At 42.8% G+C, this 72089-nt stretch overlaps 1 protein-coding gene across 20 annotated transcripts; it reads right to left on the bottom strand.

Moving 5' to 3' along the window:
* Window positions 1–13706: 13706 nt before the first annotated feature.
* LOC123393634 (conserved oligomeric Golgi complex subunit 2-like) lies at window positions 13707–63655 on the bottom strand. Of its 20 annotated transcripts, XM_045086253.1 has the most exons (9): window positions 38819–38884; window positions 37595–37657; window positions 35292–35372; window positions 33573–33676; window positions 32420–32573; window positions 31182–31290; window positions 30177–30356; window positions 28380–28507; window positions 13707–14268 (listed from the first exon to the last, which is right to left on the bottom strand). In XM_045086253.1, exons 6-9 carry the CDS (start codon window positions 31206–31208, stop codon window positions 14115–14117), a joined length of 489 nt encoding a protein of 162 aa, XP_044942188.1. In that variant the 5' UTR covers window positions 31209–31290; window positions 32420–32573; window positions 33573–33676; window positions 35292–35372; window positions 37595–37657; window positions 38819–38884; the 3' UTR covers window positions 13707–14114. The 20 variants fall into 20 exon arrangements, with proteins under 20 accessions (XP_044942188.1, XP_044942175.1, XP_044942174.1 ...); XM_045086240.1 differs by lacking the exon at window positions 31182–31290 and having other exon boundaries at window positions 32420–32618; XM_045086239.1 differs by lacking the exon at window positions 31182–31290.
* Window positions 63656–72089: the final 8434 nt, after the last annotated feature.

Below are 72089 nucleotides of genomic sequence, written 5' to 3'. Positions count from 1 at the left end.
CTCCGCGCGCTCCCGCCGACCTGGGCCATGGCCCCGGCTGGCGCCCGCCGCGCGCCCGCCCCCCAGAGCGCCTCCCAGCCGCACGCGCCGGGCACCGGGCCCGCGCCGCGGCCCGCCGCCCCCCACCAGCGCAGCCCGCAGCACAGCGCCCGCCGCCCCGCGCCCGGCCGGCCCGCCGTCTGGGCCGCCTCGGACCCAGCGCCCGAGGAAGCGCCCTCGGAGCTCGGGCGCCGCAGGCTGCAGGCCGCCGAGGGACGCAGGGCGCGAGGACGGGAGGCAGGGGCTGCGGCCGGGCCCAGGCGCCGCCGCTGCGTCTCCTCGGCGCCCGCTGCGTCCCCGCGCGCCCTCCCGCGGCACCCCGCGCTCCCTGGCCGACCTTCCCGGGCGCGAGCCGACAGAGATGGACCCCGCCTCCTCGCACCTCCGGCCCGCCGGCCAATGGGGAGCAGGCCGGGGCGGGGCCCGCGCGGGGCACGCCCCACACCCCTCCGCCGAGCCGGGCTGGGAGAGCAGCTGCGGCGGCGGCGGCGGCGGCGGCAGGGGGTAGGGCGGCCGGTGGCTTCCTCGCCTGCGGGACGTGTGGCCCGGGACGGCCACCGGCACGCCCCGCGCGGCCCCGCAGGGGGAGCGGAGGAACCGAGTGGGTGTCGGGGGTTGGGGGGGACGCAGCCGGTCTCCCCGCCGCCCGAGCCGGCTCACGGAGCGTGAAGCCCGCGCTCTCGGTCCCCTTCCGCAGTCGGCGCAGGCGGCGGCGGGGAGCTGTCCGCCCCGGTGGTTCTGAACCAGGCGCTGCGGAAATTCCAGGTAGGCGCAGGGCCCGAGGGTCACGATTCCCGTGGCTGCTGTGGCTGCTGCTGCTTCGGTCCTCCACAGCCGACTGTGCCTTGAGCTCTTGCAAGCACAAGGGCTATCTGGCTTCCGGGAGCCTTGCTCTAATAAGGAGCCCGCCTCGCTGGTTCATTCCTGGGGTCAGGTGGTGACTCAGTCTCGCTTCAATACCCCTGTAATTTGAGGGGGTCAACATCCGATCTTAGTCATTCCTCCCGTCTTTGACCTTTGACATCTTTAAACTCAAAATATTCATTACCTTCCAAATATTAATTACTCTAACACCACCACTGCAACATCTTCACCCATACATTTGACACACTTGTCTGTTAAAATACGGCACAATCACCCAGGCTTCAGTGTTCTGATAAACAATAGATCAGAAAGGTTTCATCCATCCCTCTGCCTTGGCCAGGAGTGCGTGGCACTCATTCCATTGATGACGATACACATGATCAGGCGTTTCTTGCTCTTCTCTCCCTCCCACAATAATGCAATAAGTCACAATGATGGTAATTGGGCCATAAAGTCACTTGCACTCTGAAATAAAATAAATCCACAGAGATGTGAAGGGCTTGCAAATCCTACTGGGTATTAACTAAATAAGGATTACACGAAAGGGAAAGGCATATTGCTATTTCATGCATAAAGGATGCAGATGCATAAAGGGTGAAGATGTTGGTACCACCAGCTAAGGTCAGTTCTAACAGCAGGTGAGCAGCTTCTGCTCTCGCCCTCCCCTTGCAAGCCCCTGTTTCCTCCTCCCAAACCAGAGTCTCTGTACCAGCATGAATTCCTGATCATCACTGAAAGATGATATATAAAAAGGAAAGGATTCACATGACATTGCTTTGTATATGAATTGGCTGATATACGTGAAATTGTTTTCAAAGCATTTCAACTCCGTTGGAAGAACTGTGTCACAGAAAAGAACTGGTTTCCAGCACTTCTCTATACTGTGTTAACCAGGGAAAGATTCTGAAGAGAGTTCATACAGGTAATCAGACTTAAAAGGGTCAATGACACATAGATTGAAGACGAAAAGTAAGATTGCGTAGCTCAAGTTCAAATTCTGCAATTAGGAATTCTGTAATACTCCTGTAAAATTTAATGATATATATTTTAAAAAATAATTGAAAGGGAACAAAACACTGAAATACATAGGCAAGAACTCCTTCTCTTCTCCAGGCAGCCAATGTAAAAGTCAGCAGCTAAAGTGAGTGTGTATTTTAAAAACAGTGGCTAGCTTTGCTACCCAGAGGAAGCAGGAAGTAGAGCAGTAACAGTTACAAGGATGGAATCAGTCTTCCATTGTGCCAAATCTGCATTTGTATGGTGCTAATCCCAAAGAAACCTTAGAGTCTTTGTGCTTATGAGCTCTCAAGTGCTTGTAGCTCACAGAGCAAGCAAAACTGGGAGAGGATTATATGGTCACAAAAGAAACAGACTGGGAAATCAAATTGTTATCCAAACCCTGGCCCAACAAAAATGAGATGGCTATGTCCATTTAGAATCAAGTGTTTAGCAACCAAGTGCTACTTTGTTTAAACAAATGTTTCCGACCAAGAACAGTAAAAATACTTCAGCCTTTAAAAACAGGTGGCTGATTCTCCTTGTGAAAGGAGGGGAGGAAAGGGAAGAAAACAACTGGAAAACAACAACCAAAAAACTTTCCCATCTGCTTGGCAACCTCCTACTCGATGCTATGATTATGGTTCTACATCATTAAGTTTTACAAGTAATGTTTTCTGGGAGGATAATTATAGAACCAGCATTATACTGAGATCTTTTAACTTTGAGTCATTTAAACACATCTTCCAAATAATACAACTTTGTAATATAATTAATTTTAAGATTAATATTGAGCTTTTGGTTCATAGTCTGCACAAAAGGCTCCAGGGTAGTAAGAACAACCCATTTCTGTAGTAGATTCCTTAGGCTTTGTTAAGCCAGAGAGGTTCATGCTCTTGTGAAACTGGGGATAATAGCCATATTTCATTGAGTCTTGGCCTCCTTTCCTGGTATAGTTTAATAAGAAACAAAAAATGCTACCATTCAAACTATGATACAATGTTTTCATTAATATTTTATTTAAAATGTATTCAAAAAGCAAGTATTTAGACAGATTTTTATTACATATGGCCTTAATGCATACATAAAATAAAAGTTAAAATTTTTGGTTAACGTTTTTCCAAAACATTAAGAATCTCACTTTGGTAAGTATTTAGACAGATTTTTATTTCATATGGCCTTAATGCATAATAAAAAAATAAAAGTTAACTACTTTTGGGTGGCTCAGTGGTTAACGTTTTTCCAAATCCCGGAGTCCTCACATTAAGAATTCACTACTTTTATTTACTTTCTAACTGAGAGATTTCAGTGCCCAGATTTTTCTCACAATATGTTCCTCTGAGCCACCCAGAGCTTCTGTCATGCTGCACTTAAAAAATTATTATTAGACATATAGCTGACATTCAATGTTAAATTAGTTTCAGGTGTACAACATAGTAATTTGACAATTCTATACATTACTCAGTGATCACCACAGTAAGTATATCATCACGTCACCATATAAACTTATTATAATATCATTGGCTGTATTCCCAATGCTGTACTTTTCATCTCCAGATGAGAACAGGAAATTATTTTATTTATTTTATAACAGGAAATTTGTACCTCTTAATCCCCTTCACCTATTTCACCCATCCCCCATCCACCTTCCCTCCCATAACCACCAGTTTGTTCTTTGTATTTAAGAGTCTATTTCTGTTTTTTTTTTTTTTTTTGTCTGTTCACTTGTTTCTTTTTTTATATTCCATATAGAAGTGAAATTACAGGGGCCCCTGGGTGGCTTAGTGGGTTAAAGCCTCTGCCTTTGGCTCAGGTCATGATACCAGGTTCCTGGAATCGAGCCCCGAGTCGGGCTCTCTGCTCGGTGGGGACCCTGCTTCACCTGCCTCTCTGCCTGTCTCTCTGCCTACTTGTGATCTCTCTCTCTTTCAAATAAATAAATAAAATCTTAAAAAGAAAAAAAAAGGAAGTGAAATCATATGGTATTTGCCTTTCTCGGTCTGACTTATTTCTCTTAACCTAATACCTTCTAGATCCAGCCATGTTGTCACAAATGGCAAGATCTCATTCTTTTTTATAGCTGGATAATAATCCATTATATATCTATATACACCATATCTTTACCCATTCATCTACTGATAAACACCTGAACTGCTTCCATATACTGGCTATTATAAATAGTGCTGCAGAAAACCTAGGAGGGCATATATCTTTTTGAATCAAGTGATTTTATTTCCTTTGGGTAAATATCAAGTACTAGAATTACTAAAGCATATGGTAAATCTATTTTTAATTTTTTGAGGAACCTCCATACTGTTTTCCACAGTTGTTGCAGCAATTTACATTCCCACTAAAAATGTACAGAGGTTCCTTTTTTCCACATCCTGGCCAACACTTGTTCTTTCTTGTCTTTTTAATACTAGCCATTCTGACAAGTATAAGGTGATAGATCTCCCTGTGGTTTTGATTTTATTTTCCTGATGATGAGTGATATTGAGCATCTTTTCACATGTCTATTGGATGTCTGTATGTATTTTTTGGAAAAATGTCTATTAATTCCTCTGCCCATTTTTCAATTGGATTATATGTTGGGGTTTGGGGTTTTTTGGGGTTGTGTGTGTGTGTGTGTGTGTGTGTTCTTTACATATTTTGGTTATTAATCCTTTATTATATTTATCATTCACCACTACCTTCCCCCATTCTGTAGGTTCCCTTTTGGTTTTGTTGCGGGTTTCCCTTACTGTGCAAAAGCTTTTTATTTTGTTGTAGTCTTAATAATTTATTTTTGTTCTTGTTTCCCTTGCCTAAGCAGACATACCCACAAATAATGTTGCTAAAACCAATCTCCAAGTGATTACTGCTTATTGTCTTTTAGGAGTTTTATGGTTTCAGGTCTCTCATTTATTCATTTAATTTTTTTTTAAAGTAAGCTTTACACTGAATGTGGGACCTAAACTCACAGCCTCAAGTATAAGAATCACATCCTGTACAGGCTGAGCAAGACAGGCACAGCTCACACTTCACATTTAGATCTTTGATCCATTTTGAGTTTCTTTACGTGTATGGTAAAAGAATGTGGTCTAGTTTCATTCTTTTGCATTTGGCTCTCCAGTTTTCCCAACACTGTTTTTGAGGAGACTTTCTTCTGTTACATATACTTGCCTCCTTTGTCAAAGATTAATTGACCATATAATTGTGGATTTATTTCTGGGCTCTCTATCCTGTTTCCATTGATTTATGCATATATTTTCTCCCAGTACCCTACTGTTTTGATTACTATAACTTTGTAGTATATCTTGAAATCCAAGAAACTGATACCTCCAGCTTTGTTCTCCTTTCTCAAGATTGTTTTGCATGCTGCACTTCTTATAAAAGTATTCTGAGGTCATCCAAATTGCCACCCCTCCATTCTGCTTGGTTTGATGCTGGTGGGGTTTCTCTTTTTTTTTTTTTCTTTTTTTCCCATATCTGAGATTTTCATATAATAACCAGTTTATTTTCTTTCTTTAAATGGTCCTCAAAAGGCCTGTGGCTTGGCATGCCAAGGGATGTAGATGATCAGTTGTGCCCTAGGAGCAGTAACCACATGGCACAGGGTCAAGCTGTGGTAACTTTATAGGGACTTCCACCTGCTCAGCCCCAACTATAAGACAATTCCTGACATTGGAGATGTGAAAGAAAATGGGAGGGGAGGGGCATCTTAAAATCCATAAAATATGGCATATTGTCTCCTGTTTGTACTTTTACTATTTCTGATTTTGCAAATGGCCAAGCTACCGCAGGGAACAAAAATGAGGTCCTAAGGTGGCAGAGACTGACCTGGCCAGCCCTGTACTGCACAGGCTATGCGTTACTGGATCAGTATAAATGGAGAAAGCAGGGATGAGTCAGGGAAGCTGCTGCCTCTCCCTACATTGCCTTCATCACCCACAAGGAGGGCGCCCAAAGCCAAGGAGGACCTCCTGGAACTGAGACAGGGGAGGGGAAAAGAAAGCTGAACGATGCCACAGCTGCTGAACCATGACCAAAATATGGGGGAGAAGGCTGGAGGCAAATGTGCATGGTACACCGTGACATTTGGAGTCCTAGGTGACATAGAAGCTTAAGGATCCAACCTTGCTCAAACTGATTTTACATGATGATTTTATCTACTAATCAACCCAGAGATGCAGAGAATGAAATAGGGCAATACTATAGAAAATGCTTGAGAGAAATCTCTCTTATGATTGAGATAACCTGATATTTCCATTGACTCATTCATTCATTCAACAATTATGTACTGAGTATTATGTATCAAATCCTCTTCTGAACACAGAATAAATCAGGAAAAAAACCCACAAATACCATTTTTATAGCACATGCATTCAAATAGAAGAGATAGAACAGACAGTAAATAAATAAATATATAATATGTCAGCTGTTGATAAGAAGTCAAAAGTAGAGAGGGACAGAAATTATGTTGATTGTGATGGTGCTGGTGCTGGCTGTGTGTGCAGTTAGGGGAGATTACTCTGATAAGAAGACATTGGCAGATCCTTGAGTGGATTCAGAGAACAAGACGGGTACATTTAAGAAGGGGAAACAAGTGCAACTCCCCAAGGGAGGCACGCACTTGCTGTACTCTGTTAGACACTAAGGAGGCTGGTGAGCGGAGGCAGAGACAGCTGAGTGAAGAGGTAGGAGATGAATTGAAAAGGAAGTTGAGTGTTAAATTTTGTAAGACTGAATTTTGTATTGAGTGAAGTGGGGAGCCTTTGGAGATCTTAGAGCAGAGAAATAACAAGGTCTGACTTTTGTCTTAAACGGATTTCTTTAACTGCTGAGTGGAAAATAAACTAGAACAGAGCAAGAATGGAATCCAGAAGACCAGATAGGAGACTATTACAATAACTCAGGCTATGGAAGACGGTGTTTTGGACCACAGTGGGAGTAACTGAAGTGTGGAGAATTGGTCAGATTTAGAATATATTTTGAAGATAGAATCCACAGCTTCTACCAAAGAATTAAACGTGGGCAGTGAAAGAAAGAGATGAATCAAGAATGACTCTACAGTTTCCTGTTTGAGCTATTGCAAGACCAGCAGAGCTCGAGAAGAATAAGAGCTTGGTTTTGAACATGTTGGGTTTAACTCATCTAGGTAGATCTGGAAAGCAGGCAGTGGAAAGAAAGCTCAAAATCCAGGTCTGGACTGGAGGTGGAGATGTGGAGTCATCAGGAGACAGATGGTAGAAGAGGGACAGTCACCAAGGACTCAGTGTAGACAGAGGAGAAGTCTGAGGTTGGGTCCTGGAGCACATTCATACTCAGAGATCAGGGAAATGAGAAGAAGCCCCAAGTGGATGGGCTTGTCCTCACTCAGAAGGGATTGGAGTAAGGATTCCACCCAGGTAAACTTAGTGGGATTCTGTGGGTCTTCTTTCCTTACCGATTTTTCTATTCAAGATTTATTTGAAAGAGAGAGAGAAAGAGAGAGAGAGAGAGAGAGAGCAGGAGCACACACATGCAGGGGGAAGAGACAGAAGGAGAGGGAGAGAATGTCAATCAGATTCCCCGCTGAGCATGGAGCCTGACGTGGGGCTCGATTTCATAACCCTGAGCTCATGACCTGAGCCAAGATTCACACGCGTAACCACTTAGCCACCTACACACCCACCCAGTTTTTCTTTCTTTTTTTAAAATATTTTATTCATTTTTTTATTTGACACAGAGAGAAAGAGAGAGAGAGATCACAAGTAGGCAGAGAGAGGCAGGCAGAGGGAGAGGGAGAAGCAGAAGCAGGTTTCCTGCTGAGCAGAGAGCCTGATGCGAGAGCCCGAGACCCTGAGACCATGATCTGAGCTGAAGCCACCCAGGTGCCCTCAATTTACTTTTCTCAGTGAAGTCATCAGAATGGTCGGTCATCAGCTGTATCTGATGGAAGGTGTTCAGTTCTCACTCTGAACAAAATGGCTGTACATTAGAATCACTGGGAGAATTTTAAAAGCACACTTATATCCAGACCCTAATTGGATATTAATCTAATTGGTTCTACACCAATTAGATCAGATCCTCTGGAGGTGGGCACTCCTGTGTTTTAAAGTCTTCCAGGTGATTCAAAAGTGTGGCCCAGTGTTGAGAAGCCCTGGCTTAAGGTTGGAGGAAAGAAAGATGTGAAAATAGTCAAAATATTTCACGAGAAGAGTGGAGATTCTGTCGGTCAGAGAAACATACTTGGATTTGTGGCTGAGAATTTAATGTGAAAGGGGCGCCTGGGTGGCTCAGTGGGTTAAGCCGCTGCCTTCGGCTCAGGTCATGATCTCAGGGTCCTGGGATCGAGTCCCACATCGGGCTCTCTGCTCAGCAGGGGGCCTGCTTCCCTTCCTCTCTCTGTGATCTCTTCCCTTCCTCTCTCCTACTGTGATCTCTCTCTGTCAAATAAATAAATAAAATCTTAAAAAAAAAAACTTAATGTGAAAGCTTCCAGCATCGTTGCTTTTCTCACCAACCACCTTCAGCTGCCAGGGGCAGATGTAGGGTGGACAGAGGGTTGGGTTTTACCAAGGTGGGGTTGTATCAGGTATGTATGATGTATGATGGAGGTGAGAGTATGGGACAGGGATTATAGTTATGGGAGCGGACTCTGTGCCAGCTGCGGAGGCCTGTGAGACTTTGGGGGAAGGATCAAGAACCACAGAAAATGAAATAGGGGGACGCCTGGGTGGCTCAGTTGGTTAAGCAGCTGCCTTCCCAGCATCCTGGGATCAAGTCCCACATCGGGCTCCTTGCTCGGCAGGGAGCCTGCTTCTCCCTCTGTCTCTGCCTGCCTCTCTGTCTGCCTGTGCTCGCTCTCGCTCCCTCTCTCTCTCTGACAAATAAATAAAATCTTAAAAAAAAAAAATTCTTCTCTTCAAAAAAAGAAAATCAAATAGGTAAATGGCTTCTTCTGAGTGACTTAGATAATTAATACTTCTTGAAATAATTTAGTGCAGCCAGACCCCTGCAAAGCAGCACAAACAACTCTGATGAGTGCTTCAATCTTCCACTTCTTCCCAGGGCTGCAATCAATTGCTTTCAACAAGTGAACATTGAGATATTTAGAGCAAAGGAAAAAAAATAAATATTGGAAGTTCGCATTTTTTTAAAGATTTTATTTATTTATTTGACAGAGACACAATGAGATAGGGAATACAAGCAGGGGGAGTGGGAGAGGGAGAAGCAGGTTTTTCCTCTGAGAAGGGAGCCCGACACGGGGCTGGATTCTCAGGCCCCTGGGATCATGACCTGAGCCGAAGGGCAGATGCTTAGCAATTGAGCTACACAGGCTCCCCTGGAAGTTAGCTTTTTACATTCTTGGAAAATGGGATTTTGTACATTTATGTCCTTTTTCTGTCCCCTTGTGGATATTTTCCCTCTTGAAACACACCCCAACCCCTGCTCCACAGTTGTCCAGTAAAAAAATAAAGGGATCTGAGTGCCATCCCCAAAGTTCACTTGCGTTTAAAGGAGAAACAATCCTGGGAAGCTGTTTTACACAAAAGAGTAGATTGCTCAGTTGTAGAAACTCAGGTATTATAAGAAAAAGGGAGAGATATTCCTTACTAGAAGGGGACCTGCTCAGCGTTTCTAAATTCACATTGGTAGATTGTTGAACTGTTGTAGGCTGAGTGTTAAAATCACATCTTTCCCTCCGTTTTCTTACAGAGACAATGATGGTTCTTCCAAGATTGTCTGTGAAAGGCTAGGCACCTGCAAAACCACACATTTGACCTGAGCCATCACCCAAGTAGAATGTAATCCGCTCTCATAGGATAGGAGAAAAAGAGAGAGAGAGAGAATCCCAAGAAGAAACACTCACGTCAGGATTTTCATCAAATTTAGTGCACGTCTCACCATTTATCTTCATTTGCGGTAATTTTTTAAATAAACACTAATGTCGAATTGCCCTGCGTTACAACGAGCAACTCAATTATCAGAAAACCACGAGTCTCCAACGTTTGTTCTAATTACTAAAGCAGAAGAGCGGACAGAGTTTAGAAAATTTTCAACAAGGCTTAAACAAGAGAGATTTTCCACTTTTTCTAATCAGGTCAACATAGATACCACCACTTTCCCTACAACCTTGTAGGCAGTTGGTATTTTTCAGAGATATCATTTGGTTCTTTATAGAAGGCTTAAAGTTGGAGGTCCATAAAAACGATAATCAACTTTTATGTGTGTGCCTTCTATAGGCCAGAAACTGTGCTAAATGAACAGTATCTAATTTAATCCTCCTAATAAGCCCTGTGAAGTCAATACTACTGACTATTCTCACTCCAAGGGGGGGCAAAGCAGATGCTTCGAGAGTTGAACTCAGTTTTCCAAGTTCATACAGCTCGTATATGATGGAATCAGGACTTGAGCTCAGTCTAATGCCAGGTTGGACCCTCAGTGGCAGCTACTGTAGTTTTTTTGACCGTCACCTGCTTCCCTCCCCCACCCCCACCCCCATCTCATTCCCATTTAGGGATAATCAGCCATACCTAAATGACAGTGGCCAGGCAGGAAGGGTGGCTACTGGGTTTAATTATTTATATCCAGGGGGAAGAGTCGCCTCGCCCCATACATTCTGCTTCAGCTCTTGCCCTGCCAGGGGAGTAGCCATCCTTCAAACCATCAGTGTTAATTGCTGGTGAGGGATGAATTAGGCGGCAGGGGTCACACACAGTTTACTAGTCATGCATATTTCTTTCAGAATACCTAAGTACCATTCCCTTGGAGATGAGAAGAAATGATGGGAGGGATGTTAAAAGGGACTCCCAGAAATATTTCTGGACCAGTCATGATCACTAGCCCTTAGGATACTCTTGGAGTCATTTTACTGGTTCTTGAAATGAGTGCACTTGCCCTAGGATGGCTTGGCCCCTCCCAGTAATCAGAAGCTCCCAGGATGGGTCAAAGATTACTTTATTTGCTATAATTCTGCAAGTTGAATGTATCTCTCAGCCATTTCCTGTGAATGCTATTATGGGGCAGGCACAGGGGGATGACTAGGGGACAGAAACATATCAGGTGAGAGGGATCCTATGCTTTTGTATGAAGGAGAAGCCCATTCTCCTTGGTGATGGGAGTTTTCCCTTCTGCTCTGACTCCTGCCCAGCCGGGATCAGTGGGGAGCCTCCTCCTTTGGGCGACAGGTCTCTTTCTTTCTAAATCCTCTTTTTTTGGGCCAAAAAGCAAGACTACCCTTCTTTTCATCTTTCAGCTTTTTCATCCTGGCCAACGACACTCAAACACCCTCGCCCCCAATTTGGGCTGCTAGACTATGCCAAGAGGCCACATACTGGGTATATTACCTCAGGCCCAGTGTTTGGACTTCACTGAACCTTAATTGTAACATCTGAGAAGGGTTGGGGAGGCGGATGTTGTGAGGATTCATTAAGACAATGTTAAATTTTTATCACGGAGTCAAGGAAGATCTCTTGTTAGGAATGTGTTCAATCTTACCAGGATAGAGGGCAAAATAGCATTTTACATATATTTTTTTAATAAAGTATTTCTTTTTTAAAAATTATTTATTTGACAGAGAGACAGAGCAGGAATACAAGCAGGGGGAGTGGGGGGAGGGAGAAGAAGGCTTCCTGCTGAGCAGGGAGCCCAATGTGGGCCTCCATCCCAAGACCCTAAGATCATGATCTGAGTGGAAAAAAAGACGCTTTAAGGACTGAGCCACCCAGGTTCCCTGCAAAACAGCATTTTTTTTTAAAGATTTTATTTATTAATTTGACAGACAGAGATCACAAGTAGGCAGAGAAGCAGGCAGAGAGAGAGGGAGAAGCAGGCTCCCCGCTGAGCAGAGAGAGCCCGATGCGGGGCTCCATCCCAGGACCCTGGGATCATGACCTGAGCCGAAGGCAGAGGCTTTAACCCACCGAGCCACCCAGGCACCCCGGAAAAAAACAGCCTTTTAAACAATATTTTTATTTTTATTTTTTACATATATATGTAAACATAGAATTGAATGTATACATATAAATATAATTTGTAAACACATTTGATATACATTTATGTTTATCCTAGGATGCAACACTGCCCTCCTGAGCAGCGCAAGAGGGTGGGTTTTTTTACAGAGAATCACCAAACAGCTTGACCCAACTGAAGGGCCAGCCTTGCGCTGCTGCTTAAGAGAAAGCCTTGAGTTGGGAAAGGTTTGACAAATACTGAGAAAAACCAGTCAATTAATATGTTAAAAACACTACCCAACCACAGTATGAACCATTTAGACATATGGCTTTAATTTTGACTTTAGTCTCCAAAGCCTAGGGGTCCCTGGGGAAAGGGGGCAGAGGGAGAGAAAGGACCAGCTTCTCTGTGGGCCAGGTTTCTGGGGTTGCTCCCAGCCCTGCCCCCAGAGGGAATGCCCCCACCCAGGGCTTTGCTCCCAGAAGGGCCCCTCCCCCAGAAAGCCCCTTCCCAAAGGGCCCTGCCCTTTGGCCACACCCTCAGAGATCCCATTATCCACCCCCAACCCCCTCAAACCCCCCTACCCCGCCAAGCACCGCCCTCAGAAGGGTTCTAAGGTGAAGTCAGTGTGCTTCTCTCTCACTGTCTAGGAATTACTCAGTTTTATTTTTTACTTTGTGTTTTTTGAGCGAAGTGGGTGGTGTAAGGACCTATTTTATATTTTTATATTTTAGCCAGAGGCTTCCATTGAGGTTACACAATAACCTTGTTGTTTAACCCTTAAGATGTCCCTGCTCCCCTTCTCCCAGGGGACTTACTTAAAAACATGTCCCGGAAATCAACCTCAGGTAACAAAGCCCAAATACAAGGGTGGGTCAGGCCAGGTAAGACATCTGATCAGTGGAGGGTTGCATACTGTCTCCCTAGCTACCAAGGAGTATGGGTCCCGCCCTTTGTGAGTCTTTTGGGCGCCAATCCTAACCAAGGTGATAGGCTAGGTCAAATATCTACTAAAAGGTAAGTTGTAATTCAATTGGTCACCTAGCATCACTGTGCAGCTTTCTCTGTGTGTTACAATTTCATTGGCCACCTGTGCATGACCAGGCCCAACCGCATGGCCTATGTCCTTAAAAGCTAGTCCGTAAAGGAGAGAGGGGTTGACTTCTCTGTAAGAAAAGCGGCCCTGGCTGGTCAGTTTGATTCTTGATGCTTGGTGCGAAATAAAGCTTTGTTTGACCTTCGCTTTGTATCAGTCTCGCTCTTTTAATCATGGACCCATTATTGGGGCATAACAGGTGGGACAGTGGAGCACGTACATAGCGGAGGGGGGGACAGCCCACTGTGGGTATCCACCATTCCTTGCCTCCTCATTTGCATGTACTGCTCGCCCTGCCCGGTGAGCACAGCATGGAAATGGACACCTCGTGAGTGGTGGTCAACGAGACTCGCTGACCACGTGACGTCTATGACCGAGTCAACCGGAGCTCGCCTTCCCTACAGACCAGAGCTTGCTCTGAGCACCGGCAGGAGGCGGTGGCCTCTTGTGAGCAGCCCAGAACCCTGTCTTGTCCTTTCTCACTCATGTCACCTCCCTGTGTTAGCCAAGCCTTGGAAGTGGTGACTTAGGAGGGAAGGGAAAGAAAGGCAGCCCCCGGCTCCTGATCCTGTCAAGTTCCTTACTCATCAGGAAGCCGAGGGCGGCAGGGTCGGTGGAACAGGTGTGAGTCCCCAGGTGAGGTAAAGATGGCAGAGCTGGTCTTGTGCAGGATTTCCACGGTTCTGATAAGAAGAGGGCACGTGGGTGTGCCCCAGCTGTGGAATCCCTGCGTGAATTATTTAACACTGACATTGCACCCTGCGAAGATGAATGGCAAGAATCATGCCCATAATCACATTTTAAAATTTTTATTTGCTTGGAATGACATTAAATGCAAATAGAAAACAGCAGCCATGCCCCTTCAGAAGACAGACCATGGAGGAAATGAGCTTTCTATTTTAGTACCTTTAACAAACACTTCCTCCCTGTTTTTGCCCAAAGGGCCCTATATCTTCATTTTGCATGGGGCTTGTAAATTATGTAGCCAGCCCTGGGGACAGCTGTGCAGTGTCTCAATGACCCAGTGCGGGGAATGGCAGGAGCCTCCCTCCTTGATACAGTAGTATTACACAAGCCCCTGAAGCTGAAACAGAACTTCAGGATAAAGTCTGGGGGGGAGGTCCTCAAATTTCTGAGTCATGGGCTGTCGTAAACAAAATATCAACAGCCGGGTGGCTTAGGCAACATACAATTTATTTTCTCATGGTTCTGGGCGCTGGAAGTCCAAGATCAAGGTGGCAGTAGGGTTCGATTCTTCAAACGTCTCTCCTTGGCTTGCAGATAGCTGTGTTCTCCACTCTGTCTTCAAACGATTGTCCTTCAGTCTGTACTGTCTGTGTCCTAATCTCTTCTTCCTGTAAGCACAACAGTCCTGTTGGCTTGATGCCCACCCCCAGTGAGCTCGTTTTCCCTTTATCACCTCTTTAAAAATCCTGTCTCTGAATACTGCCACATTCTGAGATGCTGGGTGTTAGGACGTCAATGTAGGAATCTGGGGGCATCCAACTAAGCCCATAACAATAGTCAAAACTGGATCCGAAACTGAAATTTAGACACATTTTAAAATGCTAAAAGTGTATATATATATATATATATATATATATATATATATATAATTTTTGTGGTAGGCCTGAGATGGTTGGTAGGCTGAGATGTATTTGTAACCTTTGAGGGAAACATCCTTTGGAATGATCAAAGAGAGCTTCTATGTAATTCCATACATCCACAATTAAACCCCAGAGCTTTCTAATTTGGAATTTGGCTGTTTTGTGCTTGGTGGCAACCAAAACCAGCCTAGGGCTTTTCTTTTGTTTTGACAGAAAAGTAGGAGGCAGAGGACTTGAGCATTTAGACATCTTGCTGCTCTTTGGTTTAATCATACTCTACTGAGTTGCCCGAAAACTAATTAAGCTCTTGGCTCTGTAGAGGAGAGATGATGTTCATTACATGTCATTGGCCACATTGTTCCTTTTTTTAATTGTTGTTAACATTTGTGTTATTTTTCAGTATAAGAGACAAGCTTTATCTTAGTTTGGGCTGATGTAACAAGAGCACCATAAACTAGGTGCTTTAAAGACATACTTATTTCTCTCAGTTCTGGAAGCTGGGAAGTCTACGATCAAGACCCTGGAAGATTCCGTGTCTGTTCAAGTGCCCACTTCCTGGGTCACAGATGACCATCTTCTCCCTATAACCTCCAAGGTGGAGGAGGCGAGGGATCTCTGTGGGGTCTCTCTTATGGAGACACTAATCTCGCCCATGAGGACTCCACCCTCATGACCTAAACATCTCCCAAGGACCCCATCTCCTAGTTATGTCCCTTTGGACATTGAGTTTTCAACTTATGAATCCTGGAGGGATACACTGTCTACAGTGAGCTTCGTCAAACATCTTTTATGTTCAAGGCACTGTTTTTTTTGGGCAAAATTAATCATTTCCTACACATCCTTTGAAGCAAGAGTATTTCTGCACTTTGCCTTCCTTTAGAACCTTTCTCTAGAGAGGATCCTAAAAAGTTCAGAAAAGACGCAGAAGAAACCTGCTGGTTAGCTCGTTTTTCACAGTAGAGCAGAATTCATTTTGAAGTAGGTTAATCTTAGAAATCCAGGCGAAGACACTTCGCTTGAAAATCATCTCAAATGATCAGTTTTGTTAGTATGAGTAATAGTAACTATAAGATCAATAGAACAACTTTTTGTTCTACTGTGGGCCTACTGTGTGCTGGGTACCTCGGAGCATCTGAGTCGAACCATCTCGTGATCCTTTCAACAGCCCACTGAGGGTCACACTGTCTTCTCCTCCACGTTATGGATGAGCCTTAAGTCTGGGCCAGAAATGACACAACTTTCCCAAAGCCATATTGCTACTGAGGGGCCAGCTGGGCTCTACGCCCACTCTGGTGCCAGAGCCTGTGATTGCAAACGTGGGCTGCACTAGCTGTTCAGAACAAAGGACTGTTCATGGAGGTGACACAGCTAACCCGTGAGACCCACCACCCTTTTCCCTAAGGTCATCCCGGTACAGCCTGCAGTGATGGCCCGAGTTAAGCATTCGAACTTGGTGCTGCAGAGGGCGTGTTTTAGGGACAAGATTGGTGTTAAGGGGGGTCTAATGAAGCCCAGAGGGAATGGAAGGAAACAGGACTTGGGGAAATATCTGGGTCCCTGGAGCAGTGATCTCCTTTTATTACTGTGCACCTCTCTTTCACAAAAATAAATAAATACATAAATACATACATACAAAAATATTTGCATACATACCACCAATTTAAGCAAATTTTTGATAAATTATAGACTCTACTACTCTACTAAATTATTATGCACATTATAAATGACATGCAAAAGCTAAACAGTTAAATGGATGACATGAAATATGAATAAAACTTATAATATTTTCTTCCAGCCCCTTACTGGACTATTTCTCAAACTCCCTTTGGAGAAGACTTTTTAAAGATTTGTTTATTTATTTATTGAGAGAGAGAGAGACAGCACGTGTGTGCACATGTGAGTAGGGGGGTGGGGCAAAGGGAAAAGGAGAGAAGCAGACTCCCCATTGAGCACAGAGGCCTCACTAGGGCTCAATCCCATGACCCTGAGATCATGACTTGAGCCAAAATCTTGAGTCAGACATTTAATCAACTGAGACACCCAGGTGCCCTGGAGAAGACTTTTTAAGAAAGAGATAGGACACTTGGATTTATAGCAATAATTCCCAGAATTAATCTTTAAAAGTGGGAAGATAGAAATGTTTTTTTTTTTAATTTTCTTTATTTATTCATAAGAGATGGGAGGCAGAGGCAGAAGCAGGCTTCCCGCAGAGCAGGAAGTCCAGAGTGGGACTTGATCCCAGGACCTGGGATCATGACCCGAGCTGGAGATAGACGCTGGAGATACTGATAAACCAAACTTTAGGGAAAAATACTGAACTTTACTGGGAAGATGAAGCAGAACAACAGCATATGGCAGCAACATGAGTTTTAGATAGCTGTTGGTCACCCAGAAGGCTTAAGGTGGAGAGAAAAAACAAAAGGCTGTAGTGACCCAAAATTGTCCCGAGTTGTGTAATTTGACCCAGGAACTTCCGGGTGACATAAAGATTTGTTTATTTATTACACGGACAGCGCCATGTGGGGACAGAGCGAGGGGGAATGAGAATTCCATACAAACGTGTGAGTGGCTCTTCTCCCATCTCCAGGGGGGAAGGAAGAGATTGGGTTTACTCCAGTAAGCATGGTGATGAGTTGGTGAGGTAGGTTGACTAGATGTCTGGACACCTGAAAAAGCCAGCTAAGGCTGGCTTCCTGGCCATCTTGTCAGTGTCTTATTGAAAGCTTGTCATGTGCAAGACTTTCTTTTAACAGGTTGCCAGGTGAATCAGACTACCGGCCGCCATGTGTCATTGCTCAGGTGGTCCATGACACAATGTCCTGCAACTAAGGGGATGCACTTAGCATTACAGACATCGTTCTGTCTTTGTTATTTTGAAATTTAGAAAATATCTTATTAATTTGTTCACTCCAAAGAGGCAATTTATTGCTTACTATGACAGTCTTTTGGTAGAGGACACAAAACTGCTTTCTTTGTTATGAAAATCAATGTGTTACACCAATTTTTCTGAAAGATGGAAATGAAGTGCCTCCTTCCAGCTGGGTCAGGACATAAGTGTACCCTATGTATTGGTTTTTCAATAGAGTCCATTTACAGAATGTACATGTCTCTCAATACAGAAGACATTTGCTCACATTTATGTGTAGAACATTCCCGAACCTGGTCCAGGTTGCGGATGAAACCGTCACTCTGACTGGCAAGGCATAACGAAGAAGAGTTTTCCTGTAAACAATATGTGGTCATGGAAGGAATCAGCACTGCAATTCGTGGCTGATTCCAAAAGCTCTAAGAGGTGGTAGATGCACAGGCAAAGTGGTGACTTTTGCAGAGGAAGCAGGCTGGGGAGAGATAGCAAAACAGAAGTTTGAGAGGGCCCTAAAATCTCCTCCTGTGGGATTATTGGCCATTGAGCTTGAGAAAGGCTATGGTGAAAACTTGAAAGAGCATCAGATCAAACCCTTGGCCACTGGAGGTTGAAACTGACATGAGCAGCACTATCTCTATTCTTGACCCAAGGCCACAGGATGACAAGCTTTGCTTTTTCAATGTGGTCTCATGTCTCTATACTGCCCTATAAAGAAATTAATACAAATAAATGCTGAGAGTGTAAAGTGTAAGCAGAGCTCCCCTTGGCCATTTCCTAAGTTTTGTCCACTCCGAAGTGAGTATCACTTTGGTGAGTGCATTGCAGGAAATGGCCTTAATGATCAATGGCAGACCTCCACTCCAGAGTGACATAAAAAGCAATCTGCACCTCCTTCCTGATTTGTCTGTAATGAAACTTGCTTTCCTCAGGTCCCAGCATTCGAGGCAGATAAATATGTTCCCTTTCGTTGGCTCTTACTCATACTTCAGCAAGATTTCCCATGTGCTTTCCTTGGCTGGCTGGGAAACTGGACCACAATTTATGGCATCTTAGGGGACAGGCGCGTAGAATTCCAGTGGGATCCCGGAACAGAACCTAATTGGAGATTAGAGACCATTGCGGTGCGAAGCTTTTCTTTGAGATCGAAAGAGGTGCATGTTATGCAAATATTAGCAAGTGTAAGTTCACACTGTCTATTGAAAATTTATAGACTCATTATGGTCAAGAAGGCTGGAAGATAAGTAGATTTTGGGAAAGATGCAGGTAAATTCAGGGAGGTGGCAAATTACCCCCCCCAGGAAAGTAGAATGGCTAAAGAGTATGGCCCAAACTTTTTAAAAAGATTTTATTCACTTATTTGACACACAGAGAGCCAGAAAGCACAAGTGGGGGGAATGGCAGAGGGAGAAGGAGAAGCAGGCTCCCCGCTGAGCAGGGAGGCAAATGTGTGGGACTCGATCCCAGGACCCTGGGATCATGACCTGAGCTGAAGGCAGACACTTAACCGACTGAGCCACCCAGGCGCCCCCTGGCTCCAACTTCCAAAGATGGTGTATGAGATACCTTTGGTGGGAAGGAATGAAGATCAGCAACTGTCCTTGATTCTGCTTCTCAGGAAGGCATTGTGATGTGGTGCCCAGGACTTTGGAGACAGACACACGCTTGGTGCCCTCTCCGGCTCTGCCGCAAAAGCAACACCTTCCAGAGGGCAGCTGCAGGCACCGGGTGGCGTCACACAGGGTCAGACCCGGGAGGCACTCAGCCACGTACCCATTCCACCATCCTGCTGGGTTTGGAAGAGCGCTATCAAAGTCCCTGCTGCCAAAGGACCATCCAGAGTGACATGTCCCATGGGGCACGCCGGCATTCCTTTACCCCTTCAGGTTATTGGCAGCAAGGCTGGAAGTTTTTTAAATTGCCTGGGAAAATGATAGCAAACGGCTCCAAAAAGGAGTTTCAAAACACAGACTTCATACTATGTTTTGATTACATTTCATTCATTTGGCAGGTACTGACAGGGTGCTTAAGTGCCAGGTGCTGCTGCATTAGAAACGGACTTGAGAAGTTAACAGGAGGGGGCTCCAGCCCTCAACCAGCACAAAGTGGATCAATGGACGCATGTGACAGACAGAGCACTGTGACGGGGAGTACTAGGTGCTCTCATAAGAAGGGTGTGCTAGGAGCTAAGGGAACACTCGGGGGGAGCCAGCACCAACACTCGGGGAGAGCTGTGGGAAATATGATGGATGCAGATGGCTCCAGGGGAACTGGAGAACTGCTCAGATCTCTGCTTCTTAATAGCTCCAAGTGCCCGCTGCTTCAGAGTGGGGGCTGGGCGAGCAGGGAGCTGGGGTGGGCGCAGCGATGCCTGATTTCCGACCTCCAGCCCCTGCTCTGTTTCATCTGTCCCTTGAGGAGTACAATGACATAGGATGTCACCAACGGAGGATCTACCCCTGCATCCTGGTACTGGGAAAGCACGCGAGGGCTGCGGAGCTGAAAGCAAGAGTTGGTAGTTCCAGTAATGTGTGCAGGGTTTTAAAAAACTATATACGGGAAAATATCCGGTCTTATTTGCATGTGTTTGTATCATGCACCATTTTTAACTGCAATCCTCCTTTTACCTTCTTCCCTGTTGTTAAGACTCTCCTCTCCTCACCGCTGCCTTTGTCCCTATAATACCTGTTGACAGCCTGGTGCTCATCCATGAGCTCATTCGCCTCTATCAACGCACGCATGGGGCTCTGTCACTGTTTGACAAATATGGGCTCATTTTATCTACCTCTTGATCTAGTGCTTCCCGTTTAATAATCCCTCCTGCATAACGTCCTTCTGTTTTTATCTTCATTTTTATAAAGAATGGCTGCTCACCTTTTATCAGGTGCCTTTATTTTTTATCAAATGCATTTATTGCTATGGTCTTAAGAGTTTTTTCACAGTTAATTTAGTGATGAGGTAAATCTTATTGATTTTCTGGTCTTGAGCTCCCTTTATTTTCCTGGAATGAATCCAAGTTGGTCTCAGGATATAGTCCTTTGATAGATGCCTGACTTCTGTTATTTGCTAACATTAGTTCAGTTTCTGTTAACTAATCTGTCCTAAGCCAGATTTGTTAATAGCTTCCCCGTTCCTCCCTCTCAGGTTTGGGTATTAAAATTGTGCTCAGCTTCATCAAGTGAATTGACTTATTATTGTTTAATTGCCTGTTGCCATTTAACAGTAGAATGACAGTTATCCAGCTGCAAACCTGTCTGATCTTGAAACTCATCTTCTGAATTTTCCATTCTTGAATCATTTGGATGATTTTGTTTTCCTAGGAAATCATCGTTTCTTCTAGGTTATCAAATTGATTAGTATAAAGTGCCTTGCAGTTTAGTGATTCTTTTATATTATGCATTTGCTTTTATATCTCTGTTCCCAATCCTTATCTGTTTTGCAACTCTCTCTCTCCCTCTCTCTGTCCCCTCCTCCCTGAAACCCCCCCTTCCCCATCCCCCTTCCCTCTCTCCCCACCTCCCATCTTCCCCCTCTCTTATCCTTAATAGGACATGTGAAGTTTTTTTTTTTATTATTTCATTAGTCTTTCATAGAAACAACTTTGAGTTTATTTGCCCCTCATATTTTTTATTAGTTTAAAAATTTATCTTTATTATAATTACTTCCTTTCTTTTGATTGAGCTGCCCTTTTCTGATGGGTTTAAATGAGTAGTTTCTTTTATTCAAAAAAATGTTTGAAATTGAAGACATTTGACACTAAAGTCTCCTTAGAGTATAACTTCTGGTGTCTTCTGTAAGTTTTGGTATGAAATAGTCTCCTTTCCATTGCTTTCAAGATTTTCTTCAGTCATCTTATGATTTTTTTCTTTGACTGAAGACTATTTCTTAACTTGTATGTAGTTTCAATTTTTTGTTACCAGGTTATCTAATTCTGATTCTACTGGATTGTGATCAAAGAACTGTTCTTTAAATCTTTAATTTGGAAGGCTTGTAAAGGTTTCCTTTGTTGCCTAGTATGCAATTAATCTTTACAAATATGGCTTTCCTTAGGTGTAAGAAAGAAATGTTTTCCGAGGGAAATAAGGATGTCTATCTTCTTTTTTTTTTTTTTAAAGATTTTATTTATTTATTTGACAGACAGAGATCACAAGTAGGCAGAGAGGCAGGCAGAGAGTGAGAGAGAGGAGGAAGCAGGCTCCCTGCGGAGCAGAGAGCCTGATGTGGGGCTCGATCTTAGGACCCTGGGATCATGACCTGAGCAGAGGCTTTAACCCACGGAGCCACCCAGGCGCCCCAGGATGTCTATTTTCTGTGTGTCCTTGTTTTTCCCTCCTTCTAGTAGATACTCCCATTTGAAAAGCTAAAATTTTACCTTGTTATTGCATTTTTAGAGTCTTTAGGTATTATGTTGTTAGATGGATACCTGCTTATACCTTTTACATCTTCTTTCCAAACTCTGCCTTTAAAAATGTCCCTCTTCATCTTAGTACCTATAACTTTAGACCCAACTTGTCTGCGATGAATTTTGCCATTCCGGCTTTCTCTTTTGCATGGTATCTCCTCACCTGATACATTCTCAATCCCTTTTGCATTTTAAGTATGTTTCTTGAACAGCGTGGATCTGTAACCCCCTGATAGGTGCTTTAATAGAAAAAAAGTCAGTCTGTACACATTTAAATTAATGATAAACAGTCATGATTTTATTCCTCCCATCTTATTTTGTTTGTTTTTATTTTCCCCATTTTTGATGTTTTTAATCAAGTTCATTCTTTTTCTACTTGATAAATATAGAAGTTCTTTGCATTTTTCGATGACAGCTTAATTGAGATATAATTCACAGGCCATACCACTCACCATCTAATGTGGACAATTTAATGGCTTTCACTATATTTAACTATACTATACTGAACTACCTACACATTTTCATCATCCTCAAAAGAAAACTTTAGCCATCACCACCAGTCTTAGGCAACCGCTAATCTACTTTCGGTCTCTGTAGATTTAGCTATTCTGGAAATTCCATATAAATCAAATTATGCAATATGTGGTCTTCTGTGACTGACTTCTCTCAATCAGCAGAATGTTTTCAAGGCTCCTCTGTGTCGTGGCACATATCAAAATTCTATTCCTTTTCAAGGCTGAATAATATTCCACTGGCTGGATGGATCACATTTTATTTATCTCTTCATCAGTTGATGAACATCTGGGTTGTTCTCACCTTTTCGCTATTACGAATAAACCCTAAACCTTCATGCACAAGTTTTTGTGTGGGCATAGTTTTTTTTTCTTGGCTCTATACACAGGAGTGATATTGGTGTGTCATATGGCAACTCTGTGTTCTGCATTTTGAGGAGCTACTAAACCATTTCTAATGTGGCTGCGCCATTTTCCAAGCCCACCAGCAATTTACAGGTTCCAGCTCTTCACATCCTTCCAACACCTGCTTTTGGGGTTTTTTGATAGTAGCCATCCACGTGGGTGGGAGGTGGTATCTCACCATGGTTTTGATTTGCATTTCCCGAATGATTAGTGATGTTGAGCATATTTACACGTGCTTATTGTCCCATATATTTTATATATACCTTATATGTATCTTTAAATATATATTTCATATTATTTTATATTTTATTTACATATTTAAGAATATACATATTTTAAGAAATATGTTTATATAATATATGATTTAAAATAATTTATATACATTTATATAAATATACATTTGATAATGTAAAATGTATATTCTTCTTGCTTTATATATAAAGATTTTATTATTTATTGAAGAGAGTAATACATTAGATGGAGAGGCATTGGAGAGAGATGTATATTCAAGTTCTTGCTGAGCTCATTTTTTTCCCAGAACCCCGAGACCATGACCTGAGCTGAAGGCAGCGGCTTAACCCACTGAGCCACCCAGGCGCCCCTTTACTCATTTTTTTAAAAGATTTTATTTATTTATTTGAGAGAGATTTATTGAGAGAGATTACAAGCAGGCAGAGAGGCAGGCAGAGAGAGAGGAAGAAGCAGGCTCCCTGCTGAGCAGAGAGCCTGATACGGGGATCGATCCCAGGACTCCGAGTTCATTACCTGAGCCGAAGGCAGCAGCTTAACCCTCTGAGCCACCCAGGCGCCCCTCTTTGCTCATTTCTTAACTTGGTTGTCTTTTTATTTGAGTTGTAAGAATCTTCACACAGTCTGAATGCATGTTCCTTATATATGACCTGCAAATATTTTCTCCCATTTAGTGGCTTGTCTTTTGACTTTGTCAATGGGGTCCTTGGAAGCACAAAACTGGGATATTTGGTTGAGTCCCATTTATTTGTTTATTATTTTTTTTAAGTTGCTTGACTTTGGTGTTTGGCTGAGGAGCCGTTGTTAGATTCAAGACCACTAACATTTACCTTTGTGTTTTCTTCTGAAAACTTTATCATTTTACTTTATTTTTATTTTTTAAAAGATTTTATTTATTTGAGAAAGAGACAATGAGAGAGAGCATGAGCGAGGAGAAGGTCAGAGGGAGAAGCAGACTCCCTGTGGAGCTTGGAGCCTGATGCAGGACTCGATCCGGGAACTCCGGGATCATGACCTGAGCAGAAGGCAGCCGTCCAACCAACTGAGCTACCCAGGCATCCCGAACTTTATCATTTTAATGCTTACATTTATGTCTTTGATGCATTTTGGGTTATTTTCTCTGTATGGTGTGAGGCAGGACTCCTGTTTCATTATTTGCATGTGGCTGCTTGGGAGTAAAATACTGTTCTTACCCCCATTGAATTGTTTGGCACCCTTGTCAAACATTAGTTGACTGTAATTTATTTTCCTTTTTTTTTTTTCCCATTGAGGCATTTCACGTGCCATGTATATTATATTTCTAGGAAAAAGGAATCCCAGGATTTTCCCTCCTGCCTGGATTCTTCCTTCTTCATGGTGCATGATGCCAGAAGAATTTTTCCATGCAGTGAAACCAAACTGAGGGGATGGAAATATTCTGCCACTTTTCTAGATCTTTCAGTTATACAAGTCTAGGGCTGGTCATGCCACACTTGTTTAACTTGCCCGTGAGGTTCACAGCAGTTTTCCCAGCTCTGTGGTCATCAATAATTTCAAATTTGCCAATGTACTCATGCTTCGTCATCACAGTGAGGAAACGGGATGATGACTTTGGTCCATGGCCTCCTAAGAACCTGGCCTTCGCCCCCCCTTTCAGCAGTGTTAATGTTCTTAAGGGCATCTGTGGGACATTTGTTCACACTGTTACTGCGGCACGGAAAGATGGCAGAAAAAGCTTTTTTTCCATTTTATTAATATTTGGTCTTGTTCTCCTTCCCTTTCTCATAACCAAATGCGTATTTCCCCTCCGTCATTTGAAAACTGCATACTGTTCTCCAGCTGTTTTCCCCAGACGAGACCTTGTGTATCAAGAATCCTTATTTCACGGTTATTATACACAATCTTAAAGATTTATGACTGTCCTCTTATTTTACACAAGCATACACACGAAGCACTAAATACGGACTTTATCTGAATGGCTAAATGTTGGCCAAGACAGAAGCCAGTTGTAGTGGGAACTTCTAGGATAAAGATATAGTCTGAAGTTCTTGTTCTTTAAAAAAAGCCTTCATGGGGGCGCCTGGGTGGCTCAGTGTGTTAAGCCGCTGCCTTCGGCTCAGGTCATGATCTCAGGGTCCTGGGATCGAGTCCCACGTCGGGCTCTCTGCTCAGCGGGGAGCCTGTTTCCTCCTCTCTCTCTCTCTGCCTGCCTCTCTGCCTACTTGTGATCTCTCTGTCAAATTAATAGGTAAAATCTTTAAAAAAAAAAAAAAAAAGCCTTCATGGGGCGCCTGGGGCTGTGTGGCTCAGTGGGCTAAAGCCTCTTCTCTGTCAAATTAATAGGTAAAATCTTCAGCCCAGGTCATGATCCCAGGGTCCTGGGATCAAGCCCCGCATTCAGCGGATTCTCTGTTCAGTGGGGAGCATGCTTCCCCCTCTCTCTGCCTGCCTCTCTGCCTACTTGTGGTCTCTGTCTTTCAAATAAATAAAATCTTAAAAAAAAAAGGCCTTCATATTTTATTAAAAATTTTAGGTGTTCAAATTCAAAAGGTTAACAATATAGTACAATAATAATAATAATAATAATAATATCATCTAATAATAATATAATAATAATTTCTCCTGCATAGTCACTGCTGCACACTAGTAAAATGAGATGTTTCTTTTCTTTTCTTTTTTAAAGATTTTATTTATTTGACAGACAGAGATCACAAGTAGGCAGAGAGGCAGGCAGAGAGAGAAGGAGGGAAGTGGGCTCCCTGCTGAGCAAAGAGCCTGATGTGGGGCTCGCTCAAGATCCCAGAGCCAAAGGCAGAAGCTTAACCCACCCAGGCGCCCCGAGATGTTTATTTTCATTTGGGATTATGGAGGGGCAAGGTGTTTTTGGCTCTCCTGCTGAAGGAGGGACTCAGTCAGTATTGTCTCCACCTTTTTCCCTAACAGTAGCTCTGGAAGATGAAGACGTCCCTCCTTCTCCCAGACATGAGGGTTTGACCAGGACATGGGATGGTATAAGCTCATTGACATAGTCTCATGAACTAAGCCCTGGTTTATTGGTCACAGTCGTTCTCCAAGTATTTTCAGGAGTAAACTTCAGGTGTTGCCCTTACTCTAATTTTTCTTTCTGAGACTTCTGACTGCAATCCCTACTTCCTGCAGTCACTCGAGGAGAAACGAGGCATGTGGCAGCACAACAGTGTGTTTTTCTTTCAAGATGACAGAATCACTCTTGATTTCTGTACGCATCTCAGATTTTCATATACGAACATGGATTTTGGTGTCTACCCTGAGGAGATGATATGTACGGTGTGAGGCACACTTGTATTCTCATGACACGTCACCTGGGTTACCCAGAACTTTCTGGGCCCGGCAGAAAGGCAGAAAGCCAGGTGAATTCCTCATTGTTCCAGCAGGCTGTCAGCCCTCAAAGGCCTTCTGGATGTGTTTGTGCATCGCAGTGTCTGCTGTGTAAGATACAGAAAGAGCACAGTAGTTCAGGGGGAAAATATTTAGGAACACATTTTCCAGGAGGAATCAGGATTCAGTTTGGGTGACTCTTGACCATTTTTCATCTTCTGATGACTGAAAGTGGTAGTTAGTCTACAGTCATGGTTTTTACATGCATTTCAAATGTAATGTTAGTTTCCATTAACATAAAACTATAAGAACTGTCTTCCTAAAGGGCATTCGTGTAAGGCCCGTTATTTTCCAGCTTGATTAATGAAAACAAAATTTTTTTGTAATGCTTTCTTTCTACTCTGTATTAGTTTTCAGGACTGGATTGAAAGTGATTTATTGTGGATAGGGTTATACCTGGTCGTGGAATATTTTTTTGTTCCTGAGTTTTTAAAGGTGGCAGAGTTGACTTTCTGATTTTAATTCATCTTCACTAGATGAAGAACTCACAAATAGGACTTTTTCTTGAAATAACCATAGCCTGGGGGCGCTTGGGTGGCTCAGTTCATGATCTCAGGGTCCTGGGATCGAGTCCCACATCGGGCTCCCAGCTCAGTGGGGAGCCTGCTTCACTCTTTGCCTCCCCCTCTGCTTATGCTTTCTCTAATAAGTAAATAAATAAATAACCTAAAAAAAAAAAAGAAGTTGTATTTGACTGGAGCTTCATGTGGAGTGACAGATCAACAGAAAGACAAAGGGATGTGAGACAGGAAGCAATGAAGGAAAACACAGAGGCGCACAGTATAGACAGATGTTCCTCGGCTTATGACGGCCTCGGCTTCTAATAAACCCATTGTTCAGCTGGAAATCTCTTTAGTTGAAAATGCATGGAAAACACCTAAGCGACTGAACATCAGAGCTTAGCCCCGCCAAACTTAAATGTGTTGAGAACACTTACAGTATTGCACAATTGGGCAAAATCCTCTAACACAAAGCCTATTTCACAATAAAATGTCTGGTATCTCATGTAACTTACTGAACACTGCACTGAAAGCCAGAACAGGACGGTTCAAGTGTGTTGGTTGCTGACCCTCGTGATCACGTGGTTTGCCTGGGGGCTGTGCTCGCTGCCCCTGCCCAGCATTACAAAAGAGGACCCTACTGTAGATCGCCAGCCTGGGAAAAGATCCAAACTAAATGCATATCACTTCTGCACTATTATAAAAAGTCAAAAAACCATAAACTGAACCAAGGTGAAGTCAGGGATCTTCTGTACCAGGTGTGTTAGGGAAGGTCAAGCGCTCCTGTCTGGCCAGGAACCATAGTGGTATGGGGGAAAGTTCCACAGTAGAAAGTTCTACAGCGGAGAACCACTAGGACTCAAGCACCAAGGGTCACAGGTTGCGCCAGGAAGACTGGATGCTCCTCTGTGGGCGATGAGAAGCCACGAGCGACTCAGGAAGGCTGCAGAGCTCTGGGCAGGTGGGACAGCTGAGGGCTGCAATGAAGAGGGACAGGTGGAGCTGGGAGACCAGGTGGGGAGAGCCCGCTACCCTCGAACAAAAGGCGACAAAGGTCTGGACTGGGATGACGGAGATGGTGGAAGGTAATGGGATATTCATGAAACAGAACTGGAAAGCCATGGAAATGAAATAAGAGAGGGAGGGAAAACCGAACATGACTTTAATTGCCATCAGTATAAAACGTGTTGAATTAAAATGAATTGGTATTTCTAGACCGATGATGACATCACAATAATGGAAGGAAACCAATTTTGATTTTGAACCTGGTTAAGGAGAAAGTATAGACAAGAGAAAAGCAGAGGCTCTGGAGTCACACAAATGTCACCGTTGAGATTCGTCCCCACTCTTCATTCCCTTCCCTGTAAACCCAGGCAAGCGACACCTGCCTCACAGCACTGGTAACAAATAGGGAAGAGCACACGTTCCCACGTTCCCAGGTCAGACAGGACAGCCAGGGATCAGCGGCACATGAGGAGGTGACAGGTGGTCACTAAACTGAGCTCAGGTGCATACACAGCATTTTACGTCACCTTGAGATGGCTCCTCCTGTGACCTCTTGAAGAAGGCGGCAGTGGTGAGGAAAGAACTCCAGGAGCTTATTAGCATACATGATCTTCAGGCCGTCCGGATGAGACTCAACGATCTGCTCTACAATCGCCTAGCAGAAGGAAGAGCGTTTTATTTTTATTTATTTATTTGTTTGTTTGTTTGTTTGTTTGTTTTTTGTTTGTTTTTAAAGCACCTAAAAGAGAAGTATGAACTATACACTACAGAGAAAAGAATCGAGTAAACCTTACAAATGCACTTCGTCCTTCCTCCTCCCCACTCAGTATGCTTTCTAAACAGGAGGTAAGTAACAACGGCATGAAAATCTAGGTCCCGGGATTTGGGAATACTGCTCCAACCCTGGGGGACACAGAGGCTGAGGGACAGAGACTGGCCTGAAGCTAAAACATCACACACACTCATCTGCTTCCCTTCTGAGCTTAAAAGCGAAATACTGTATCTGCAGACAACAGCTCTGTACCATCTTCACCCTGGCCTTATCCTCTACCGTCTCCAGAACAGGGAAAGGGCTGAGATGGAAAGTGATGGAAGAAAAAACACATCTTATTTTGCTTTAGTATTTTATTTTTTTTTTTTTTGAGGCTGAGTTGCAGGAGGTGAATGACAAGCATACAAACTTAAAATACAAACGTGGCCACAGTTCATTTAACGACACGGAAACGTAAAGTACTTCCCTAATTTAGCATATTAGATTCAGTTCAATGAAAAGGGCATAAATTAAATAACTAAAATATTTTCATTTAGTGACAAAGAATAATGTGATCTTTTTCACCCCCACAGAGAGAGCTATGAACTATAATAGGATACATACAAAGAACTGACAGATCATTTACTTTTAGTAGTCTTAATGAAGCTGAGAAGATTACTGAAATTAATCCTTCAATTTCACTTCTATCACTGGGATACTGTCTCGTTTTAAAACTGGAAGCCTTTCATCCTGAAGTCATGGTGGGTAGCTTTATACTTACCGGACAGAAAGAACACTCGCACTGGCAGGTGACTGGAAGAAAGCCCTCAAACGCTGAGACTGGCTTCATGACTTCTGTCAGCCTGAACTAGATGAAACCGACGCTCTCTAAGTTGGGAAGCTGCTGATTGCTGGCGGCCTCACATGGTGCAGCCCATACTCCGGCCGCTCAGAGGCAGGATACACTGACTCCCTGTATTTAACTGTATCCTTATAGGTCAAGAACACTGGGTAACCAAGTTCCGGACTTAAGGTACTACCCCACTAACTCGCCCTTCAAAGCCCTTTATCTTTGAATATTCCCTCCCTCCCACCTTCCTAGCCTGGCAAACTCCCCCATGGTCTTCAAGACTTAAGCCACATCAATTCTGCGAAGACGCCTCCCCTCACAGACTTTCCCTGCGCACAGAGCTGTCTTCCAGCTCCTCCAGTGGGCACGGGCGCCTTGGTGGGGTCACGCTTTTCGGCAACTTCATTAACGTATAACTTATGGAAATGGAAATTGACCTGAAAATGTTCTGATCCGTACCTTCTTCCTAGGCAAGTCCCTCACCCCTACTAAATTAAGATGATCCCTGAGTTATGGCATCACTGGAAGAGACCAGAGCGCATGCCTGATTCCTGCCATGCTGATGGGCACCAAGCGGGACCAACCTTTTCTTACAACCAGAAGAGAGCAGGAACTAAGAGCATCTTCAAGGAAGAGCCCTGAGCTCTCTCGCACCCAGTCAAGAAACGAAGCCAGATTAGATGCTCTGTGTTTGTGGAATGAGGTGCATGGGGGCACAAAAACCTCATCCATGTACGGTTTCACCAGTACTTGACCAACTAACGCCTCTGCATCCCGTGTCTTGTCAATTGTAGCGTAAGTCTGGAGGCAGTGCCGTATGATGTCCACATTGGAAGTCTGAAGCCCTTCTAGCAGCAGGCCTCCCAGGGACTGCTGCAGCATGGCCGTAATGTGGGCTATACGCTGCAAGAACAGAGAGACCAGGAAAGAAGGTCCAGGCACAACAGTTTCTAAAAGCTCAAATATATGTGTATAATTTATATACATATGTGTTATATATATAAAGCGAGCCTCTAATTCTACCAGAATATATGTAAGATTAAAATCCCAACATTTCCTAGAGAATAACAATGAATCTCTTCTCCCCATGATTGCTTTCTTTCTTTTTTTTTTTTAAAGGTTTTTTATTTATTTATTTATTTATTTGTCGAGAGAGAGCACAAGCACATAAGGAGGCATAGGCAGAAAGAGAAGCAGGCTTCCTGCCAAGCAAGGAGCCCAAGGTGGGACTCGATCCCAGGACCCTGGGATCATGACCTAAGCCAGAGGCAGTGGCTTAACTGACCGAGCCACTGAGGCGTCCCCTCAGTATGATTTCGTTGAAAGTAAGTTGGCTTCATCAAAGTGAAGTTTAGACAATTACGGAACAACAAAAAGTTATTTGCCTCTTAAGCTACGGAGTAAATCTGACAAACGTGCATTTAAACCCAGTCAAGGGCTTTGGATAAATGAACTCTGACTACATCATATGATGTGTCAAGTTACATGAAATTCAGAATTAATTTTACTTGCATAGTTTGGAGACTACGCTTGTGTCTTTACACAAAATCTATCTAGTGTGACATAATGGAAGCAGGGTCCCAACCAGGAGATACTGAAAAAAAAAAAAATTCAAAGCTAGCTTCAAAATCATGTAGAGTAGCAATTATCAGGGGGCAATGCTAGGTCAAACCAAAATCATCCAGGAAATTCGCAAACAGCAAATTGAAAATCGAAACCAACACTTACTGGTCTTACTTTGTCCAGAAGAGGCATGCCTTTGCTCTGAACAGCATGAAACTGTAACTGGTTAAATTCTGTGGCAATTCTCTCCAAAATCTCTCTAGTCCAGAGAGGGCTAGTAGAGACAATTAGAGAAGTGTAATTCCCAAAGTTAAAACCTGCCACCCCCACCGCCCCCCCCATGCCTTACAGCGCTCAGGCACCTGCACCTGCACGCCATCAATTTTCAGGACAAACTGTCTGTGCAGCAGGCCCCAGGTGCGAGGGGTGAGGAGCGGGGAGGTCATAGAAGCCACCGACGCAGCCTGGCCCGGGCCACAGGGCCCAGGCAAGGGGATGGAGCTATTTTAGGTCAGTGTGGGTACAACTGCATGTTTCCACCACACGTCCTCGGGCTCTCCCATTCGTGCCCTTCTTCTCCTTCTCTTCTTCTCCCATTCTCTAACCCCCTCCTCTCTCTTGCCCTGTCCTACCGTTCATACGCGAATCCCCCTCTTCTCCGCCTGCCTCATTCTCCCTCCCAAGTACCTCCCCAGTACCAACTACTGCTGTCTCCTCAATCAGCTAAAACTGACCGCCTAGCAGCAACCTGGGAAATCGCTCAGAGCAGCGGACTCCAAGTTTACATTTACCCAATCGGCAGAAAGAGCAAGCTCGGTGCTCCGGGAGCTGGTGAGAAATCACTCACAGTGCATCTGCCCTCAAGTGGACTGGATACACTTCCCTCTTGCCCCCCACATTAGAAAGCATCAACCCCATTCAAAAGGAAGCCGAACAGTGAAAGAAAGAAAAACAAAACCCACAATAAAGGCCCCAAAGCCCCTGCTGGGCTCTATGAGGCATCCCACATCTGAGGATGGGCAGTCAGGTAGTGAGGAAACACACTGTAAGGAAACCCAAAAATGTCTGGAGACCTGCCACGGTGTGCCCCGTCCCAGAGCATCAGAACTGGTGTGGAGGGAAGGCAGGCGCTCAGCACGACCAATGCAGAAGCCTAATCCCAACCTCTACTGACTGATCCCATGCACATTTCCTATTTATCCTTATCTCGGCATTTCTGGGCCTGGCAGAGCATGATGGATTTACCGTGCACTGACGCTGCTCTGGCTTTCCTGACTCCAGAGCTCAGAGCTGCTCTTCTGGAGAAAAAAGTCCTCCAAGGTAATTCTGAGCAAGAAAGCGCACAATGTCTGTTTATCAAGGACAGTGCTGCAAAGGGACAGGATTGTAGACACAGAGCTCACTGAGGTGTTTCTATCCGAGGAGCACAGCAGCAACAGCAAAGACGGGAAGAACACTGGAGGGCCAGCTCCCCAGGGGCCGAACGTGGACATGGCTGGAGGGGCTGCAGGTGCTGCCAAGGGCCGCAGCAAAGCAGAGCCGCTGGAGACACACGGGCTGCAGAAGGGCCGCGTACAGACTGTCTGCTAAGTGTGGACGAACCTGGGCAGAAGCACGAGTACAACGGGCTAGAGACACAAGCACAGTGGAGGCTGACCACTTAGTTGAATGCCTTGATGTGAAAGGGGGCAGAGACCTAGGACCAAAGAATCGCTTCCTTTGGGATGTGTCCGTTCTTAATCTCCATCATGAGACATGTGGAGCATATGGTCTCTCAAGTTCCTTCCAAATCTAAAACCTTAATTCCTAAAATTTAGAAACCTAACTCCGCCTGCAGGGGGAGGGACTGTTAGCCTCACACAACAGAGCACGCAGGGCACGCAGGGCACCAGGCGACCTTGACGCAGGCAGCCCAGCTGGTATGTGCAGAACCAGCCCGGGCTACTCCCACTGCACCACTGTGTGTCTCACGGTGCTGACAGGACCTAACTACTCATTTTCTGAGTCACTCATCTACCCTGGCTGATTGAAAATTCACACCAGGAAGGGAACAAGACAATCACAGTATAACAAAGAGAGCCATCATCTTTTTCCTATTTCATAAGCTTTTTCTTTCCTGTTTGTAAATTTCAACTGGATGTGTCCTATACTGTTTCATAATAATATAATGCTGGTGCAAAATACATCAATGGTAATACTCTGGGCATGTCTAGGAAAAAAAAATGAGATGGAGAAAAACCAAGATGAATGGTAGGTATGCCTTAAAGATCAACAGGACTTTGCTAGTCCTCAGGGAAGGTGATTCCAAATATACTTTTCCACTGCAAGCATAATGACGTGTTGGAACTGTGGTCTATAACCAAAGGGTTTATAGGAACGTGTTATAGATTTCATTTCACCATTTCATGCTCTCCACTCTCCTGGAGCTACATTCTAGCCACAAACCTGGATTTTCTTCTTGTTTAGAAATGAATTCTAACTAAGCCGTCCCCGCCTAATTAGACTGGATGTGAAGTATTAATTTATGTGCTACTTAGTTAAAAAAAAAATGCTTACCTGCTTGCTTCTAGTGCAGAGGTTTCTTTAGAACTTTGTGAATTTAAGATTTTTTCAATCTTTTCAACTGATCAAATAACTTGTATAAGCCTCAACACACACATCTATAAAAATAAAAATTAAGCAAACAAAAAACGTCACCATCTTTACTCTTAATCATCTTTATTTCCCATGCTAAATGCAGGAAAATATAAGACCAAAAGTTAACTTCAAATATATAGGGCATGCTATATTTTGAATATTTCTATGAAACACAGAATTCTCAAGAATGCAAATCTTAGTTCTAGAATAAGCATACTTCCATATTCTATTGCAAGTTTATAGAGAAAAAAAAAAAAACCCTAGACTTTGCTTTCTCATATTCTATACTCTTATTTCTTCTTTTCCCCATCCTGAATCTTTCTATGGGCATTTCTTTCCTTTTTTTTTTTAAAAAGATTTGTTTATTTGAGAGAGAGAGAGACTGCATGTGCGCATGCAGGGGAGGGGCAGAGGGAGAGAGAGAATCTCGAGCAGACATCCTGCTGAGCATAGAGCTCAATGCGGGGCTCAATCTCATGACCCTGAGATCATGACCTGAGCCAAAATCAAGAGTCGGACGTTTAACCAACTGAGCCACCAGGCGCCCCTCCATTTGTTTTCTTATGGCCCTTTATTCATGTTTTAACTTTGGCTTCCGATCGTACTGACCCTCTCAGTTTACATGTGCATATACCTATATGGCCAAGCACCAAATCATTAAAGACCTTTTACACTACAAATATTATCAAAGAAGTTGAGGGACATTATGAAAACTCTCATCCTTAAAGAACAAAAAAATACAAAGTCATCCATTCAATAAATAGTTACTGAACACCCCTGGGAGCTCGACATTCATTCCTACGGGGGGTGGGGGAGGAGGGGGACACGAGAAAATAAAGCAAGAAATACACCCTGCTCTCATAAAGCTTACTGTTTTGTCTGGAAGCGCATGACAAGCATTCTTTGGACAAAAGCTGTGAGGAGAACCAGAGGTGAATTAAACAGAAGGTCCCTCAAACAGGCTTTCTCCCCACTGAGATTTTAACTAATATGCTAATAATACACATAGAAAACATAGTACAGAGCAGCAGGCGAGAGTCAGAAGCCCAGACTCCCAATGCCCACTGTGCCCCTACATCGTTATGATCATGAATGACATCGGGGACACTTGAAACTGGAGATAGCACTAAGGGGCACACTCCCGGGGTGAGCCCTCAGATGTAAAGAGCCGTTGCCTGTCCCACACACCTGAAACTAAGCCAACATCACATGCTAACTACTGGGAATCGAAAAAATTAAAGTGAACACCAGAACATAAAGAACAAAGGATCAGAAAATAACAACAAACATACGGCAGAACCCTGAGTTTGCTTTGGAAAGCCCACTTCTCCCCTAGTCTCTAATATAGGCCTATTTTCTTTACAGGGCCGCTGACAATTTATACAGTCGTTAACTGTCAAGCGCTGCACCGACAACAGTTATCACGGTTTCTTGTTCTGGAAAAAGTGAGTGATCTTGAGATTGTGTGGGTACCTCTGAAATTCTGTCTTATTATTTCAGGTAGATAACGTGACATAATGCATAAAATGCACATGCGTGAGAGCTTTGAAAAAAAGCTGAATAGTGCTGACAAGTTCGTGGAGAAAAGAGGAGAGGGCTTCAACTGGCATGCAGCATAAGAAATCTACTGGAGGGTACCTTTTTCTTCCTTATGTCCTCTTGTTTACACATTCATTCATCTACTGCCCGAATTCCTTCCCTGAGTGATGACCTGAGACTCTTTAAAAGAATAATAAATAAAACGTATTACAGACATTGTTTTGTCACATTATCAAGTTCCTACATCTCATTCAATTCCACAGAACTTAATACCTGTGCACCAGTACTATGCAGATATTGACAAAAAAAAAAAAAAAACATGATATACCAGACATAGTTACTGTTGAGGGGACTCATGATCTGGGGGCATAATGACACGAAGGCAGGGTTGCATGGCCAGAAGAAGAATGACACATATACAGTGAAAGTTATGGGGATGAGGGGGCTTAGAATGGAGAACAGATAATATGAAGCAAAGTACAGGAGAGTCTGGAAATGAGACGGGGCTCGAATCGGACTCTGAAAGCCATGTGTACACAGCTGCCGAGGTGGGGAGGGGATGGGGAGCAGATGTAAGTGCACACACACTCAGGGGCAGGGTCAGACAGGCACACAGCCATGTGCACTGCAGGCTTCCTTCTGGAGAGAAGCAAAAATAGGAATGGAGGGCCAACTTCACTGAGATGAGGTCTTTAGATTCTGCATATTTTGGAGAATGAAAGAATGTCAAAGCACTGATGCATGATGATGAAATGTGGGTATGGAAATACCAGGAATCAAGACTGAAGAACAGAAGACCAGAAAAAGGCAGAGCACAGAGGTAGAGAAACATGTCCAGAAGCTAATGAATAAAGAGATAATTAGGAATTAGGGCCAAAACAAAGGTTAACAGAACAACTAGAATGAAGTAGGCATATCACAAAAATTCCACAGGAAGGTGAATTAATTCACTCCATCAACATTATGAAACACCTCCTGGACGTCAGTATGGTGGCAGCCCACAGGGATGTAATGAAGACAGATATAGTCGTATCCCTCAGTGGTCTGAGAATCTCACAGAACAGCTTCAGAGTTGGGACCAGAAAGGCAGGTCAGGCCTGTGGCTGAGCAGGACCAAAGTGGCCATAAAAACAGGCCATGGAAAAGGGAGGGGATACAGTGATGGCAGGGGGTGAGGTGGGACGGGGCCTGTGTGAGTAGAGCAAGTCTGCCTCCAGGGAGAGAAGAGTGGGAGGCCAAAGGAAGGCTAGGCTTGGGAAACAACACCACTATGAGGCCCCGGGGAAAGAGGCACACCAAGGAGGCAGTGGGAGAGCCCCACAGCGGCTGGTGTGGAATCCAACAGCGGACCACGAAAATCCCTTCCATTCCAAGGAAAAGTACCTTTAACAAGATTTTGTAAAATTCAAATGAGACATAAACCATGGAAAGTATTGGCTACCTCAAGGCACAACTCAAGATTTTTACCTGTTTCACGAACTCTTTCCTGCCTGCCCCTCCCCTAGGCTTCTCAGCACTGATATTTCCATTACTCCGCATTTTTTCTTGGTTCTAACCATGTACTGTGTCTTCCCTTAAATTATGTTCTCCTTATATTCTCTCTAGGATGCAGGCACTGTCTTAGGGGAGGGATGCACGAGGCCACTCAAGCTAGAGGAGACACACAAGGAAGGATGGTGTCGTTTATGACAAGTTTTACGACAGGGCATCAGAACGGACAGAGGCCGTAAGTCAGGGCACCAGACACAGACGGGGGGGGGGGGGGGGGTGGGAGACAGGGCAGCACAGTTTTCTGTTAGAAGTGATGCCACAACTGCCCCTCCACTGTTCACCCAGGTGGAGTTCCTATTCCCAATGGCTTAGAGGTGGGGAGTCCCATTCCCACAACAGAGATTTTTCTGAGAGAACATGCAAATGTAACATTTATTAAGTATTACATTTTATTTATATTATCCTTCAGTTCCATTAGGGATTACACAGTTTTTGTAGATCAGCCCAGGAACCTAACCACACGTAGATTACGTGGGTGTGGGGGGGGGATATTTACAAGATTACAAACTGTTAAAATACAAGTCATTCGTAAGTTAGAAACCACTTACATATGACCAAAGTGGCATTAATACGTTGAATTTGGAAATATGCTTCCTCTCCCCTGACATTTTAAGGTTGTCTACTCTGAGAATATGTCTTCTTCAAATCGAACATGTTTTTTTTTTAGGTTTTTAGCATATGCAAAAAAACAAAATCATTTACAACTCTTCTGAAGGTGAATATTATAATCATGAACCGTTAAAATACAACCACCAGTACCACCAAACTAACAGATGAAAAGAATTCTTAGAGAAAAGCCGACGAGGACAACAGGCGTCACAGCAGACTGTTTTCATTAATTTGGGACTTACCAGAACTTCTCGTAACTGTCCCAAAGGCACAGAAAGTTGATTGAGGGCTTTGTCCATGCCAACCTAAAGGCAAAACCAGGTTGGCACAAACACATCACGATAAGGAGTAATAGTGACGTATCTATTTAACAATCAAAGCAGTACCAGATTTAAATTATTTTTTTTGGCACAACCGTATTTTGCTACATAACTAGCTAAACAACAGAAGTGTTATTTGGCCATTAATGTTGTTCATAGAATATGAAAAAAATCTGTTGAAATACATGAAACTATAAAAATAAGGGAAGTCATGAGAAACGAAAGTTTCCTTAAGAACAATTTGCCTTTAGATGACATTTTAAATGAATGTGAAAAATTTTCACAGAAGGTGAACAGTTCTCTGTCTGTAACTGATGATACTCAGCCAGCTGATGTGAAAGTCTGACGGGCTACGTCTCTCTTAAACATTATTATAAGCCTTGAGAAAAATAGAAATTAAACAGAAGTAAAATTTTCTAGGTTTTTAATCCTATTGGGATATTTATCTTAGTGGTATATTTCCCAAAAGCAAATGTGCATCATTAATTTTAATGCTTCTTGAAATTCCCACGGAGCTGCAACTTTCTGTGCTTCTCTGGACAAACAGATTTAAAACAAAATGAAGCATCAACAAGGAGACTTTTCTGCCAAGTAACAAAATTCAACATTTCTAAACGGCTTTTACAAACAATTGATAAGCTCACTGCAAATCATTCTTATATTTTTATAAAACCAAACTTTTTAAATATCAATATTGGCCAATGTTCCCTCAACCTAGCTCTGGCTAACAGATATACCTGGGAGTAAATTAAACATTGTAAGAGTGGTGGACATTTGCTCCTACAAATTAGTCTAAATCAAGGAAGACTTCAGGGTAATCACTTAGCAACTAATAAAACAACCCCTTGGGTATTATTATCCTTTACTTTTCACTGTTGACTAATGAATTTGAAACATAATCAAACTAGAGCAACCTTAAATGAATAAAAACTAAAACAAACAAAAAAAAAAATGTATTCCAAAAAGTTTAGTTCTTTTATTAATGAAATTGGTAATTTCTTCAAGTTTCTGGTGGGGTTGGTGGGGTAATCAACTGAAAGGTTTCTAAAAACTCTGCCCTTTTAATAAATATGAAGGAGAGAGAAAGTGTGTGTGTGTGTGTGTGTGTGTGTATATGTGTGTAGGACTTGTGAATTTCAGGTTTACCAAGTTTGTGGAAAGGTTGACAAAATCTGCATAATCCTTGTTGATGAGCTCCACCATGGCTGTTTTAAAAGTTTATAGTAGAGTTCCAGATCTCCTCTTAGTTCCTCCAGCTGGACACGCTTCCTACAGTCAGACACAAAGTGATCGACGTCGAAATCTTCCTGAAAATCAAAACAGAAAGAAAAAATGATTGCACTGATACCACATTTTACATAGAAAAATAAGATCAGAGAAAGAATAAGAGGCCGTATTACTGCAGGGGAACACACACACAGGGACATCAGGGGGTCTGCTCACTTCCTAAGATTATGGGAAAGGGGCCCCTCACCAAGACCATTCTCTCCAATTGCCTAACTCTACAGGCATTTTATTTCTTTTAATTATACATTTCAAAGAGGCTCTTCTCAAAATAGAAACAGCTTTTTCTTCTTAATTTTAAAAGTAACAAATGTTCACTGTCAAACTTTCAACCAACCAAGAAATACTTATGTAAGAGAGAAAAAAAAATCACCCACTCTCTAATGCTCTGCAGTTAAGTACTATTAATGTTTATTTTTCTTCACTATTTAACACAGCGATTCACATCCTACCAGACTTTGTTTTGGTCTTTCTCTTTACTTTTTTTTTTTTTTAAGATTTTATTTATTTGAGAGAGAGAGACGAAGAGAACAAGTGGGAGGAGGGGCAGAGGGAGAAGCCAGCTCTCTGCTGAGCTGGGAGCCTGATGCCAGGGTTCATTCCAAGACCCTGAAATCAAGATCTCAACCGAAGGCAGATGCTTAACTGACTGAGCCACCCAGGTGCCATAGTCTTTCTCTTTAAAATATAAATTACTTTTGGGGTGCCTGGCTGGTTCAGTGGGTTAAGGCCTCTGTCGTTAGCTCAGGTCATGATCCCAGGGTTATAGGTTCAAGCCCCGCATTGGGCTTTCTGCTCAGCAGGGAGCCTGCTTCCCTGTCTCTCTCTCTGCCTGCCTCTCTGCCTACTTGTGATCTCTGTCTAATAAATAAATAATTTTTAAAAAAATAAAATATCAATTACTTTTTAAAGAAACTGACATATAATGGACACATGTTAGTTTCAGGCGTACAACATAAAAATTCCATATTTTTATCTGTTGTGAAATGATCACCCTAAGACTAGTTAACATCTATCACCAAACATACACATTTTTTTCTTGTGCTAAGAACTCTTAAGCTTTAGCAACTTTAAATACATAATAATATACGGCACCTGGGTAGCTCAGTGGGTTAAGGCCTCTGCCTTCGGCTCAGGTCATGATTCCAGGGTCCTGGGATTGAGCCCCACATCAGGCTCTCTCCTCAGCAGGGAGCCTGTTTCCTCCTCTCTCTCTGCCTGCCTCTCTTCCTACTTGTGATCTCTGTCAAATAAATAAATAAAATCTTAAAAAATATATATATATATAATATACTATGCAGCCATCAAAAGAAATGAAATCTTGCCATGTGCAATGACGTGGATGGAACTAGAGGGTATGCTGAGTGAAATAATCAGAGAAAGACAATTATCATACAATCTCCCTGATATGAGGAATTTGAGAGGCAAAGTGGGGGGTGTGGGGGTAGGGAAGGAAAAATGAAACAAGATTGGATTCGGAGGGGGGCACCTGGGTGGCTCAGTGGGTTAAAGCCTCTGCCTTCGGCTCAGGTCATGATCACAGGGTCCTGGAATTGAGCCCCACATCGGGCTCTCTGCTCAACAGGGATCCTGTTTCCTCCTCTCTCTCTGCCTGCCTCTCTGCCTACTTGTGATTTCTGTCTGTCCAATAAATAAATAAAATCTTTAAAAAAAAAAGATTGGATCGGGAGGGAGACAAACCCTAAGAGACTCTTAATCTCACAAAACAAACTGAGGGTTGCTGTGGGGAGGGGTGTAGGGAGAGGGTGGTGGGGTTGTGGACATTGGGGAAGGTATGTACTATGGTGAGTGCTGGGAAGTGTGTAAGCCTGACAATTCACAGACCTGTAACCCTGGGGCTAATAATACATATTTCTAATAAAAAATAATAAAATTAATATACAATAATATACAGTATTATTTACTACAGTCACTATGATGTACATTACATCCCCAAGGCTTATCTTATTAACTGGAAGTTTATACCACTGGACCCCTTCATCTATTTCCTCCACAACCTCACCTCTGGCAACCACCAATCTGTTCTCTATGACTTCATTTTATTTTGTTTTTTAGATTCCACATGTGAGGGAGACCATACAGTATTTCTCTTTCTCTGTCTGACTTATTTCACTCAGCACAATATCCTCAAGGTCCATCCATGTTGTTGCAAATGGCAAGACTTCCTTCTTTTTATGGTTGAGTAATATTCCATCACACACACACACATTTTCTTTATCCATTCACCCCGTTGGTGGACACTTTAGTTATTTCCAAGTCTTGGTTGTTGTAAATACTGTGATACTCACTACCGTGAGTGTGAGTCTTGCTGGCCGCTAGAGCCAGATGATCTAGAGGTATACCCTGGGTAGCAACTGCAAACCTCGGGGCATCATACGAGCATTCAAGCTCCTTTCCAGGAGATACCAGAAAGCAGAAGCAAGGTAGAGGGACAGCGCAAAGATAGTACCCATCAGCTCCATCTTTGGAGAATACCTTACTAGGCTCCCACATCCAGGTTAAATTAGATGCCTGCCCCTCAGGGCTTTAAGATAAGCAAATGAGCCTCTTTCACAGAAATCTGAACCCATTTCAGTCTGCTGCTTCTGTGCTGAGTTCCAGGGTGGGTCAGTCTATTCGCGGGCGACTGCTTTAAGAACTGTTTCTCAGTTTGCTTTAGCCTTGTGGGTCTCATGGGTGCAAGCTCTGATGGCTTTCAAAGCTGGATGTTTTGGGGTCTTGTCTCTTAGATGTACGTCTTGGAAGTTGGGGTGCCAGAAGTGGGGCTCAAATCCTTTGCTCTTCAGGGAGAAGCCTGGGGTTTTGAGTACCCTCCCAATCCCAGGTCACTGTACCAGGGGTGGGGTTTATGGCAAGACTGATTCTTACTTCAACATAGGTTTTTTTCCTTACTCACCTAATGTGTAGGAGTCACTCAGCTAGTTGTAGGGTTTTTTCCACAGGAAGTTTTCCCATATGGAGCTATAGATTCAGTGTGTATTTCATAGAAGAGATGAGTTCAAGATCCTCCTATGCCACCATCTTGAATGGAAACCCCAGACCTTCTCTATGTATGTGTGTACACACACATATGTGTACACACACACACACACACACACACACACACACAAATATTCATGCTTATCTAAACTATTTCCCAGCTAGGGGCACCTGGGTGGCTCAGTGGGTTAAGCCTCTGCCTTCGGCTCAGGTCATATCTCAGGGTCCTGAGATCAAGCCTCACATCAGGCTCTCTGCTCAGCTGGGAGCCTACTTTCCCCCCTCTCTCTGCCTGTCTCTCTGCCTCCTTGTGACCTCTCTCTCTGTCAAATAAATAAATAAAATCTTAAAAAAAGAATAAAAAATAAAAAATAAAAACCCATTCTATTAAAAAAAAATTCCCATCTAAAAATATAACTTAAATGTCTTTACGTAAAGCACATACATTTCTATTAATATTTTATGTGCATGCTGAGTGTCCCATTGAACAGATGTTCCAAATCTTTCATAACCTATTTCCAAGTATTGGTCTCACAGGATTAGCTATCCTGTGTTTCCCCTTTACAATTCTCTGATACCCGGGTAGGCTTATATGCTTAGAGGCAATAAATTACTATCTACTTCCCCTGTGACTCTGCTACTCCATGACCTGTTTAGTCAGCAAGAATCAAATGTGATGATTCCCAAACTAGTTAAGGACACCTACACTTACTTCGTAATTATACAGCTTCATTAAACACTATGTAAACCAACAAAATATGACTGTAAAAAAAAATCACTGTTCTTTTGAAAACTAACACAGCTACTTTGGAAAGATTTGATACAAAGAAATCAATAAGAAAATTTTTGCTAAGTTAGGTATGGGTGAGATGACCCAGTACCAGGCAGGGAGGGAGTGATCCCAGGATTCTCACTCAATTCAGTTAAAGAAACTGAAACTGAATGCAAAAAAAGACAACATAGAAAGCTTTTTTAAAAAAGATTCTTTTTATTTATTTGAGATGCAGACAGACAGTATGAGCAGGGAAAGGGGCAATGGGAGAAGGAGATTCCCTGCTGAACAGGGAGTCCAATGCGGGACTCCATCCCAGGACTCCGAGGTCATTACCTGAACCGAAGGTAGATGCCTAACCTATTGAGCGACCCAAGTGCTGTGATAACTCAGAAATCTAATCTGCAGGCCAGTTTCCAGAGAAAAGACCTGGCACTGTTTCAATGGAGAATAAATGTACATATATTTTTTCCAAATAAAATGCTAAAAACTGTATGTACCATTCCCTAAGAGTACTTGTTTAAACTGACTTTTTTAGTTAATCAACCAAAGACTGACCCTGCTAGTGTCGGAGAGAAGGACTTCATACCAAACCGTAATTTCACAGTCATCTACAGAAAGCCACCTGCTTCTTACACTGGTGACCAAATTAGCCTGGACCTTTCTCTCCTGAGACCATCTCAGACCTTACATCATAGTTATGTAGTACATCACGGGAGGGGGTCTCGGTTCATAATCCTAGCCATCCTACTCACCAACTGTATACTTTTAGGTCGATCACTTTCCCTGCCTCAGTTACACATTGTTGAAGTTCTTGAACTTCATGATGGCATTCTAAATTGTATAACTGGGGTGCCTATGTGGCTCAGGTGGTTAAGCATCTGCCTTTGTCTCAAGTCATGATCCCAGTCTCTTGGGTTTGAGTTCCACATCAGGCGCTCTGCTGAGCAAGGAGCCTGCTTCTCCCTCTGTCCCTTCCTCCTGCTCCTGCACTCTCTCACTCTCTCACTCTCAAATAAAATCTTAAATAAATAAATAAATAAATAAATCATATAACTTAGCCTCAGTGAACAAATGCTATTAGGTAATATTAGTACTCAACTTACCATTTATGCATTTGTTCTCAGATAAACAAAAGTTGCATAACACATGATTAAATAACTCGGAACATCTGTGAATACTGGGTTAGGCAGCGTTTGCTGTGAAAAGCAAACCCAAACTCACAGTGCCATAATAGAGACCCATTTCACTTAACCAAGAATGGTTTTACTACTTTAGGAATGGTTTTACTTTATAGTGTAGATTTCCCAAGTATTCAAAAAGAAAGTATTTACAACCCATACATTTACGGTCAACTGATTTTTCACAAGGATACCAAAACCATTTAATGGGGGGAAAAACAGTCTTTTCGAGTGCGTACTACTGGGACAAGTGAATATCTACATGCAAAAGAATGAACTTGGAACAGCAACGTCACACATACACAAAAATATAACTCAAAATGGATCAAAGACTTAAATGTAAGAGTAAAAACTGTAACACTCAGAGAAAACAGGTGAAAATCTGTATGACTTTGGATCGGGAAAAGCTTTCTTAGACATGATACACAAAGCAATAAGAAATATTAGATAAGCTGAACTTGATCAAAATAAAAACTTTCGTGTGTCAAAGGACACTACGGAGAACGTGAAAAGACAACCCACAGAATGGGAGAGAGTATCTGCAAATCATTTGTCTGACAAGGACCTAATAACCAGGATATGCAAATATATTCTTAGAACTCAACAACAAAAAGAAAAATAACCTAATTTAAAAACAAGACAAAGACTTTTGAATAGACATTTCTCCAAAGATGATACACAGACGGTCAAGAGCACATGTCGGGATGTTCGACATCCTTAGTCATTGGGGAAATGCGAATCAAAAGCACATGCAGATGCCATGTCACACCCACTAGGACAACTATGGTAAAATAAGAAAAAGAAAAAGAAAAAAAGAAGAAGAAAAGTGCTGGCAAAAAGGCAGAGAAGCTGGAACCCTCCTGTATTGTCGGTGAGAATGTAAAATAGTGTGGCTAAGGCAGCAAACAGCTCGGTAGCTCCTCAAGAAGTTACACACGTACAATTACCCAGCAGTTCTACGTCTAGGGGTATGACACCGACAGAACTGACAACAGATGTTCCTGCCACAACCTGTACATGAATGTGCACAGCAGCGCTGCTCGTAACAGCCAAAAGAGTATATATACCCAACGTCCATCAACTGATGAATGGATACATAAAATGTGGAAGAGCCTCTTACACAACCATAAAAAGGAATAAACTGTTACATGCTACAACACGAGTGAAGTCTGAAAACATTCTACTCTCAGGTTAAAGGAAGCCAGACACAAAAGGTCACGTGTTATACAATTCCACTGATATGAGATGTTCCAGAAAAGGCAAATCCATAAAAACAGAAAGTAGATTCATGATTGCCAGGGAATAAGGGGAGGGGAGAATTGGAACTAAGAGGTTTATTTTTCGGGTGATGGAAGCATTCTGGAATTAGACAGAAGTGACGTATGTACCATATACACAGTAAATATACTAAAAACCAGAGAAGAGTACACTTTAAAATGGCAACTATTATGCTTTGTGAATTATATTTTGATGAAAAATGAAACAACTTAAATATCAACAAGTTAAAATGCTAGGATACATTAAAAAAAATCCAAAGTAACACTAATCACAGGAACAATGGAGTAGCTACATGAATTTCAGACAAAGCAGATTTCAGAGAAGGAAAATTATCAGGCATAAAGAGCAGCATTACATAATGATAAAGAAATCGACTGACCAAGAAGACACAATTATCCTTAACGTATGTGTGCCTGATCAACACAGGTGAGACACAACCTAACAGAACTGCAGGGAGAAATATACAATTACATTATCACAGCTGGTGACTTCAACACTTCTCCATCATTAATGGGCCGATCCAGCAGCAGGGCAACAAGGATCTGACAGATGTGGACATTCAGTCCAGACATGGCACACTTAACACCACCATCAATTACCGTACAACAGATGTACACAGACAATTTCACCCAGTAATAGTGCAACACACATTCTTCTTAAGCTCACATGGAACACTCATCAAGACAGAATAATTCTGGGCCACAAAACACAACAAATTTTTAAAAATAAAAATTATACCAAGTATGTTCTCAGACCACAATGGAATTAAAAATCAGTAACAGAAGATAGCTGAAGAAGTCCAAAATACATGGAGATTAAATGACACACTTCTAAATGACAGGAGACCAGTCTCAACAAAATACAATGTAGCAAAATGTGTGGAATGCTGCTTAAAGGGAAAATACAGTACTGAATGCAAATATTAGACAAAAAAAGATTAAAGTCAATAATCTTAGCTTCCATTTTAGGCAACAACAACAAAATCAAATCTAAAGTAAGGAGGGGATCCTGGGTGGTTCAGTTGGTTAATCATCTGCCTTTGGCTCAGGACATGGTCCTAGGGTCCTGGGACAGAGCCCTGCATCAGAGCTTCCTGCTCAGGGAGGCTCCTTCTCCGTCTCCCATTCCTCCTGCCTGTATTCCCTCTCTCACTGACTCTCTCTGTGTCAAATAAAATCATTAAAAAAAAAACCCTAAAGGAAGTAGAAAAAAATAAAAATTAGATCAGAAATCAATGTAATTAAAACCAGGAATTTTTTTTTTAAAGATTTTTATTTATTTATTTGCCAGACACAGAGGGAGAGAGAGCGAGCACAGGCAGACAAAGAGGCAGGCAGAGGCAGAGGGAGAAGCAGGCTCCCTGCCGAGCAAGGAGCCCGATGTGGGACTCGATCCCACGACCCTGGGATCATGACCTGAGCCGAAGGCAGCTGCTTAACCAACTGAGCCACCCAGGCGTCCCAGGAACTTTTTTTTAAATCAATAAACCCCAAGTCTGTTTCTTTGAAAATATCAATAAAACAGATACACCCTTAGCCAGGCAAACAAAGAAAAAAAGGTAGAAGACATAAATTACTAATATCAGATGAAAGAAGGGAGGGCTACTGCTAACAATCCCAATCACTGTAAATTCAAACAAACATTTATCGAATACTACACAATTCTCTAAAATCTCTTCCAGAAAGTAAAACTAGAAGGAATACTTCCTAAATCATTCTAGGAGATCATTATTACCCTGACACCAAAACCAATACTACAAGAAACTAGTATCTCTCATGAACACAGACCCAAAAATCTTCAACAAAAATTAGCAAATAAAAGCAAACACTATATTAAAAAATTATACACCAGGTTCATGTAGGATTTATTCCAGGTATGCAACATTAGAAAATGTTCAACATTAGAAAATCAATGTGATCCATCATATCAACAGAAAAAAAAAATCACATGATCATATCAATGAGGGGAGGAAAAAAAACATTTAACAAAATCCACACCTCTTCATTATTAACCCTCAGGAAACTAGGAATAGGAGGACTTCCTCAACTAGATAAAGAATATCTCCAAAAATCCACAGCTAACATGATATTAATACTGAGAAAATAGAAGACAGGGAATCAAGGCAAGGATGTCCCTCCTACTACTACTATTCAATACTATACTGGAAGGCCAAACTAATGAAATAAGTTAAGAAAAGGAAACAAAAGGTATACAACCTGGGAAAGAATAAAACTTTGTTCACAGATGACATGACTGTCTACAGAAAATACAAAGACTTCACACCCCACACCCTCCTGAAACTAGTCAAGTGATTATAGCAAGTCTGCACAATACACAGTTAAAATACAGATGTCAATTGCTTTCCAATGATGTATCAGACAAAGGGCCAGTATTCAAAATTTATAAAGAATTTATCAAACTCAACATCCAAAAAACAAAAAAATCCAGTCAAGAAATGGACAGAAGACATGAACAGACCAAAGAAGACATCCAGATGGCGAAGAGACACATGAAAAAGAGCTCCACATCACTCAGCATCAGGGAAATACAAATCAAAAACACAATGAGACACCACCTTACATCAGTCAAAATGGCTAAAATTAACAAGTCAGGAAACAACAGATGTTGACGAGGATGTGGAGAAAGGGGAATCCTCCTACACTGTTGGTGGGAATGCAACTCTGGAAAACAGTACGGAGGCTCCTCAAAAAGTTAAAAATGTAACAACCAACGACTTAGCAATTGCCCTATTAGATGTTTATCCAAAGTACACAAAGTGATTTGAAGGGGCAAAAGCACCCCGATGTTTATAGTCAAACTATTGAAAGAGCCCAGATGTCCATCAACAGATGAATGGATAAAGAAGATGTGGTATACACACACACACACACACACACATTACTCAGCCATCAAAAAGAACAAAATCTTGCCATTTGCAAGGACATGGATGGAACTAGAGGAAGACAAATACCATATAGTTTCAGTCACATGTGGAACTTAAGAAACAACAGATGAATATAGGAGAAGGGAAGGAAAAATAGAAACAGACAGGGAGGCAAATCACAAGAGACTTAACTACAGGAAACAAACTGAGGGTTACTGGAGAGGGGAAAGTTGGGGTAACTGGGTGAGGGGTATTAAGGAGGGCACTTGTTGGGATGAGCTCTGGGTGTTGTATGCAACCAATGAATCACGAAATTCTAACCATGAAACTAAAAGTACACTATATGTTAACGAGATTGAATTTTAATTAAATAATTTAAAAAGTCAATTGCTTTCGTATATACCAGCAATGTACAAGTGGAATTTGAAGTTAAAAACACAAGACCATTTACATTAGCATACCAAAAAAAATTAATACTTAGGTGCAAATCTAATGAAATATGCACAAGATCTATATGAGAAAAAGTATAAAATTCTGATGAAAGATAACAAGCAAGGTAAGATGTGAAGTGGAAAGAAAGTCCATAACTTGGGTAAGAACACTCAATACTGTTAAGAGGTCAGTTCTTGGAGGGAGGAGTCAAGATGGCGGAGAAGTAGCAAGCTGAGACTGCTTCAGCTAGCCGGAGATCAGCTAGATAGCTTATCTAAAGATTGCAAACACCTGAAAATCCATCGGCAGATCGAAGAGAAGAACAGCAATTCTGGAAACAGAAAAACAACCACTTTCTGAAAGGTAGGACCGGCGGAGAAGTGAATCCAAAGCGACGGGAAGATAGACCCCGGGGGGAGGGGCCGGCTCCCGGCAAGCGGCGGAGCAACCGCGCACAAAATCAGGACTTTTAAAAGTCTGTTCCGCTGAGGGACATCGCTCCAGAGGCTAAACCGGGGCGAAGCCCACGCGGGGTCAGCGTGGCCTCAGGTCCCGCAGGGTCACAGAAGGATCGGGGGTGTCTGAGTGTCGCAGAGCTTGCGGGTATTGGAACGGGAAAGCCGGCTACAGAGGCAGAGCCGACAGTAAGCTCGCAGCTCCGTGTTACCTTGAACCGGTCGCAGGCTCGGTGAGCTCGGAGCGCGGCCGGAGGTCAGGCAGACGGGAGTAACTGGGCGCTGTTCTCTGAGGGCGCACTGAGGAGTGGGGCCCTGGGCTCTCGGCTCCTCCGGGCCGGAGACCAGGAGGCCGCCATTTGTATTCCCGTCCTCTGGAACTCTATGGAAAGCGCTCAGGGAACAAAAGCTCCTGAAAGCAAACCCGAGCGGATTACTCACCCCGGCCCCGGGTAAGGGCGGTGTAATTCCGCCTGGGGCAGACACTTGAGAATCACTACAACAGGCCCCTCCCCCAGAAGATCAACAAGAAATCCAGCCGAGACCAAGTTCACCTACCAAGGAGTGCGGTTTCAATACCAAAGAGAGCAGCAGAATTCCAGAGGAGGAGAAAGCCAAGCACGGAACTCATGGCTTTTTTCCTGTGATTTTTTTTAGTCTTGCAGTTAATTTAATTTTTTCTTTTTCATTTTTTTTTTTTTCTCGCCTTCGGGTAAAATTTTTTTTTAACTGTTACCTTTTTCCTTTTTAACGATTTTTTACTAGTTTATCTAATATATATATATATATATATATATATATATATTTTTACATTTTTCTTAGGTGTTTTCTTTTTTTTTTTTTTTTCTTTTTTTTTTTTTTTTCATTTTTTTTTTTTTTTTTTTTTTTTTTTTTTTTTTTTTTTTTTTTTTTTTTTTTTTTTCTTTTTCTTTTTTTTTTTTTTTTTTCTTTTTTTTCTTTTCTTCCTTTTTGAACCTCTTTTTTATCCCCTTTCTCCCCACTCACGATTTTGGATCTCTTCTAATTTGGTTAAAGCATATTTTCCTGGGGTTGTTGCCACCCTTTTAGTATTTTACTTGCCCCTTCATTTACTCTTATCTGGACAAAATGACAAGACGTAAAAATTCAACACAAAAAAAAGAACAAGAGGCAGTACCGAAGGCTAGGGACCTAATCAATACAGACATCGGTAATATGTCAGATCTAGAGTTCAGAATGACAATTCTCAAGGTTCTAGCCGGGCTCGAAAAAGGCATGGAAGATATTAGAGAAACCCTCTCGAGAGATATAAAAGCCCTTTCTGGAGAAATAAAAGAACTAAAATCTAACCAAGTTGAAATAAAAAAAGCTATTAATGAGGTGCAATCAAAAATGTAGGCTCTAACTGCTAGTATAAATGAGGCAGAAGAAAGAATTAGTGATATAGAAGACCAAATGACAGAGAATAAAGAAGCTGAGCAAAAGAGGGACAAACAGCTACTGGACCACGAGGGGAGAATTCGAGAGATAAGTGACACCATAAGACGAAACAACATTAGAATAATTGGGATTCCAGAAGAAGAAGAAAGTGAGAGGGGAGCAGAAGGTATACTGGAGAGAATTATTGGGGAGAATTACCCCAATATGGCAAAGGGAACGAGCATCAAAATTCAGGAGGTTCAGAGAATGCCCCTCAAAATCAATAAGAATAGGCCCACACCCCGTCACCTAATAGTAAAATTTACAAGTCTCAATGACAAAGAGAAAATCCTGAAAGCAGCCCGGGAAAAGAAGTCTGTAACATACAATGGTAAAAATATTAGATTGGCAGCTGACTTATTCACAGAGACCTGGCAGGCCAGAAAGAGCTGGCATGATATTTTCAGAGCACTAAACGAGAAAAACATGCAGCCAAGAATACTATATCCAGCTAGGCTATCATTGAAAATAGAAGGAGAGATTAAAAGCTTCCAGGACAAACAACAACTGAAAGAATTTGCAAATACCAAACCAGCTCTACAGGAAATATTGAAAGGGGTCCTCTAAGCAAAGAGAGAGCCTACAAGTGGTAGATCAGAAAGGAACAGAGACCATATACAGTAACAGTCACCTTACAGGCAATACAATGGCACTAAATTCATATCTCTCAATAGTTACCCTGAATGTGAATGGGCTAAATGCCCCTGTCAAAAGACACAGGGTATCAGAATGGATAAAAAAACAAAACCCATCTATATGTTGCCTCCAAGAAACACATTTTAAGCCCGAAGACACCTCCAGATTTAAAGTGAGGGGGTGGAAAAGAAATTACCATGCTAATGGACATCAGAAGAAAGCAGGAGTGGCAATCCTTATATCAGATCAATTAGATTTTAAGCCTAAGACTATAATAAGAGATGAGGAAGGACACTATATCATACTCAAAGGGTCTGTCCAACAAGAAGATTTAACAATTTTAAATATCTATGCCCCCAGTGTGGGAGCAGCCAACTATATAAACCAATTAATAACAAAATCAAAGAAACACATCAACAGTAATACAATAATAGTAGGGGACGTTAACACTCCCCTCACTGAAATGGACAGGTCATCCAAGCTAAAGATCAGCAAGGAAATAAAGGCCTTAAATGACACACTGGACCAGATGGACATCACAGATATATTCAGAATATTTCATCCCAAAGCAACAGAATACACATTCTTCTCTAGTGCACATGGAACATTCTCCAGAATAGATCACATCCTCGGTCCTAAATCAGGACTCAACCAGTATCAAAAGATTGGGATCATTCCCTGCATATTTTCAGACCACAATGCTCTAAAGCTAGAACTCAACCACAAAAGGAAGTTTGGAAAGAACCCAAATACATGGAGACTAAACAGTATCCTTCTAAAGAATGAATGGGTCAACCGGGAAATTAAAGAAGAATTGAAAAAAATCATGGAAACAAATGATAATGAAAATACAACGGTTCAAAATCTGTGGGACACAACAAAGGCAGTCCTGAGAGGAAAATATATAGCGGTACAAGCCTTTCTCAAGAAACAAGAAAGGTCTCAGGTACACAACCTAACCCTACACCTAAAGGAGCTGGAGAAAGAACAAGAAAGAAACCCTAAGCCCAGCAGGAGAAGAGAAATCATAAAGATCAGAGCAGAAATCAATGAAATAGAAACCAAAAAAACAATAGAACAAATCAACGAAAGTAGGAGCTGGTTCTTTGAAAGAATTAATAAAATTGATAAACCCCTGGCCCGACTTATCAAAAAGAAAAGAGAAAGGACCCAAATAAATAAAATCATGAATGAAAGAGGAGAGATCACAACTAACACCAAAGAAATACAAACTATTATAAGAACATACTATGAGCAAATCTACGGCAATAAATTAGACAATCTGGAAGAAATGGATGCATTCCTAGAAACATATAAACTACCACAACTGAGCCAGGAAGAAATAGAAAGCCTGAACAGACCCATAACCAGTAAGGAGATTGAAACAGTCATTAAAAATCTCCAAACAAACAAAAGCCCAGGGCCAGACGGCTTCCCGGGGGAATTCTACCAAACATTTAAAGAAGAACTAATTCCTATTCTCCTAAAACTGTTCCAAAAAATAGAAATGGAAGGAAAACTTCCAAACTCATTTTATGAGGCCAGCATCACCTTGATCCCAAAACCAGACAAGGATCCCACCAAAAAAGAGAGCTATAGACCGATATCCTTGATGAACACAGATGCGAAAATACTCAACAAAATACTAGCCAATAGGATTCAACAGTACATTAAAAAGATTATTCACCACGACCAAGTGGGATTTATTCCAGGGCTGCAAGTTTGGTTCAACATCCGCAAATCAGTCAATGTGATACAACACATCAATAAAAGAAAGAACAAGAACCATATGATACTCTCAATAGATGCTGAAAAAGCATTTGACAAAGTACAACATCCCTTCCTGATCAAAACTCTTCAAAGTGTAGGGATAGAGGGCACATACCTCAATATCATCAAAGCCATCTATGAAAAACCCACCGCAAATATCATTCTCAATGGAGAAAAACTGAAAGCTTTTCCGCTAAGGTCAGGAACACGGCAGGGATGTCCATTATCACCACTGCTATTCAACATCGTACTAGAGGTCCTAGCCTCAGCAATAAGACAACAAAAGGAAATTAAAGGCATCCAATTCGGCATAGAAGAAGTCAAATTATCACTCTTCGCAGATGATATGATACTATATGTGGAAAACCCAAAAGACTCCACTCCAAAACTGCTAGAACTTATACAGGAATTCAGTAAAGTGTCAGGATATAAAATCAATGCACAGAAATCAGTTGCATTTCTCTACACCAACAGCAAGACAGAAGAAAGAGATATTAAGGAGTCAATCCCATTTACAATTGCATCCAAAACCATAAGATACCTAGGAATAAACCTAACCAAAGAGACACAGAATCTATACTCAGAAAACTATAAAGTACTCATGAAAGAAATTGAGGAAGACACAAAGAAATGGAAAAATGTTCCATGCTCCTGGATTGGAAGAATAAATATTGTGAAAATGTCTATGCTACCTAAAGCAATCTACACATTTAATGCAATTCCTATCAAAGTACCATCCATCTTTTTCAAAGAAATGGAACAAATAATTCTAAAATTTATATGGAACCAGAAAAGACCTCGAATAGCCAAAGGGATATTGAAAAAGAAAGCCAACGTTGGTGGCATCACAGTTCCGGACTTCAAGCTCTATTACAAAGCTGTCATCATCAAGACAGCATGGTACTGGCTCAAAAACAGACACATAGATCAATGGAACAGAATAGAGAGCCCAGAAATAGACCCTCAACTCTATGGTCAACTAATCTTCGACAAAGCAGGAAAGAATGTCCAATGGAAAAAAGACAGCCTTTTCAATAAATGGTGCTGGGAAAATTGGACAGCCACATGCAGAAAAATGAAATTGGACCATTTCCTTACACCACACACAAAAATAGACTCAAAATGGATGAAGGACCTCAATGTACGAAAGGAATCCATCAAAATCCTTGAGGAGAACACGGGCAGCAACCTCTTCGACCTCTGCCGCAGCAACATCTTCCTAGGAACAACGCAAAAGGCAAGGGAAGCAAGGGAAAAAATGAACTACTGGGATTTCATCAAGATCAAAAGCTTTTGCACAGCAAAGGAAACAGTTAACAAAATCAAAAGACAACTGACAGAATTGGAGAAGATATTTGCAAACGACATATCAGATAAAGGACTAGTGTCCAGAATCTATAAAGAACTTAGCAAACTCAACACCCAAAGAACAAATAATCCAATCAAGAAATGGGCAGAAGACATGAACAGACATTTCTGCAAAGAAGACATCCAGATGGCGAAGAGACACATGAAAAAGTGCTCCATATCACTCGGCATCAGGGAAATACAAATCAAAACCACAATGAGATATCACCTCACACCAGTCAGAATGGCTAAAATCAACAAGTCAGGAAATGACAGATGCTGGCGAGGATGCGGAGAAAGGGGAACCCTCCTACACTGTTGGTGGGAATGCAAGCTAGTGCAGCCACTCTGGAAAACAGCATGGAGGTTCCTCAAAATGTTGAAAATAGAACTGCCCTATGACCCAGCAATTGCACTATTGGGTATTTACCCTAAAGATACAAATGTAGTGATCCAAAGGGACACATGCACCCGAATGTTTATAGCAGCAATGTCCACAATAGCCAAACTATGGAAAGAACCTAGATGTCCATCAACAGATGAATGGATCAAGAAGATGTGGTATATATACACAATGGAATACTATGCAGCCATCAAAAGAAATGAAATCTTGCCATTTGCAACAACATGGATGGAACTAGAGCGTATCATGCTTAGCGAAATAAGTCAAGCAGAGAAAGACAACTATCATATGATCTCCCTGATATGAGGAAGATGTGATGCAACATGGAGGCTTAAGTGGGTAGAAGAAGAATAAATGAAACAAGATGGGATTGGGAGGGAGACAAACCATAAGTGACTCTTAATCTCACAAAACAAACTGAGGGTTGCCGGGGGGAGGGGGTTTGGGAGAAGGGGGTGGGATTATGGACATTGGGGAGGGTATGTGATTTGGTGAGTGCTGTGAAGTGTGTAAACCTGGTGATTCACAGACCTGTACCCCTGGGGATAAAAATATATGTTTATAAAAAATAAAAAATTTAAAAAAAATTAAAAAAAAAAAAAAAAGAGGTCAGTTCTTCCCAAACTGATCGACAGACTCAATGCAATCCCAATCAAAATGCCAGGAAGTTATTCTGTGGATACCAACATGTTGACTCTAAAATTTGGATGGAAAACTGGAAAACCAAGAGTCCCAGAGTAGTCAACAAAATATTAAAGAGTGGGGAAAAAAGGAAATTGAGGATTGCCACCACCCAATCTCAAGACTTACTATTAAAGCTATAGTGATTAAGACAGAAGGTGCCTGGCAAAAGAGACAGGTGCTTCGAACAGAGTGGAGAGCCCAGAAAAACATCCACACACACAGGCAAAGGCAACTCAATGGCAAGGACAGTCTTCAACAAATGGAACCGAACAATGGGACATTGATAAGAAAAAACAAACAAATGAAAAGAATAAAAACAAACTTTTCACACCTTTCACAAAACCTAAACGTAAAATGCAAAACTTCTTAAAGATGACAAAAGAAAAAATGTAGGGATCCTTGGATTTGGCAATGACTTTTCAGATATAAAACCAAAAGCATGATCTACGAAACAAAAAAAATTGATGAGAGGGACTTTGTTAAAATTAAACTTCTCTGTAAAAGACACTGTTAAGAGAATGAAAAGACGGGATGCCTGGGTGGCTCAGTTGGTTAAGCAGCTGCCTTTGGCTCCTGTCATGATCCCAGCGTCCTAGGATGGAGTCCTGCATCGGGATCCTTGCTCCGCAGGGAGCCTGCTTCACCCTCTGACTCTGCCTTCCACTCTGTCTGCCTGTGCTCACTCTCGCTCGCTCTCTCTCTGACAAATAAATAAATAAAATCTTAAAAATAAAAAAAAAAAGAGAGAGAATGAAAAGACCAGTCACAGAGTAGAGAAAATATCTGCAATACACATCCATGGTAAAGGACTTAAAATAAGAAATATAATATAAAGATGTCTTAGTAGCAACAAGAAATCAAACCTAATTTAAAAATGTGAAAAGAGCGGTGGCTGGGAAACCCAGTCAGTTAAGCATCTGCCTTTAGCTCAGGTCCTGGGACTGAACCCCACACTGGGCCCCCGGCTCAGCGAGGAGCCTGCTTTTTTCCCTCTCCTGCTGCCTGCTGCTACCTCTCCGTGTGCTTGTGCTGTTAATAAATAAATAGAATCTTTAAAACAGAAAAAAAAAAGGATCTGAAAAGATGCTCAACTTTGTATGTCATTAAGAAATTGCAAATTTAAACTAGGTACTATTACATATCACGTAGAATATAAAAAATCCAAAGCACTAGTAATACCAAATGCTAGCAAGGATGTGGGACAACCGAACACTCATTCACTGTTTGGTCAGAATGCAAAATGGGGGGCACTGTGTGAGACAGCTTGGCAGTTTCTCACAGAACTAAACACATTCTCACTATAAGATCAGTAATTGTGCTCCTTTGTATTTACCCAAAAGAGCTTAAAACTAGTGTCCACACAAAAACCTGCACACGAATGTTTACAGCAGCTTTATTCTCTGAAGCGCCAAAACTTGGAAGCAATCCAATCTCCTTAAGTAGGTGAACAGGTACACTGTGCCACACCCACACAACGGATTATTTGACAATTAAAAGATGAATTATTAAGCCACAAGACTTCGAAGAACCTTAAATGCATATTGTTAAGTGAAAGACCATTCTCAAAGGCTAAATACTACATGATTCCAACTCTATGGCATTCTGGAAAAGGTAAAAATTAACCAACATTATTTATTTTTATTTATTTTTTAGGTCATCTCTATACCCAATGTGGTGGATAGAACTCACAACCCCGAGATCAAGAGTCAGATGCCCTAGCAGCTAAGCGATCCAGGTGCCTCTGAAAAGGTAAAACTCTAGACAGTAAAAACATCCCGGGCTGAGGAGTGAGCGAGGAGGGTGCAGAGAGAGGAGAAGAAACAAATAGATGAGGTACAGGGTTTTTCAAGGCAATGAAACTAGGCTGTAAGATACCAACAGTAGGTAAATAACATTATACATTTGTCAAAACCCACAGAACTTTAGAAAGAGGAGTGAACCCTAATGTAAACCATGGATTATTAATTAATACTGTATCAATTGCTGGTTCATCAGTTGTAACACATGTACCACAACAATGTAATACATTAATAATAGGAGATAGTGAAGTTAGAAGAAAAATATCTTCTCTTTGTACTCAGGGGTATTTCCTATCTGAACCCAGTTAAAGTACAAATCCCCCAAAAGGCCAGAAGTTGGGAGATCACAAGAGGTGTTGGAACACAGGAAAATAAATGAGCAAACCAGACAAGCTGCAGGTAATTAAGAACCATTAACCATGAGAGAAGCAGTGACATCACTCAAAATTAAAACCAAGTAGAGTTTAAAAGTTTAGCTACTTTACTAACTAGCTGCAATCAGGGATGGCAAACAAAGACTAATTCAAAGTAACCTGGGAATTAATCATTTAAAACTTACCAATAATCTGAAATTAGTAGCTTTAATGCTATGAAAATTACATGGAATTTGGAAAGATTGAAGTTCTCTAAACTGCCAAGAAGTAAAACACTCCTTCCCAGATACATGGACTTATAAAATCACTATATACTATCTCCACGAGAAGCAGAATCCCCCAGAACCATCACTCTGTAATGATGAGAAGTACTAAGAGGGCATATGAAATTTATGAGCTCTGCCCTGAAACATGTCCCATTTCATCGAGACAAAAAACCAAAATAGTTAAGCACTAATCTGCACACTACATAGGGGTTGAAAGACATAGAAAGTTTGTGTGAGCTCACGTATGTGTGTGTTTCCAACCATTTTTGAAAAACAATGGACAACAGAGATGAATAAATGTCCCTGTATATCCCATAAATATTCCTCAAATATTTATCATGCAACTCCAGCTCTGCTCTAAGACCTGGAGACACAGTCATGAAAAGAAAAGACAAGGTCTCTGCTTTTAAGGAGCAGATATTCTAATGCAGAAATGAGAAAATAAATATGTAAACAAACATTATATTAATGAACAGTGATCAAATAGTGATTAATGAATAGTGATCACAGCTAAAAAGAAAACAGGACATAGTAAAGGTCTGAGTGACAAATGGGATGTATTTTAACTTGGATGAACCAGGAAATATAGAACAATGAGTTGAATCCAAATGACACAAAGGAGCTAGCCACAGGAAGTGTGGGAAGAGTGTTCCCACCCAAGGTATCAGCATGTATACAAAAATGTCCTTGGAGCTCTTCCCTCCAGCCCCTGCTCTCAAATCTCTGACCCAGCTAGGTGGGGACATAATCTAGGACTTGTGTCTTCCAAAACTCATTCTAAATCTTTGTTCGGTGACTAAATTATTCAAGCTTGAGAAATTAAAAACATATGCTAACAAGATCTTCCCACCATCTACAGAGAGATCATCTTAAAAGCATCATGAAATAGTAACACTGAAATTCTAAAAAAACTTCTGTTCTAACATTTTAATCAATTTTATATCAAACTCCTTTGTTGAATTTATATACCCATTTGACATATTTATGAAGAGACAAAAAAAAAAAAAACAACCTACATTCCGTAAATGTATTTATCCATCTAACAAATATTTGAGTACCTAATTACACTCTGTTCCAGCTGATGTCTTCTCTTTATCTCTTTTTTCCCCTCAATTTAACACCAATCATAATCTATGTAGGCTTTTAGTTCACTTTTCAAAATTAATTTCTTGAGCTATTTAAAGGAATTATCCAGTGCTAGAGTTCTCGACACTGGTCACACATTAGAATCACTTAAGGAACTTTTTTTTTTAAGATTTTATTTATTTATTTGACACACAGAGAGATCACAAGTAGGCAGAGAGGGAGGGAATCATGCTCCATGCTGAGCAGAGTGTCCCATGCAGGGCTCGATCCCAGGACCCTGAGACCATGACCTGAGCTGAAGACAGAAGCTTAACTCTCTGAGCCACTAAGGCAGCCCCTCACCTGAGGAACTTAAAAACAAAAAGCCCAAAGGGTACCTGGCTCATTCAGTCACTGGAGCGTGCAGGTATTGATCTCAGGGTTGTGAGTTCAAGTCCCATGTTGGGTATAGAGATTACTTAAAAAAAAAAAAAAAGAAAGAAAGAAAGAGCCCAAGCCCCAGTTTGTGATTAATTTGTTTAAATGTTTCAAGAAATTTGATGCTAAATGTTGTAAGACTAGTTAAATAACAAAAAGATATATTTACATAATTCTTGCTCTCAAATTTTGAACAAAGAACTTACTAATAATCAATAACTTAGTAGGCCAACATTTTATTTAAATAAGTTTTATGGTACTACAAAGAGTGAATTAGAAAATCAAAGCAAGGAGAAATGGGCATGGTGTGAACATGGGGAAGCAAGAGAAAGCAAGAAAGTATGTGATCGGGAAGCGAATGCTTAGCTCTGAGATCCTTCTCTGAGAGAAGGAGAGATTAAAACCTAAAAAGAAAGAAAAGAAGGATCCCATGCACTCAAGGAAAGAGAAGTCCCCCAACATCCCTCCTGCTTTTTCCAATATAAACAAACAGCTGGGCCGACTTACCACATCCTGGTTGGTACCGACTTTATCAACTTTTCTATTTAAGCCAAACTTGACCGGTCAATGATGGACGGGCTGTGTGCCAAGTGTACCAGTTGTACAACTGACTGTGTAATGGCTGAAACTGAGAAACCGGGGTGAAAGTATCAAGAGGCTCTAAGGATTGCGAAAGAGCCAATATTCAAACGATTACCACGTACACACAAGACAAACTATGCAGATGACTGCTCAGTACGGAAGAAATTCAGAGTGTTACACTGTGGCATCAGCTGATCCAGACCCAGAGGATTGCTGGAGTTCCCATCATGGACATCTCTAACCATATAGACGACACTGAGCAAATGCCAGATGAGGATGGAGCCCCTCATTCCTATGTCTTAATAGAGTTCCTCAGCTCTCCTTTACCAACTTTTCCTGTTGCCAGTTCATACAAGCAATTCTCCTTACCCAGTTCCTCTGTTCTGAGCTATGGCTAAAGACACTCATTTTTTTATGTTTTGAAACTGATTATCTTGTACCATTTTACTTTTTGTTGCATCTTTTTATAAATCAGATGACTGCTCACAAGACCAAAAAAAAAAAAAGGAATGGAAAGGAAAGATCAAAAGGGAGGACAACAACAACAAAAAAAAACAGTTCTTTTTTGCCGGGAACCCTTCTTACAAGTGCCAATCAGATAAACTATATCTGATGTGACATCGTCACAACTCCTCTATCATCAGGGAAAGTAGTTCACATAAGAAAATTTCTCTATAAAATGAATTCCACGCTTACATTCCATATTTGGCTAATTAGAATTTCATTACGATGTCTGTCTCAAACTGATGCAGAAGAGAATGGAATCTTGTCATCAAGACGTGACATCGAACTAAGAACCCACAGGGTTCTTAAGGAATCTGCCTAACCTGCTGATAGGTGGTCATGAAGCTGCACAAAAGGTCATCTAGGGAAAGAAAGGAACACGGGGCTGAGCCCATAATTAGCATTCAGTGACTACCAGGAGCATGACTTTGCACAGGAGACACATCAGAGAGGTAGAAGAAAGACAGGAAGCAATGCAGAGCATTTGGTCTACTGCGATGTCGAGTAAGGAGACAGAGAAAGGTCGGGTGTGCTGACTTAGAAACAGTTTTGGTAAGAACTCTTTAGTGGAACGACAGGGCCTGAAGGGTGGAAGGTGGGAAAGTCAAGTCAACCCCTGAGCACTGGCTGTGATGCACGACAGTGACAGGGCAATACCTAGAGGTGGGGCAGTCAAGTGGGAGAGATCAAACAGGAGCGCATGATGGGAAGGAGTGCAGGGGAGAGGATCCTCGCAGGCTCCTGGAAGGGCGGGAGGGCATGGACTCTGAGCCAGAGTGGAGACTGAACCCGAGGAGGAAGGAGAGCCCCTCCCCGTACCAGGCGAGGAGGAGAAGGGGACAAATACAAGAATGGGATCATGATCAGCAGGATGGAGGAGGTCCCGTGGGATGGCTGCTAATTTTTCTGTATGAATGGAGATGAAGTCATATGTTGAGATGGAAGAGGAAGGCTACATGTGATGTCAATAGCACACCCATGTAAATGGTCTAATTTATCTGTTATGCCACTTTCTCCCCCTACTACCAATACCTTATGTCCTGCTCATCTATTATTTGGCTGTCAACCCAAAGGATTTTCGTATTTCTAAGCCGACAAAGTATGATGTTGCCAGTGCCTCTGCCCCAGGTGACCCTTCCCCATCTGCCATTCCTGCACTTTGATCACCTACCTCTTTTGCATACCTTTCCCCTTCTATTTCTCATTAGATCTCATAAACATGACTTTTTAAGTAGTCTCTTGCCACCAGGCAGCTCGAACTCAACAGATATGACCATGCAACTTCCTGCTGTAAACCTGACTGCAGCTCTACCGTGAAGACTGCATCAACATGGACCCCTCAATGTATGCAGTGTCTAAGGTGCAACCCGCAGCCCCACCCCATCTCCCTTTCTACCATCCCAGTCTCATTCCAAAATGTGCCAAACAAGACACCTATGTAGAAATACAACCCCGACAGCAAGCTCTCCACTCATTTCTGCCTCGGAACTGTAACTTAACATCTCTCTGATGGAAACACAAATTGCATATAACCCTTATCTCCAGCTCCCACATAGAAGATCAATACCACTTTACACAGAACAGCTGTTCCATGTATTTTCCTTCTATGTATGAAGGGGTCACGTTCATTAACACTACAAATTGTACATTATATTCAGAAATGTCTTTCAATGAGCCTTGAAAGAATATGGAATTGCTGGCATTCTAGCCACTTTCCCAGTTTGCTATCTTCCCACCTCTAAGTCCTACTTTAGAACTGCTATTTTGAGATTTCTATTTTCCAAAGCTGCTTTGACCAAAGGCATTGTCAGCTCAGAGTGAGAAAGATGGTGGGGCGAGGAAGTGCGAGAAAATGCTAGTGTTAGGCCCAAAGAAAGCCTGACGAAGTCCAAAGACAGACAAGCTAAAGAGACTTCCGAGCTTTGAGGTTCTTTAAGTCTGTGTGTGTGCCTTTTCTTCTTCCAATGACCTCTCTCCTCATCACGTGTCCTTCGTTAACAAAAGGTTTCTGGATCCGAGAATTCACTCTGTGCTCTCCTTCAGACACTCCATTCACTTTACACCTTTTATTACAGTGGCTTAACATCACCATACAAGAACAAGAGTACAATATACCTTCGTCTAGACATCCCTACATATTAAAAATGATATGGCCACACCGCAGAGGATCCAGACATAAGCACTTTTAAAGCCAGAGTTTGGGAGATGTGATCTGAATGCAAGTATCAAAAAGGAACTAGCTGGTTAACCCAAAAAAGAAAAAAACATATTGTGACTTGAAGCCATAAAAAAGTAAGAAATTCAAACTCTTTTCAGAATTTTAGGTACCTACAGAGCCAAAACTTTTTAACACTGAAACCAGCTACTAAATCCCAATCCTTAGAAATTAAACATATACGTTTTGATAGTTTAAGTACAGACCCAGAGGGATACAGAAAACAGATCAAGCTCCTCCTGGCTCTGATTCAAACCTTGGGGCATTTTCAAGGCTATGTCTGATGAACCTTTCCTGTCAGTAAAGTCTTTTCAGTTTAAATTTCTATTCTGTAAGTTTATGTCCTACAGTTATCTGCTGCCAGCTTCAGGCTGACCTCACCAAGAGAAGTAGGGCAACTTTAGAAAAGGAGCTTGGTATGCTTTGTAGTACTGGACCAGAACCAGTAAGGACAGTACAGCCTTTCAGATTTCTCATTCAGGGAGCTTAAGACGAAAGTCAGGCATAAACGTTAGGTTAAGTGCCTTTTTGACCCGATTCCTGGTAAGTACGTGTGTTCAGAGATGTGTTCAACGCACAGTCGCTCAGCTTCTAGGCACAAGGCACTGGGAGGCTTCTGTCAGGCCGGGGGAGCGGCGTCTGACTGTGCCGCACGGTACCAGACGCGGGTCCTACGGTCTGGGGCTTTTACGGTTAGCTCAAAACCACTTGCCCTGAACTTTCAGGCCTTTTCATTCAATGTGCACGATTTCACAGGAGTGCTTTCTCCAGGCTGCACCTAGCCCACCCGAGGCCAAGAGACTCACTGCGAAGTGCAGTGAGGTCCCCGCCGAGGACCCGTCAGGGGCGGGGACATCCCAGGAAGCCCGCAGGAGAAGCCCGAGGAGAGGCCCCGGAGGGCCAAGGAGGGCAGGCCACCCACGGCCCGGCTCCGGGGAGCAGAGCCCAGCCGTGCACCTTCATGAACTCGTCCTTGTCGAAGCAGAGCGTGTCCGGCCCCTTGGGCAGGTTCATCTTACTTCTCTCCATCCCGCCGGCCGCCGCCTCTCAGCACCAACACTCGAGCGAGGAGGAAAGGTAGGAGGGTGCGCTGAAGCCGTGGCATTTCCACCGCACAGAAGGCACCGCTTGCTCCAACATGGCAGCGCCCCCGCCCGGCCAATGAAAGAGGACGCCACAGGCTCGCCTCCGCCTGCCTCCGCCAAGAGAGGCGCGCGGGCCACTGCCATGGAGCCAGCAGGTGGTCCTGCCCCCGAGCGGCGGAGGGCGACACTACAACCTCGCCTACGTTTCTGCAGGGCAGCCCCGCTGCTGTTGATGCCGGGTGAGCGGGAGAAGGGAGGGCGGGGATGGTCAGGGGCGCTCCCTCCCCACCTCGCCCTTTCCCTCTGAAAATCGGCCTGCGAACCTCTTCCAGGACCTTCTCCCGAGATTGTCCCGCGGGAAGCATAGCCGTGGCGGGATGCTGGCCCTTTACTTCTGCGGCCGGTTGTCCAGAGAGGGGGGCGCGTCCGGGTGACAGGCCTCCAGTCCTGGGCGCCGCCGCTGCAGCCACCGGGGCGCGGAGGCCTCTGTGGGAACCCGGCTTCCGCCCTTAGCCCCGGCACCCACCCGCGAGCGTGGCTTCTCCCCCGCTGAGCTTGGCTCCAGCGATCTCTAGGGAGGAAGGTGGTCAGCTGGCAGCCTCGGGTCGTCTGGGCAGCGCCCAGCTCCACTTCAGCTCAGCTGGGGGGCGGCCACAAGTTTGGGTTCTCAGAGCTCTTAAAGAATCACTTCGCTACTGGCCCGCCGACAAAACGCAGCTGACAAGTAGATGTGCGAGCATGTTTATGTCCAGTCCGCTCTAGACTAATGGGCGGAATCGTGTGTTTGTGGCTAGCGTTGGTTCGATCGCCACACCTGCCCCCAATTTCCGAGACCCTCTCCTCCTCCTGCCATCCACCCCACATTTATTTTGAGATTTTTCTTTCCTCTTCCCTTGCTCTTTCTCCCACTGTCCTCCCCTTTAGTGGGAATGTCATGGTCAAATGATGATTCATTTCTCTTTTTTTTCTCCGTGAGACTCTGACAGCTCAAACCACAGATCTCACCCGTGCCCTTCAGGCTGCAGCTTTGCTGTAATAGCGGAGGACTGGGCTGCCCCTCCCAATGCTGTGATCTCCCAGAGATAGCAGGAGCAGTCCTTAGAAAGGGATGGCTTACTGTGAGTCTTGCATTCGAGTCACTCCAAACGGGAAACTGGTCACTTTTTTTTTTTTAAACGTGAGTACAGGGACGCCTGGATGGCTCACTTGGTTAAGCAGCTGCCTTCGGCTCAGGTCATGATAACAGGGTCCTCAGATCGAGTCCCACATCAGGCTCCTTGCTCAGCAGGGAGCCTGTTTCTCCCTCTGCCTTTGCCTGCCATTCTGTCTGCCTGTGCTCTCTCTCTCTGATAAATAAATAAATAAAAATTTTTAAAACCTGAGTACAGAATCTGAAACAATACATTCCCTAGCAGTGGGCCTGGCAAGGCCTTGTTTAGGAAAACGTTCGCAGTCAATATCCAGAGACTATGACAGGTAGGATGAGAGCTGGAATCTTATTTGGAGAATCAGAATAAATTGCCAGGGGAGCAACTATGAAAGTGCATTCTATGCCCTGTTGTGGTCATTTGGATACAGGGAATGAAAGCCTCATTATTTGGTCTTTGTTTGTTTACTCTTATTATGAAAATTCTCAAGCATACACCAAAGTGTGTAGAGCAGAAGGATCCCGGCCCTTCCGAGTACTTATCACTCTGCTTCCCCAACTGTTTCATAGGCCCTCCTCCTTCTACTGCCCCCAAAGTGCCTGTATTTTTGTTTTGGGGAGAGAGGGGAGGTCTGGAATATATTTTAAAGTAAATCCCAAACATCACATCATTCCCTGCTCCCCAAATACCTTGGTTTACACATCAAAGAAGGAGGAGGAAGAGGTGGAGGAGGGGAAGACTGAGAAGGAGGAGGGATGAAGAAGAGAGATTTCCGCACAGGCCCACTATGCCAGAATCAATAGGTCTAATAAGCTATTCCGATTGGCTCTGAGAGGCATGACTTTTAGCCTCTCAGACTTTTAGGGCCACAGTGCTAATAAGCGACAAGGGCAAATTCAGGCAGCGCAAACAGCAAGGCCCACACTCATCACCAAGGCACGGGGGGGGGGGTGGGGATAAGGGTGCCAGACCAACGGAACAAAGTTGTCTGGGAACCCCACCTGCTCTAGAAGTCCAGATGAGCGAGTAGATGAACTGTTTTTTGCTTTCATTGTCATTCCTTTCTGAAGTTATTGCCAGCCTTTGGTAAAGACATGAACCTGAGCTTGTGCAGCCTGGGGTACTGATCTTGGGGTTGCTGAAGAGAGTAGGTGCCAACAAAGAATGAAAATCCCTGCTGCCTGTTCTCCTTCCGAGAGTCAAGAGGGAACAGTCAAGAGCCCATACAGTGCACTGCCACTTGGAGCCCTGGCTGTGGCAGTGGCGTGGCCCACCAAAGCCAGGAGCAACAGGCAAGACCCCAGACCCCAAATGCTAATGGAACACCCTGGGGAGGATGAAGGAAAGGCAGAGAGTCAGCGGAAACCTTCCCAAAGGACATTTCCCTCAGTTTCATCTGGGAGCTGACATTCAGCTGGTACACACCCCTTCAGCCACACAAAGTTTGGTGACTAGCCTCTGGCCAGAACCTGCTGTGTCTCTCCCTACCCTGGACCCTTCCCAAGATCCCTACCATGGCCTCGTGATCCAGGCACTGGGCATGTAACACTTGACTCTGCAGGGTTCCCCGGGCCAGCTTTTGGTTAGTTAGTTGTCCGCGCTGTTAAAGATTTGACTACTGTTACATGTTTGACTCTCGTCTTTGGTGATGGTACCTATTTCATAGGAAATAGAAGCTGGAATCCAGGAAACAGGCTGGAAGATGAAATTAAAAAGTGGATACAAAGCTTCTAATCAGAGCCAGACACAATCGGCGATCAACTATATCCCAGTCTCTCCCCTCTTCTCTGATATGTACTTTCCTTAATGAGGAATGAGACTTTAAGTTGACTTTTTTTTATCTCTTTTTTATCTCTTGCCTTCATTTCATCCTAGAACTTGTGCCCACGACTTCTTTTCTAAGTAAATATTAACCCCCTTTGACTCTGAATCTCTGGAAAATTCTCAGTTCCCTTTTTTGCTGGCACTGTGACAGGTCCTCATTTCTTCTTCCCACTCCTCTCTATTTATAGTTTTCACTTTTTTTTTTTTGGCAGGTTGGCTACAGAACACTCAAAAATTGCAAAGAGAAATATTGTGTTCTGGAAATTCGCCCGAGCATTTTTTTCCAATATCGTCCTTATGCTCTTCTGATCCTCTCTTGAACTGTTGGACTAAAGCAGCTGACGCTTCCACCAGCAACCAGAGTCATCCTGTCCACTACTGTGGGAACAGAGGGTTTCAATTTGGAACTGCAGACTGAGCCTAAAGTCTGGTGGCCCTTTGGTGCCAGGATAGCAGGTATGGGATGGGTGGGACATGGAGGACAAGCATCATGGTAGAGGTCTCCATTTGACCAGGAAAGCTCACAATGAGCCAACAGGTCCATTTCAACATCTTCTGTATTTTCCTTATAACCTGTTTCATTCCAGAGTGGATTTGAGATCATTTAGTTTGATTCTTAAATGTTTCCCATTCCAACCGGAAACAGACTTATCCTACGGGCTCCCAAATTCTGCCTCATCTTCCTAATCAGTTAGTACCCCAAATTGGGTATGATAGTGCCAGAACATTCTTCCATGTGTATTTTATAACAGACTAGTATTTTATTAGTTTTTTTTTCAAACTAATAAGAATGATAAGGGTAACTTTTTTTTCTTTTAAAGCATAGGCAAAATCACGAAAGACATTGAAATGAACCTAAAAGATTATAGTGTCTTCCAAGGGAAAACAGGTGTTGTCTCATGTACCCTTCTGGGCTGACCAATTCTATGGGATATTCTGTGCCTTTCTTGTCTTTGAGCTATTTTGCAACTCTATAGATTGTCCATAATTGATGTGGATGCAGATGATCTTGTCTAGCTATATGTAAATGAATTTTGTCCACTGGAAGTACAGTTGACCCCCTTCCTTTGGTAGAAGGCAGTTTTGCATCCATTTGCATTCTATTTGCATATCTATTTGCATCTATCAAAGCAAATTCGTTTAAGTATTACTGATTGTATATGTGTCTGCCTTGAGATTCTTGCTTGAAGTGGTGGTAACATCTTAGTGGTTCCCGAGCTAATGAATGAATTAAACAAAATCCCTTCAGGCATTCATCTCATATTTGTAAAAATGGTCCTTATTTAATCTTTTCGAGAAAATGATACACTAGCAAACCATGACAAGATTCTGGTAAATGAAAAGTGCAATGAAATCAAATCGGAATGAATTTTAGAATTACCTTCAATGTGGCCCACGCTATGCCAGAGGCAGAGAATGAATGAATCTCAAAGACATGGCTTCTGGCCCCCAGGAGTTACAGTAATCTGTGTCAACATTGGCATGCCTGAGAAATGCATGTGACATTCCCATCAGGGTTTCCCCGGGGGTTCAGTTAACCTTTCTCTTCCAAGCTACCCTCTCTTGTAGTGATATCAACTGTGCCCTTGGTTTCAGCTCCCATTCCCTAGCCAACATCTCTCCCACTGATACACGACCATCTGTTTCTTTCCTACCCACCAGGTCCGTGTAACTGACTACCTACTCATGCTATTTCACTGATGTCCCACCTGTGCCTCAAAACCCAGCATGTTCAAAACTTGATTCATCATCATTTGTGAAAGAAAGGCTTATCCTCTTTTGCTTTGTTTCTTTAGAAATGATTCTACCAATGCCAGCCACATGCACTAGAAACCAGGAAGGAATCATACAGCTGAGCCAACCTGCTGTACTTTAAAACACTTGACCACAATTCTCCAGTGGATACTCAACCCTGGCTTCAAACTCCCTTGTCTCTCTGGTGAGTTTGCTTTCCCTCTAATGGATGACTGTTTCACACCTTCAAGACTTGCCTCAACAATCCCTACCCCTACCTCTTCTGAACAATGTCACCTCACTCCCAGCTCCTGTCCTAGGGATGAGGGAGCAGAAGGCAAGCTTAGGACAAAGCAGAAACTGGCACCCTACACCCTCTCCCCATGCCATATGTGTAACATTCCTCATGCACTCCTGGCTGCCCTAAAGGAAAAACGATGCTTAACTGATAGAGATCCCAGTCCTGCAGGACAAGAGTATCCCTCCATCTACGAATGTCCTAGCGACTTACAAGGAAGGAAGAAGCTTTCTCATCAATAGCCTGACTTCCAGAGACCCATACCTCAGTTTCCGGAAGCCCTAACATCACCCTCCCCTCCATAAAATTGTGGGAGGCTAAGGGGGAGGGAAGTGTAATAAAACTGAATTTCTTCTAAGCCCAAAGCCCACTGACAAGGATGTGTGATAGGAGGAATGTAACACATCTCCAGGAAACTCCTGACTGTCTTCATGCTTTCCCTCATTAGAGGCAGAAACAGCCTTGACTTGACAATAACCAGGTCTCCCTTATCCTGAAATTCTTCTTTAGCATATGACAGTCCTTCTGGACACCCCCTTTGTCTTCACCTTCCTCAGCTCCCAGTCAACCATGCCTCTGTCTGAGCAGCTCTTTCTGCCCTTGGGTCCTGTCCCTGTGTTTTAATAAAACCACCATTTGCACCTAAGACGTCTCAAGAATCCTTTCTTGGTCATCGGCTCTGGACCTCACCCCACCAAACCTCACCTGTGTTCCAAAACTTCATCACTAGTGTCACACTTCAAGAAAATAAAAGCCCTTTGTGTAGGAATTCCCTTATCTTACCACCACCCAATAAAATCTATACCTACATTTGTATCCATTTTTAATTTGTTTTTAGACATTTACTCAACAAATATTTAGTCAGTGCTACACACTGCCCTGAGTGTTTGTAAATCTGTGGCGAACGACACAGAAAAGTCCCTGGCATCATGGAATTTACATGGTAATTGGAGAAATGTACAAGAAACACAGAAAGAGTTGAAGACAGAGCAGGTTTATTGAGAAGAGCAGACATCCCCAGCTGGGGTTTGTTCTTCCTTGTGTCTGGGATTTGTTCCCTCCAGACCTCTCCAGGACTCCACTCTCAGGGTCAATATCAAGTTCTCGTTCCAATGGATGCTTCCAGTCAGAAGACAAATGACCTTTTTCTTAAAAACAAAAGGAAAAAACCCAAAACAAAGACTTCCTTTAACCTTCTATCTTCCTATAACAACCTCCATATTTCTCTCCCCACCTCATTCCCAGCATAGCTTGTAAAATATTTGTCTACACCTGTGGGTGTAGGGTACCATGTCCCCAAGGGTAGTTGAAAAATCTCTATAAAGAATCCTTATGTGCAGATCATTTTAAGGGAGTCCATTTCCAGATCCAAACTCCATGTGTGCTCTGTAGGATCGATGATATGCCCATTCTTGGGTCTGATATCAGGATACTCCTCTCCTTCCTGGAAGATCAAGACACTCCTCTCAGATCTTATTAGAGTGTAGGACTTGGGCTGATACCAAAGTTGAAATACCAGTTTTGTTTCAAATAATGCCCTTCTGTGGGCAGTCCTGGGACTCTGCTTTTAGGGCTTCCTCTCCTTATTAAGGGTAAAGGTTAACATTGGAAAGGGGATTTGGGCAGATGTTGGAAGTGCTCTGACATCAGAATAACAATCAGTTTTGGTTAGTGACACTCATTCCTTCATATTTAAATTAAACTACATATTTTTAGGGACATAATAGGGAAAAGCACAAGTAAGGATTTTAATGGTTTCATTCCATTCCAGTGTGGTTTGGGAAATAAAATAACAAAAAATGAGACTGTTCTGCTTTAAAAAAAAATCAACTTGTAGCAAGCAAATGTTATTCCAATGAAGTCGATCCTTTCCTATCTCATTTTCTTTTTAAAGATTTATTTATTTATTTGGTAGAGAGAGAAAGACACACACACACACACACACACACACACAGAACACAAGTAGGGAGAGCCGGGGAGGGAGAAGCAGGCTTCCTGCTGATCAGGAATGTGGGCTTTCATCCCAGGGCCCTGGGATCATGACCTGAGCCAAAGGCAGCTGCTTAGTGACTGAGCCACCCAGGTGCCCTCTATCTCATTTTTTAAATGTTTAATATTTTCAACACCTAGTTAATAAAATATACATATATTGTGATGAAAAGTTTATGATTAAAAAGTTTCAGATGCCCACTTAAAAATGTGCAAGGTGTGTGAATTCTCATAGGCGGTCCATGCACCATAAACGCCTATCACTAGCAAACGTGGATGTACTCGGTGTCTCTAGGTTCCCGCTTCCTTAGTGCCCTCTTAATCACTTGGTTTCTCTTCCTACCATCCTGGACCTGTATTCTCAATTTGCTTCTCTATTTCATCTCCGCCCCTTTGAAGAGCTTGATTCTGGGTCTTCTGTAGCTATGCGTTCGCTCTCTCTCTCTCTCTCTCCCTCGATCAGGCTTTCGCAACCTAGCACTATTGATATCTGGTGGGTGATTCTCTGCTGTGGGGGTGTCCTGTGCCCTGCAGGACAGTTAGCAGCATCTCTGGTCTCTAGCCACTAGATGCCAGCAGCACCCCCCCAAGTGGTGACCACCAAAAATGTTGCCAGATATTGTTCAATCGGCCCTGGGAGCAAAACTCCTTGCCTCCCAGCCCCAGTTTAAAAACCACTGCTTTAACCGATTCCATTCAGCATCATTGATTTAAGTTCTTTGTAGAAGCTGAAGGCTCTGAAGTTAACGACTTTAATCCTAACCCGCCCTTGGAGCTGAGATTTACATGCCCATCTGCCTGCAGCATATTTCTCCATGAATATGTAACAGGAGTCTTATTTTCACCATGATTTCTATCCTGCTCCCTCCTCAACCTTCTCCTGTCCCAGTCTCCCCATCTTAGTAAACAGCATCCCCACCTCCTACTGACTAAAGCCTCAGCCCCTGGGATAAATTCCCCCTTTCCCTTTTCTCGTATCTAATCCATCAGCAAAACCAACTGATTTGACCTCCAAAACAGAAGTCAGACTTGCTCACTGCTCTTTATATCCACTGCTCCCATTTGAATCCAAACCCTGAAATTTTTTTTGCACTTCAGACACTGTTAACTGTCATTGGTCCCATGACTACACCTACACAGATATTTTACAAGATCGCTAATCACCGCCAAGTTGCCAAATCCAATGATTAACCCTCAGATCCAAATGACTCAACCTGTCAGTTCTATAGACATAGAAGTCCCTCCACTTCTCTGGAAATATTCTATCTTTTTCATCGTGATGTTGGCTCTCCCTTCCTCTTCCACACTGGTCAGTGAGGATGGCTCCTTTCCTGGCTGGGTTTTTTTGAGCTTCCTGACCTTTAGACATCAGTCCTGTGCTCTGGGACTCGAACCTTCTGCTTGAGTTTTCTGTTGTGTTAAAAAAAAATTCAGCTGAGTACATTTTAAAGAACCTATTGGCTTTATTCAATGATTCAAGCATCCTGCTTGCAGAGTGAAAGGAACTTGGAG

Source organism: Mustela putorius, unplaced genomic scaffold (genome assembly GCF_011764305.1).
Source record: "Mustela putorius furo isolate JIRA1106 unplaced genomic scaffold, ASM1176430v1.1 tig00000921_pilon_pilon_pilon, whole genome shotgun sequence".
In the NCBI taxonomy this organism is placed as follows: Eukaryota; Metazoa; Chordata; class Mammalia; order Carnivora; family Mustelidae; genus Mustela; species Mustela putorius.
This window is presented reverse-complemented; position numbering and strand designations above follow the sequence as displayed.

Bases quoted from the DNA above. Each gene is read 5' to 3' on its own strand.
- LOC123393634 (XM_045086234.1), bottom strand. From the start codon at position 30,542: ATGGGGAGAAGAGATTCATTGTTATTCTCTAGGAAATGTTGGGATTTT. The intron at 28,508-30,176 runs GTTTTTGTGCCC...TCCTTCTGCTAG, and splicing joins TGAAACCGTACATGGATGAG to GCGATTGTAGAGCAGATCGT. The intron at 14,269-28,379 runs GTGACGTAAAAT...TTGTGCTTACAG, and splicing joins ACAGGAGGAGCCATCTCAAG to GAAGAAGAGATTAGGACACA.